The sequence below is a fragment of the Bidens hawaiensis genome, unplaced genomic scaffold, assembly GCF_021521415.1.
Source record: "Bidens hawaiensis isolate Kalapana, Puna unplaced genomic scaffold, B.hawaiensis_p1.1 tig00001961_1, whole genome shotgun sequence".
NCBI lineage: Eukaryota > Viridiplantae > Streptophyta > Magnoliopsida > Asterales > Asteraceae > Bidens > Bidens hawaiensis.
Window position 1 is genome coordinate 5,448 of NW_027491109.1, and position 72,089 is coordinate 77,536.

The window sequence follows — 72,089 nt, forward strand, 5'->3', positions numbered from 1 at the left end:
AGATGTTATAACGCGTTTAAGGGCTATCTGGATTTGGTGAAACTAATACCTATGAATTCAGGTGAAATGCATATATTTTACTTATTCAATTGTGGTAGGTCAAGATTTTATATTTTGCTTATTTAATCCGCTATATTTAAGATTTAACAAACTAAAGTTTAAAATACCAAATTTTTGTAGGTCAAGATTTTATATTTTGCTTATTCAATTCGCTTCGATATATAAAACGGAACCACCCAAACTATGTACAATTCTCTATACGTACTTTATCATCGCATTATTACGCTGTCATTGCCACATGTTTTCTTTAAAATAGCAAAGTATATATTTTCTAATGTGCACATAGATATATTTTATGAAATAATAAAGGTGTCTACAAAGCACTAAGCACTATTTCAAACCCCCCTAAACACATGAACATGTTTTCAACAATAATAGTGGTGTTTTTTATCCACATGGAATTGAGTTTCTTGTCACATAATATTTATGTATGAAACCTTCACAAATGGCTTAAAGTTTGTTGTGAGTTTCATTTTTCTTTTGATTTTTCAATTAACAACTAAATATATAAACGATTTCTTTTTTTATTTTGTAATATTTTCAAATTTCGCAATCCTTAAAATACATCATAATATTTTTTACATTAGATATCCAAAGATATTTTTATGATTTTATAATATATATTATGAAACTTAATGCTTCACAGTTTTTTTTTATCTTTCTATTAGCTAGAGACTCGTGTATTATACGAGTTTCAATAAAAAAATAACTATAATATATAACTTTCTAAAAATATTTGCCAAGCTAAATACAGTAAAGAATTGAATAACTCTTGAAGAGTAAAGCATATAGAGTCATTTAAACCCTACTCGTTTTAGCTCATTCAAAATTACCCTTTTGATTTTGTGTATCTTCGTGTAAATATTTAGATACATTAATTGGTGTAACATGTGCTCGTTCATAATTATTGTGGATAAACTTGTGTGTTTCAAAGACTTACCTACATCAAAATTAGAGAATTCAAGAAAATTATGGGGTGACATTAGAGACTAGTACATGTCAAAACTGGCAAATTTAATACAATTTTCTAGCCCATATTAATTTTATAACGGCATACTAATTGTTCTAATTTTTAGTAACTAGAATTTTAAAAAGATCAAATTCAATTGTCAATGAAATGATCATTTCAGTGGCATAAGTAAATCAATCTAGGATATGAATAAAAAGTAAAGCATTCATCATAGATTTTATCAAAATAAAATATGTTTACAAAGTTATGCCCCCATCAACATTCGCTCATCTTCTAAATACAAAGAGATCTATTCAAATCGTACAAGAAGGACCGATAAATCATGAAACCCTCGTGGTCTATTATATAATGGGTAAACTACTAATGACCTATAGTATGAAAACGACATCTTCGTGATTAACAAACTTGATTCTCAATTGTTATAAAACAACTAAATCATCTTACAAAGAGTGTTGTTACATCGAACAACTGATTATAAAGTAAATAAAAGTAAACTAATAATTTAATAAGAACAGATTATATGGTGTACATCACTTTTTTATATAGAACAATCTATACTATACGCCAAAGTTTACATACTTCGATCAGTAACATGGTTATTAACAATTAATTACAATTTATAATCGTTGGCGGTAATCATTCGATGATGATAGATCAGATCCCTTATCCATTGGATATCATGGGCGATTAAAAATGCATCAATGAGGGACAAGTGATGGTTTTGGTTAGCAAGTCATTAGTTTGTTGCAATTTTAATTATGAGATATCGATAAAATTTCAACAGTTTAATTTTTTTTTTCCACACATTGTTAAAGAATTTAAATTTGCGACGGATTGTCCCTTGGTGATCAATCACAGACAGTGAATACAAGACTCTTGATAGTGTTTCTTGATCATTATGAATTGAAAATAATGTGACAGGCACTAGCCATTGCCAATCCGCCATAATTGTTCACTGTAAGCACCTTGCATGCCATTCCAATTTTCACTTTTCACCTTTTAATTTAGGGTTATTAATTTCTAATACTCTCAACTATCACTCATTTGTTGATAATACTGTTGAAAAATTTGTTACGTGTGCATTAGTAGGTTGTTATGACACAACAAATGCACACTAATAGACATTGATGAATGAGATATCGATGTGTGATTGTGTGTATTTGAAAGAAAATACTATAGTGATGTATCCCACATTGGTGGGATGAAAAACTTATGCCTTGTTTTTCCTCTATAAATAGAGAGGTAAACTAAGTTGCAACACACACCAAACCTTACACACAACACAAGCATTGTTGCAAGGTTTTTCCAACTTCTTCTTCTACATTTCTGGTTTCTTTTATTCGAACATTTTTCAGGTTTACGGTTAACTCCGGTAGTACTACTGATCTGGCTGTTGTACCCTGGGAAACAACGAGTTCTCTTGGGAGACTCGAAATATTGTTTTAAGGGCCCCGTGTTCAACACGATCCTCAGCCAAACCATTTACATTTTTTTCCCGTATTGTATTTGGTTTATTTCTTTGATTCTGTATTGTATTTCAGATTCTTGTATTGTATTGTATGAGTAATAAAACTGTTTGTTAATTTTCTGTTTATTTACTCAATTCACGAATTCGGTTCCTACAATCTTAAAACAATATTTTTAAAACCGTTTCGTGAAAACTTTGTTTAAATTTTCAGAAACTATTCAGTTTTGATCCAAACCAGTTTTGTTTCAAAATAGTATATGTTTTAAAAACAGTTTTTTCTTTTCTGTTTTGGTCTCAGAATCAAGAATTGGACTTCAAAGTTGGACTTAGACAGATTCGTTCTTGGTTTAACATTCTGAAATCAGAAAAGGCTCCTTTTGGGGCTGTTTTTGGCTATCTAGCACGAGATAGCTTATCGTGAAAACTTTGTTTAAATTTTCAGAAACTATTCTATTTTGATCCAAACCAGTTTTGTTTCAAAATAGTATATGTTTTTAAAAACAGTTTTTTCTTTTCTGTTTTGGTCTCAGAATCAAGAATTGGATCTTCAAAGTTGGACTTAGACAGATTCGTTCTTGGTTTAGCATTCTGAAATCAGAAAAGGCTCCTTTTTTGGGCTGGTTTTGTTATCTCGCACGAGATAAAACTATCTCGCACATGATAAATTTATCTGGCAAATTTTTCAGAATTTTCTGAATTTTTTTTAAGTTACTATCTTGGTCTGTTTTCTGTTGCAAGAATGACAGGACCAACCCCAAACACTTCTAATGCTACCCCTGCTGTCCATTTGACCACCCCAGCCAATGTGGGAGCGACCACAATGGCTAACCATGCTGAAAAACCCGAAAAGTTCACGGGTGTCCACTTTAAGAGGTGGCAGCAGAAAATGTTTTTCTACTTAACAACCTTGAACTTAGCACAGTTCTTGGAGAAAACAGCCCCCATACCCACTGCCCAAGATGATGCCCAAAGTGTGAGTGCTTTGGACTCTTGGAAACATTCTGAATTTCTATGTCGCAATTACGTGCTCAATGGTTTGGCGGATCCATTGTATAACGTCTATTGTGGGATAAAGACTGCCAAAGAACTATGGGAGTCTTTAGACAAGAAGTATAAAACCGAAGATGCGGGAACAAAGAAATTTGTTGTGGCCCGTTTTTTGGACTTTAAAATGGTTGACTCCAAGACTGTGATCACCCAAGTCCAAGAACTAAGTGTTATACGTCATGAAATTTATGCCGAGGGTATGACACTTAGTGAAACATTCCAAGTTGCAGCAATAATTGAAAAGTTGCCTCCTAGTTGGGTTGAGTTTAAGAATTATCTTAAGCACAAACGAAAGGAGATTCTATTGATGAATTAATTGTTTGTCTTCGAATTGAGGAAGACAATAAAACGGCTCAAAAATCAGCTCATGTGGAGCCATGTAAGGCCCCGAACCCGGTAGCCCTACTTTCGCGTCGGATTTACTCATAAACACAGTTCTTACAAATCAGAGTTCATTAAAACTTTCGCGGAATATAAAAACTTTCATGAAAAGTTACAGCAATCCAAAACTTGCCTTAATTAAACATTCTTGTCTTTCAAAATAAACGTCAATTACATTAAAACATTTTGTGTCTTCAGATGCCAGTCTCCTATTCGCCCACCATGTGCCCGCTCAAGCTAGCTGTCTCATTCTACTCACCTGCGTGCATACTAAAAGTCAGCTACGCTGAGTGAGTTTTAGTTAATCAAGCAACTTATCATACAACCACTACATACAATATATACGTATCCGAAGACACATAGTCCACAGTCTAACATGCCACTGCTTAACCACTTAATTACCCCTATAGCTTAGCCTCTTAATTACCCCTACAGCTTAGCCACTTATGCCACTTGATGCCACTTTAATAACGAATATCGTTATGCCACTTTGCCACTTTAATAACGAAGTCACGTATAGGCTTACCCTACCACGTACTATCGTCATGCCACTAACACTCTTACTAGACTCTGCCACTTCTATCACAATCTACCCCTACTTGTCTACATCACACTTTATATCAATACAATATTTACATAATAAGCAAGTCACATCATATACACACTAACAACCACTTGACAATCACTATCCTTGGCGATACGTGCAATATCCGAAGATCGTTCACGTACCGACAAGCATTACATAATAGCTACTTGTATAACATCTATACACTTACCACTTAAGGTAAGTGTATTCACACTTTCACATCTAACCTGCTTACCTTACCACTTAGCCTCTTATTTACACCTACCACCTTGCCACTTTGCCACTTTAATAACGTATAACGTTATGCCACTTTGCCACTTTAATAACGTATAACGTTATGCCACTTTGCCACTTTAATAACGTAAAACGTTATGCCACTTTGCCACTTTAATAACGTATAACGTTATGCCACTTTGCCACTTTAATAACGTATAACGTTATGCCACTTTGCCACTTTGCCACTTTAATGACGTAGTCACGTATAGGCTTACCCTACCACGTACTATCGTCATGTCACTAACACTCTTACTACACTCTTGCCACTTCTAACACGCTCTACCTCTACTTGTCTACAACATGCTTCATATCATTTACATAATAAGCAAGTCACATTATAGCATTCATACCCACGTAATAACGATGGCACGTACAGGCTTTCCCTATCACGCGCTCACGTTATGCCACTAACACCCTTAGACTCTTGCCACTTCTAACACACTCTACCTCTGCCTGCCTATATCACACTTCATATCATTTACATAATAAGCAAGTCACATCATAGCATTCATACCCACGTAATAACGATGGCACGTACAGGCTTTCCCTATCACGCGCTCACGTTATGCCACTAACACCCTTAGACTCTTGCCACTTCTAACACACTCTTCATATCAGTTCAGTATTTACGTAATGAACAAGTCACATCATAACATTCATACACGCTATCAACCACTTGGAATTTACTATCCTTGGCGATACGTGCAATATCCGAAGATCGTTCACGTACCGACAAGCATTATAAAATATATACCTCGTATAACATCTATAGCATACACTTACCACTTAAGGTAAGTGTATTCACACTTCACATCGAGTATGCACACAGCCCCGAAAACATAACAAGGAAATGGGGCTAGAAACTCACCTAAACTCTGCTTCTTCCTCCGATAGTTGTAAATCCCTTCTTTAACTGAGCTCGGCTGACTGTATAAGTTACACGTATCAATACTCGCCTGATTTAATCGGGTGGCCTAGTATTAGCTTACTTTTACTTATCGTTTTTAATCTATTTTCTAATCGAACTTGACTTTAGGCGAAGTTAAACCTTAGGCGAACTTGGCTTTAGGCGAAGTTGTCATCAGGCGAACTTAGCTTTAGGCGAAGTTGTCATCAGGCGAACTTAGCTTTAGGCGAAGTTGTCATTAGGCGAACTTGGCTTTAGGCGAAGTTGTCATCAGGCGAACTTAGCTTTAGGCGAAGTTCTCAGTTAGGCGAACTTGGCCGTAAGCGAAGTTATCAATTAGGCGAACTTGGCCTCAGGCGAAGTTACCAGTTAGGCGAACTTGGCCGTAAGCGAAGTTATCAATTAGGCGAACTTGGCCTCAGGCGAAGTTATCGCTTTGAAGGCGAAGTTATCGCTTTGAAGGCGAAGTTGCCCAGTTCGCGGCGAAGTTGCCCAGTCCAGCCGCTGTTTGGTTTCTATCAAGCATTTTGGCGATTTTAACACCCTTGTTATGGTTCAACATCACCCACTACGTTCCCCAACCGTTTTCGGTCGTTTATACACTATAAAGCTTGGATCTTTAAACTTCAAAGATCAAGAATCATACCTTTTTGAGCTTGTTTGGATCTCGTTTAACTTGTTTAATCACAACTAATCGCTCACCCTCTCTCGGATCTTGTTCGTTCCTCTCCTCGGCTGCCGGCGGTGTATGTGGGGTGTGTGTAGAGATATGGATAAATGGATGGAATGGAAAGGATTGGGGTTTAAGGGGATATTTATACTCCCTCAAGCCCATGGACCGAAGGCCCATATTTCCTTTTGGTCCATATCCAAACCCATCTAATTATCCTACTAAGTCTTCATATTTTGCTATTATTATTATCGTTCCACTAACTCGTTTATTTCACCCGACAAAATAATATATTTACTTAGAAATTTCGGGATGTTACAAGCCAATGGATAAGGCCAACATGGTTGAACTTGGACAATCTTCTAAGGGGGGGGGGGGGGCATAAGGGTAAGGGTAAAATGAATAAGGGAAAGGGAAAGGTGAACCTTGGACCGAAGAAGGAGGTTGTGAAAAAGAAACCTCAATCTTCAAACTTCCAAGGTGTTTGTTACAATTGTAATGAGAATGGCCATCGTGCGAACCAATGCAAGAAGCCTAAGCGTGAGCGTGCGCATATGGTGGATGAAAATGGTGAACCGATGGTGTCAATGATCACCGAGCTCTCGGCAATGATTGAAGAAATCAATCTTGTGGGGGACAAACCGCAAGGATGGTTCATTGATACGGGTGCGACCCGTCATGTGTGTGGTGACAAGACCCTCTTTAGCACCTTTAAGGAGGCTGCTAGTGATGCTAAGTTGTTTATGGGGAATCAAGCAACGGCCGGCATCAAGGGTGAAGGGATTGTGATCTTGAAGATGACTTCGGGAAAAGAGCTTACTTTGAGCAACACTTTGTATGTGCCCGAAATTCGTAAGAATTTGGTTTTTGGTTGGTTGCTTAATAAGTTTGGTTTTCATTTAGTGTTTGAGTCAGACAAGTTTGTCTTGAGTAAGCGTGGAATGTATGTTGGTAAGGGCTATGCCCTCAATGGTATGTTTAAACTTGATGTAACCGTGATTGGAAATGAAATGAATAAGGCATCTACTTCTGCTTATATTATTGAGTCTTTAAATTCAAATGTTTGGCATGGTTAATTAGGACATGTAAATTTCAATTCACTTCGTCGTTTAATTAAATTAAAAAGCATACCAACATTCCACATTGATACAAACTCGAAATGCGAATCATGTGTTGAATCCAAACTTACAAGATCATCCTTCAAATCGGTTTGAAAGAATAACCGAAACACTTGATTTAATTCACACCGATGTGTGCAATTTAAAAATGTGCCCAACAAGAGGGGGAAACAAATATTTCATCACGTTTATTGATGATTGCTCAAAATATTGCTATGTATATTTACTTAAAAGTAAAGATGAAGCAATAGAAAAATTTATCTTGTTTAAAAATGAAGTTGAGTTACAACTTAACAAGGAAATTAAACGTGTGAGAAGCGATCGAGGAGATGAATACGTTTCACCATTTGCGGATTTATGCGCACAAAGTGGCATAATACATGAATTAACCCCTCCTTATTCACCACAATCAAATGGCATGGCGGAACGAAAGAACCGTACATTGAAAGAGATGATGAATGCCATGTTGGTTAGTTCTGGGGTGAGCCATGACATGTGGGGGGATGCCATATTAACGGCAAATTATCTTTTAAATAAGATACCTCTCAAGAATAGGGATGGGACTCCTTATAAGTTATGGAAGGGAAGAGAACCTTCGTACAGATACATGAAAGTGTGGGGGTGCCTAGCTAAAGTCACCGTACCACCTCCTAAAGCTCTTAGGATTGGTCCCAAAACTGTTGATTGCATTTTCATTGGATATGCTCACAATAGTAGTGCACATCGGTTTTTGGTACATGAATCCAAAAATCCAAATGTACACGTAAACACTTTCATGGAGGCGAGCCCCAATACTGTCTCGTATTTTGAGCACGTGTTTCCTAAGTTAGGACACACACATGAGGCCTCATCATCACGAGCGAATGATGTAGGTGCAAGCTCGTCAACACAAAATGACGACTTGGTTCATGAAGGAACACATGAACGGCCCGAGACTGAGGATGGTGATCTAAGACGAAGCAAAAGACAAAAATGATGCAAAATCCTTTGGTCCTGACTTCGTAAGCTTTATGGTTGAAGGTGAACCTAATACCTACCATGAAGCGGTGACCTCACCTGAAGGACCTCAATGGAAAGAAGCAATCAAGAATGAAATTGATTCGATCTTACAAAATCATACTTGGGAATTGGTAGATCTTCCAGTTGGTTGCAAACCACTTGGATATCATTGGATATTCAAAAAGAAGATGAAAGCCGGTGGAAGTATTGATAAATACAAGGCGAGGCTAGTGATCAAAGGTTTTAGACAAAAGGAAGGTCTAGACTATTTTGATACTTACTCACCTGTAACACGTATAACCTTTATAAGGTTGGTGCTTGCAATCGCATCTTTACGAAGTTTGGAAGTGCACCAAATGGATGTAAAAACGGCTTTTCTAAATGGTGATTTGGAAGAAGAGATATACATGGAGCAACCTGAGGGTTTCTCCGCCCCTGGTCAAAAGGGCAAAGTATGCAAACTCATCAAGTCTTTGTATGGCTTGAAGCAAGCTCCAAAACAATGGCACCAAAAGTTTGACCAAGTCATGATTAGCAATGGTTTCAAAATTAATGAATGTGATAAATGTGTTTATGTTAAAAACACAAATGGAGGTTATGTTATTTTATGCCTTTATGTGGATGACATGCTTATCATTGGGAGTAATGATAAAATGGTTCAATCTACAAAAGACATGTTAAAGGCACGATTTGACATGAAAGACATGGGTTTAGTTGATACTATTCTTGGAATAAAAATCATTAAAACCAAAGAAGGTCTTACTTTGAATCAAGCACACTATGTCGACAATATTCTTGAAAAATTCAATAAGGAAGACAAGCGAGTGGCTCGTTCTCCAGTTGACACTACTCTATATCTATGTAAAAATAGAGCTGAGCCGGTTGCTCAATTAGAGCATTCAAGAATCATTGGAAGTCTAATGTATCTCATGACATGTACGAGACCCGATTTAGCATACGCGGTGAGTAGGCTAAGTAGATATACTAGCAATCCAAGTGTTCAACATTGGAAAGCTATTATAAGGGTGCTTAGGTACATAAGATACATAAGAGACTATGGTTTGCATTATACCAACCATCCAGCTGTGATCGAAGGGTATACTGATGGGAACTGGATTTCGGATATGAAAGATTCCAAATCAACAAGTGGGTACGTGTTCCTACTTGGTGGGGCAGCAATATCTTGGAAATCATCCAAACAAACTGTAATTGCTAGATCCACAATGGAGTCTGAATTCATTGCCTTAGACAAATCTGGGGAAGAGGCAGAATGGTTACGTCAATTCGTGGAAGACATTCCACAATGGCCAAAGCCGTTGTCGGCAATTTGCATACACTGTGACAGTGAGTCTGCAATGGGTAGATCTCAACGTTCAATGTATAATGGCAAATCAAGGTATATGAGACATAGACATAACACGATACGACAACTACTGTCAACGGGTGTTATCACGATTGACCATGTGAGGTCAGAAGATAACATTGCAGACCCGTTAACAAAAGACTTAAGCACGGATAAATTTTATAAGTTGTCGAGAGGAATGGGACTAAAGCCCGCGATAAAGGAAGTATGAGGGAAACCTAACTTAGCAGACTGGATATCCCAAGAGCTAAGTTCAATAGCAAACTTAATCATATGACCAGAGGCAGTCACTGTGGGGGAGTACCCCAAAACCAAAAGGAGTCTTGAACTTCCTAGTCCTTTCTCCTATGGGAGTACCCTAAAACCAGTGACATTTGGGAGAGGTTAAGCATACTAAGGTTAAGTGAAATAACTATGATGCTTTTAATGATTCATGGGAATCACCTATGTTAGAGAGAAGTGTGGTTGCTTCGAATGGAATTGTGGGGAGGCGCAATTTCCTAGAGCTCTCACAGAACCAGGACCGTGATCCATGACCATAACGGACACAAGAATGAGGGGTTGACCAAACCAGGGAGAGTATTGTGTGAAGGAATATTGTCGTCTACACAAATGGGGGTCTGTTCAAAGTCATCGCTACTACAAACCGCTAGGAAGCTAAGTATGCTTCACAACGGAAGGTTCAAAGGGTAACACCTACCTATCCGGCAATACTTAACTGCTGAAACTTACTTCGAAGAATCGATTTCCATTCATGTGGGGGATTGTTGGAAAATTTGTTACGTGTGCATTAGTAGGTTATTATGACACAACAAATGCACACTAATAGACATTGATGAATGAGATATCGATGTGTGATTGTGTGTATTTGAAAGAAAATACTATAGTGGTGTATCCCACATTGGTGGGATGAAAAACTTGTGCCTTGTTTTTCCTCTATAAATAGAGAGGTAAACTAAGTTGCAACACACACCAAACCTTACACACAACACAAACATTGTTGCAAGGTTTTTCCAACTTCTTCTTCTACATTTCTGGTTTCTTTTATTCGAACCTTTTTCAGGTTTACGGTTAACTTCGGCAGTACTACTGCTCCGGCTGTTGTACCCTGGGAAACAACGAGTTCTCTTGGGAGACTCGAAATATTGTTTTAAGGGCCCCGTGTTCAACACGATCCTCAACCAAACCTAACTTAGCAGACTGCATATCCTTCTTCGAATTAAAGGTTACTATTACATGTTGAATTTGAGGTTATTACTACCACATATCATGATAGAAGCTTGTGAGTTAACATGTCACAACGCGTTGCAAGGTTCAACATTTTCATGCATGGGCGAAGGATATCAAGGGCCAGGGGTGCCCCCCTGTTTTTTCGCGCATTAGTGTAAATTTAATTGTTTTTCGCCTGGAAATTTTTATACGTAGTGTAATTTTACCTGGTTTCGGCCAAAAAGTTTGAGCCCCCCCCCTCGTTTATGCTTTTTATAATACATTTTGAGTACGCCCTCGACATTCGTGTGCAAGCTTCGCTACTATTTTCTTGTCTATTTATTTTCTGGTTTAGCATTTCCGTCGCAACGCGCGGTTGCCGAGTACTAAAAACTAGTTATAATAACAACATAATTAGCTCTATTAATATATACATTGGATATCGATATCCCGATGATGGTTTAGCTTACTTGTTAATACATAACTAACTTAGGAAACGTCTGGAAAAATCTGTGTTATTGTTTAATGTGTGCCGTGTGTATTGAGGGTATGTTTAGCAAAACTACCTGTTAGCTGTAATATGTTCTGACCTGACCCGTTTCGACTCAAAAGCGTACCGATACGAATCGAACTAATTTAACCATTTTTGTATCGACTCGTTCTGGCCCTAATTTGGTCTTACACATTACTCAAGTTCATCTGACTCGACTCCTAATTTGGTCTTACACATGACTCGAACTCATCTGACTCGACTTTTTACCGATCCCAACCGATAATCATGTTGTATGTTAATTTTTTAAAGTTAAAGAAGTATAGCAATATCATACTCAAATTAAAGAGAATAAAATGCTCGATTTATGATGTAATTTGTTTAAAAAATTATTAACGTGTGAAAAAGTTATGGCTCCTAAAAAAGTCATGGGGGTAGTTAGTTTTGAATAAGGGTTGAATGTGTAACTATTATATAAATTAACAAAAATTGATATAAGTTTAGGTACCAAACTTGTAAATTCAAATGTAAAAGCTTGTAGAGCTTTTTCTCAAACGCTACCTATAGTAGCTTGTCAATTTAGAGCTTTTTCTCATCTTCTAAAAGCTTTAAGCTCATTTTATCAAACAATACTTTTTATTAGATAGGAGCTTTTTCTAAAAGCTTGTAGCTTAAAGCCCCTAAAAAGCTCCTAAAAGCCCTTTGCCAAACATACCCTGAGTATAACCATGCCATTAAAAAAAGATATAAATAATATTTTAGCGTATTTATTTAACACGCACGTTTATTCTTTAATCGGATACATATATGTTTTAAGATGAACTAAATTACATGCATACTATATAATTATATATATGTATATATTACTTTCTTTATTATATAATTATCCTATAATGATATCAACTAGGTTTAATATAAGTCTCACATTTCTTTGCACATGTTTTTTCACTAATGCTGCACCATTTATGATTACCACTGATGTCACCACAACAACAAAATTGGTTGTCATCCTTCGTTTTACGACACTGTACAGGTTCGCAGCTTTTTGGTGGTGGTACAGCAAAGGATATGTTGTTACTTTATCTTTTTCACCTATAAATCCCAAAATGTTGGACACTGATTAGGGTGTTATAAAAATTAACATGACTTGAAAAATACTTTGACTAATACATAATGTTAGAAAAAGAAAGCAAATGTTGTAGCTACATGAAATTTGAAAGCCCTTACATTTTAAAGGCCAAAAAACAATCTTTCAGAGTTATAACTTGTGTCTCAAAAAAATGAAGTGCAATTGATGAATTAGTTGAAAAACTTTGATCAAGTAACATTTCGTAAATGTATAATTTTTGTTGACACTGTCTTCTCTCTAAACTGCGGGAGGGCTATTACTTTCTTCCTTTCGTCAAGTAGGACGAGATTCAATATCCACCCCCCCCCCCTTTTTTTAGTTCACATTTTATCAAAACAATGTAGCATGATATTTTATAGATTTGTTATATAATGAATTGATTAGTAAAAATATATAAAACAATCTAAATCGTATAGAGGAAAGATAAAGTAAATCCAAAATATATATATTCATATAAGATCATATATGTTTGTTTAACTCCATCAACTATACATTATTTATTTTATTGTTATTAGTAACTCAGATGAGTATAGACTAAAAAAAAATCCAAAATTGATTTTTACTTGAAAAATTGAGATACTCTGAGTTGTCTCCAATTGATATGAAATAATTCAAAAAATAAAGAACTTACACTTATGAGAAATCAACAAAACGAGAAAGATTAAACATGATACCAACAAATGAGCCATGAATTTCACCATTGTGTGATGTATATTTGAGATTTTAGTTTGTCTATTAAAGAGGAATCTCTTAAAGAAGGGATAAAATTATGATATACAACTTATATTTATACACGCATTGGCTATTGAGGTGATGGTCTAGTTTACCCATTTTAATAGAGCTTAAGTAACTAAATCATTTATTTTATTTGTATTTTATTTGTGTATTTTTTATTAGTGTATATAGTGTGCATGCATGCATGTATGTATTAAAAATATTATTGACTAATACATGCTTTTTTTATGTAGTATTTTATTATTACAAATGCTAAGAATATACGAATTATAAGTTTGTAAAGCTAAGTTAAAACAATGGAACGTAGTTTATTTCGTATTTCTGTTTCAACTATATCATGTTGCAACAAGTTATAAATATTTCCAGAATAGTTTTTAACTTCTTGTTATGGTATGTTCGCTAAAACTTTTAATAAGAAATTGTTCATATGAGTATTCTTTTTAAAAAACAACAATCATGAATACAAAATAAAATATAATCCTCACACACACACACATATTTGAGTGTGCACGCGCGTGGATTAAGTTCATGCGAGAAGTGCAAGAAATCAATAAAGATCACAATTTAATTATAAGTTTTAAATGTTCAAAGATAAATGAAAATGTTTTAATTACAACATTAATTATCTTCTCTCTTCAATTAATACACCCAATGTTGTTAAAGTAGGTTTACAAGGCCGAGTACTCCCCAAGTACTCGCTACCAATGTTGTTGAAACCGGACCGGACCGGCCGGTCGAACCGGTCCGACCGGGATTCGGTCCACCGACCGGTCCGGTTCACATAGTTCGCTCGGCTGCCAGGGAACCGGCCGGTCCGAACCGGTTGAACCGGTTTTCTAAGGAAAAAAATATTTTTTTTTTGAAAAAATCATTTTTTAAGCTGAATCCGGCATTTTTTGACCAAATTTGTTCGGCCGGTCCAACCGGTTCGACCGGTTGAACCGGTAGGCCGTCCGGTTCGGTGTCCGGTCCGGTTATGAAAACATTGCTCGCTACAATGTTTATTGTCGATGTGAGTTTCTTTAACTCCGCCTAATTATTAAGAATTGATCACATGTGGTTAACCTCAGTCAGAATCACATCTAGCCGGTGAACTTGAGCCGATTTTGACTTAAAAAATAAAAGATAATTCGTATTTCTGTAATATTAACTAACAAATATCATTTTTTTAATTAATGACAGTCCTTTTTAGAATAATTTATTGTTTAAAAATGTATTTATCTTATTTATATTGATATATACATATTTTGTTATAAATATTAGTAAACTACTGATATTTGACATATATATAATGTCCAAAAATTAAATTTCTTTATATTTACCATGTCCGAGTACTCCGGGTAAACCCAACTCCCCGGTCGACCTTTAGGGTATGTCCGCCTAGCGACTTTTACGACCTTGAATACAACTAAATAAACCATAATTTTATCTCCCCAATTAACATAACTAATCAAACTCAAATAATTAAAAAAATATATAAGTATAAAACCATTATACTTATCTCTTTAGTTAATATAACTAAATAAACTACAATATTTAAGAAGATAAAAGCGTTAATTTATTTTTACTATCTTTTTTATTAACAAGTATATAAAAGTTACATGAAAAATGTATATAACCTACTAATTAAAATACAACCTCCAAATGTTTTGTTAATATTAAATACACATGTGTAGGTTATGTGTATTTTCGTGTAGATTATATATTTGTTGGTGCTAAAATATAAGTGTATCTTTTTTTTTTATATTTTGATTGATATTTAATGTATGTATATGTTGGATACATGTATTTTTCGTGTGCTTATATATATATATGTGTGTGTGTGTGTATTTGTTGATGGTTAATTACATGTGTATGTTGTATGTTATATGTTTTCTTATACAAGTGAAGGTTATATATATTTTTTTTATATTGTAATGCAAGCTTGTGTAGGATTTTTTTTATCATTCATCACATTGTAACTATTTGTTAGTTTGTGTAGGTATAATAATTGAGAAAAATATGTATTCATCACAAGAATGTGTAGTGTATGAAAAACTTTTTTGATGCAACTTTTGCGCTTCTATATCAACAGTTTCATGGGGTCGTTTTCCGACATCTCTTTTAGCATCATTCGACATTATTCCTCTTTTAGGTGTCACCATGGGGTGGAAACCATGGAGCAGGAGGAGGGATGGCTATCAAGTGTGCAAGCTGGTTTTTTGAACTTGCATGTGTTTCTTGAATGTGTTAGCCATATGATTAAGAGAATTTGGAAGCATGGTGATGTGCTAGAAACAGTCAATTAAATATTAACTAAACTAAACAAGTAATAAAAACTAAACTTAAGACTCAACCACACAAAACACCAGCAAGTGAACCGGTCAATTGTACTAAAGCTAAGTAAGTCCGGAATATCGAACCCACAAGACTCTATAAATTACGTTAATTAACTAATTAGACTCGACTATTTATTATTAATGTTTTAAGGGGGTTTTTAAATTAAGATTAAACTAAGAAAGCAAATAAACAAGCAAACAAGAAACAGGCAATTAAACACAAGATCAAAACCAATCAGAGAAGGAATCTAACTAGGTAAGAATCCCATGTATCAACAATCATCAAGCAATGGACAAATAACATGATATGGAAACTGATTTCTAAACATATTCATCTAACAAACCCTAAAGGACCCTTGACTGAATCAAACGAAATCCCAAAGAGCAATTATTAGATTATTAAGCAATCAGTTATATTGATTTCCTTACAGTTATCAAATAGGGCTAATTAATAGTATCTTAGGCAAGCAATCTCACGAAACACTAAACCCTAGATAACTTGATAAACTAACATGACATCATGAACATGGATCAACACAATAAGCAAAAATATTGTCACTATCTATCCTAGCATGCGATTGACCAAGACACATGAACAACTCCTCACCTTACAACTATTGGAATTTAGCAAAACATTCAATATCCTAATTAACGATTAATAAGCTTCTATGATCTAATGGGCCCATTCAATCACAGTAATCAAAACACCAAGTAATGATTAAACATAAACCCTAAATCTAAAGAACACAATCAAAAGATTAAAGATCTATGTGAAGCTATAATTAACAATCAATCAAGATAATAAACACTCATATGCATCATGAAAGAAAAATAAAGTCTTTTACTATTAAAATAACGAAACCATAATCAAATCAAATGTCCAAAGCAAGAATCATGCATCAAACATGTTCATCAAACCTAGGTAGACATGAAGTCTAGCTTAGAATCATTATTGAAAACAATTCTAAACAAGTATTAAAAACAAAGAGGAAAGACATGACAAATAATGAACAAGGAACGAAAGTTAGAGCGATAAAACCCTTTGCAATTGATCCTTGAACACCCGGATGAAAGCTCTCTCGATCCTCCTTGGTTCCTCACTTCAAATCACCTTCAAAACCTTTCTTTTCCTCTTGAAATCGGCTGCCAATAAGCTTCCCCCTCGGCTAGGTTTATAAAAAGATGTTTATATAAGCGAGTAACGGGCTTGGACTTGCAAGGATGGCTGACCAGGGAGGCCTAGGCGCCGCGCGGCCCCCCTTGGGCTTGCCTTCGCGCGGCGCGGCGTGGTCATGGAGGGAGGTTCCGGATTTTCATGTTATTTCTTGTTATTTGTTGCCAAATCTTGATATTATTCTTCCTTGAACTCCAAGTAATGCTTAGAACCTTCTAGATCTTCCTTCCCTTGATCACCAAGCCACCATCTACAAGAACATAAATCAAAACTCGTAAATGAAGTAATAATGTAATCAATGATGTGCAAAACGAGCATAAACTTCGCAATGAAATGATAGAAAGAATTAAGTTTAACATGCAAGACGCCAAAAGATATAAAACATAAAGAAATAGATAAAACTTGACTCAAAACCTTAAATAATAAAAGATTAACGAAACTCGAACTAAAACGAACTCAAAATATTAAGGAAACACAACTTTACACGGGATTCGAGATTTATAAATAGACGTATATCACATGGTAAAAGAATGTTTAGTTTTAGCTCAGAAGGATGTTGATATTGTCTAAGATAAAGCTCAATAGCTCTTAAGAAAAATGTCTTTTAGCTATCTATTCCCACGAAATGAGGTGGTTTAGACCTTAGGAATAGTTGAGCTTTATGCGACTGATGACTTTAATTGAATAACTATGGGGTTTATTGAGTTAAAATATTCACTCTTAAGAGATGCCAACATATGGGTTTGATCAAAGGGTCGATGGACTTGAGCTTTAGGCATGCAAGTGCTGATCTTCTTAAGATTCAAGACCTTAGTACTCAACTTAATATCATTATCCGTCAATCCTTGGTAATTTGAAGCATCATCCACATTAATGGAATCATGTGCATCCTTGCCACTAGCAATTGTATTTGTAACATTATCAAAATTATGTTTGGGGACTAGCTTCCAACTATTTCATATGTTACAATAACATCATTAGTTGTTGTCACTGGTGGAGTCTTGGCTATAAACTATTGTCCTTATGAGAAACAATTGTTTCATTAATAGTAGTGGCTGCTCTAGCCAGTTCATTCAAAGTATCAATGATACCTTAAACAATAACCTCCTTTGATTCATTGATCAGTTGTTGTGGCTGATTCTTAATGGTTTGTGACTGAGAAAGAACATTCTCTTGAAATTTGGATGTAAAATAATCAGCTTAAACCAAGTTACAAAATAATTTATGGATAAGATTGGTGGAGAGTTTTCTAACCATTCATAGTATGGAAGAAGGTCAGCCCTAGGAGACGGACTTCGAGCAAGAGCGTAAGGTTGTCGCTCGTCTATTTGATTTGGTTCTCCTGATGGGTATGAAGGTGTTAACCAAGAGGAAGTATCAATTGTTAATTATATCTGATATATATGTGTTACATAAGCTTCCTCAAACAACTCAACCGCATGATATCTAAGTAATTTAATAATTACGTGTTTTCCTCATTATCATTTTATAACCGTAACAATTTTTGGCTTTCTAGTTATTTTATAATTGGAAAATAAAATAATAATAATAATAATAATAATTCAAGTTAAATGTTAAAATTGGGGGTTAAATGTTAATGACTTAATGTAACTAACAAGACATTATTATTACAAGGACTAAACAAGTAACCCACAGTAAGTAGAAGGTTTCGATAACTCGCTGTGAAAGAAACTCAGGATAATAATAATAATAACAATAAACATCACATAACCAACAACACATCTCTGCAAAAATTAGGGCTTTTTTCTTCACTGCTTTCAAATCCAATTGAACCAACCAACAAAGACGATGGATCACGATGCTACTGCTGACGTCAACGCACCACACTCCATGGGAACAACAATCATCGGAGTGACGTACAACGGCGGTGTGATTTTAGGCGCCGATTCGCGTACCAGCACCGGTAAATTGACCTGTGCCTTAATAATAATTATAATAATATTGAATTTGTTTAATTAGTTGTTAATATGATGTATATTGATTTGATGATTGCTGGTGTTAGGGTTGTACGTGGCTAATAGGGCGAGTGATAAGATCACACAGCTGACTGATAATGTCTACATCTGTCGATCTGGATCGGTATGTGTTTGAGTGCTTGAAAGTTTATATTTTTGTTACTGTTGAGCACTGAGGAATTTGTAATAATGTTTAGTAGGAAGCTTTTTGTCATGGATTAGTTTAGGTATAGGCGAGTTGTGGTATGCGTTTAAAAAAGAAAGTGTAAATTGTGAAACCGCTAAAGATAGGCACAAAAGAGGTTGGCTCATAGGGTTTGTGGACATGGATAATGGCCTTATGAACATTTTCATTGAAATTAGTGCTTCTAGCTAAACACTGAAATTAGTTTAGTAGTACCTGTTATGTAATTGAGCTGCTTTTTAGTTTTATGGTTCACTTATTTGTAGTTTCTTATATGTTTGTAACTTTGTGTGTGGTTAAATTAAATATTTCTTTTCGCTAAAAGTTTGAGGCTTGATCACTATGTATTTAAATGTCTTATTGTTCCTACTTATTTGCCAAGCTATTGTTCTGAATATGAGAAGGTATTAACTTTGTGACAGAAGTTTTCTTGTGTTTCTTTCATAAGGAAGGAAATATCTTACAGACGAGAATCCGCTTTACTTTCATAGTATTGTAGCACGATTTGTACACATTTTAACACCAAAGATGTATAAATTTCGTAGAGCCTGGAAAGTTTTAGGGGTTAAAAAGGACAATGTGTATCGTGAAGTGAAGAAATTACAAATGAATTGGTGTAACTAAATATATTATATTGAAGGAAAGAGGGATGTTGGGTTCTGTTGTGTAAATGAGTAAAAGCTAGATTTTTAATGGGGGCGTACGTAAAGTTAACAACTGTCTTGTTTCTTGGTTTTTCAGGCTGCAGATTCTCAAATTGTATCAGATTATGTTAGATACTTTCTTCACCAGCACACGTGAGTATACTAGTTGCTGTTTCTTCTCTTTCTACATTTCTTATAAATATGTTTTTTAAAATAAGTTGATGTTTAAGCAAGAAAGATTATGTTGATGTTTAAGTGCAAATTATACAAAGCAAACTATGTTGATGACTATTAGTTTTCCTTTATGCTTGTGTTTTTTTACGATGTGTGGAGTCCAATTCCGCTTTATTGGTGTTAGTTAAATTTATGCTATTTTATCTATACAATTCAACAGGATTCAGCTTGGTCAACCCGCTACTGTGAAAGTTGCTGCAAACCTTGTTAGGCTTTTATCTTACAGCAACAAGGTTTGTATTCTTTTTATGAAATTAGTATACCCTAGATATCTGAATTTGGCTGTTGTAATATGAGATTTTACTAAGATTTACATATTCTTACGCTTTATAAATTTGCAGAATATGTTGCAAACCGGTATAATTGTTGGAGGATGGGATAAATATGAAGGTGGGAAAATTTATGGCGTTCCTCTTGGTGGAACAATTCTTGAGCAGCCATTTGCAATTGGAGGTTTGTTTGCATTATCTTTTTTAAACAGTTTGCCGATTTTTAGACACCTTTGGGAAAATTTTAACAAAAAAAATTTAACCAGCTAATATGTATGACTCAGTTATTTTTGAAACACTAATTAATAACAAATAATAATGAAAGAATTAACTACTTTGTTGGACTTGATTTATAATTCATTAAGTCAGATGTGAAATAAAAAGAATGAAAATTTAAATAGTTTTGATTTTTCTATTAGTAAAAAAGTTTAATAAGCTTATGAGTTTTTAATAGGAAAAGAATACTTGCAGTTAGATAACTAAAAATGAATTCAATAAATAACATTTATTTGTTTTAAAATGGACCATAGAAACCCATCGTCTTCATGGTTGTGCAATCCAACATGAAATCGCCGAGAAGATGACCGGCTAAGCTTCATTGTAAAAACAAATAGCTAAATTTAGTTTGTTGAAATCGTGTTGGACATCTAAGCGAAAGTCAAGATTCATTTCTTTTTAAATATCTATACGCTTTTCGATTATTTCTACTTAATTTGAACTGTTTTTAAGTATGATATCATACATTGCAATTTCTTTGGTGTTATCGATATTAATTTTTGGTGTGAATACCATAGTAGGCATGTTTGATCATCCAACCTTTTTTTATTTAGTATTTTTATAAAAGCTGCTAATATGACTTATTAGAAGCAAAGTATAGTTTGAATTGATTCGTTTACTCATAAATAGGCAGAAATTTTCATCACTGTTTTTTGCAACTGCACATAAATTTCAATTTCAGCCGTTATGAATTATGATTAAAATTTGGGTTGAGCTCAATTGTTAATGTTATGCAGGATCTGGATCCAGTTATTTATACGGGTTCTTTGATCAGGCATGGAAGGAGGGCATGACCCAGGAAGAAGCTGAGGTAATTTTTATATTATAATGTCACAAAATACAAAATGCTTGGTTATATCACAATTCACAAAACCTTTCTGGTTATTTGATGTGATGGGTTAAAAACTCGAAGCTCGTGACATACTATATCAGGGCTAAATTGTATCTGCATGTTGTTTTGTTGCAGCAACTGGTGGTTAAGGCTGTTTCACTTGCCATAGCACGAGATGGTGCTAGTGGAGGTGTTGTTCGCACCGTCACTGTTAAGTTTCTTTTAATACTTTGGTTACAATAAAGTGGACCGATTCAGGTTATGAAACATACTAACTTAACTGACCAAATATATTTTCTTTTATTGTTTTGTAGATTAACTCGGAGGGAGTTACAAGGAAGTTCTACCCAGGTGATCAGCTTCCGTTGTGGCATGAAGAGGTGGAGGCACACAACTCATTGTTGGATTTCCTCAATGCTTCAAATCCCGAGCCAATGAGCACCTAGGTTTTATGTTTGCCTGGATATGGAACTAGATCTCACTCTTGCCTAGTAGTTCACTTGTAATGGTTCATGCTGTTTGATGTTGCTTTTTATCATATGTATTCTGCATAAAACAAATGGGATCTCATCTTTTTATGTTATCTGCGAGGATTATTGATCGTTCAACCTTTGCGTTTGATTAGTTAATCACTATTTAAATTTGAATGGTTTTGGATTTTTATTTTGTTAGCATATTAGTAGTACATACTTTTTGAGGTGAACCAACATCAACTCTCGTCTCTCGTGCTCATCGCTTTGCCAGCCGAGCTGATTAGCTTGTAAAGTTCAACTTAAGCTGAAAAACCAAGCTCAAGCCAACTTGTTTTTTTCAAGTAGATCTTTTAAGTTGTATAGACAGTCTCAAGTAACAAGTTTAACGGTGTAAAATTATGGGTTTCAAAAAGTTATCAAACTTCCAATGTTTAATAACAGTATAACACACATTAAACGATTTAGTGGGAATATACCTGATCATTATGCTTATGCTTGATTTATTTATCTGTTATCTGTATAGCTATAGAATGTTTTTTTTTCTTTCTTTTTTTCAGTTTTGAAATTCTAATTTTCATTTTCCCAAGTTCTAAATTGTAAAAATCTATACTCTTTTAACTGTATTTTTAGTAATGTGAAATGAAATAAATAACTTATTGTAAAAGCGTTTTGATATGATAATAAAATGTAAAAAAATACCAGCCCTCGGCTCAAAAAATTTAAATGATTTTTAGGGACGGACTTAACTAAGAATTGGTTTTTATTATTCATACAATAGTTTCTTTTATTTTTTTTAATTATAACTTCATTTATTTTTACTGTACAGAAACATATATATTTTACATCATTAACTTTTCTATGTTATATTAATTTCTTGGTAATTATACAAATATCACTGTTATACCATTCACTATTCAGACACTACTGCCGTCTTACGGGTTATATGAGAGATCATGAGAAAATGGTCACAATTTGTTGTATCCATTATAATATATTATATGTAGCATTGCTCAGTTTGTGATAAACTTACCAAGAAACACAGCTGCTTTTATTTTTTTATTAGAACCACGTACTTTTCTAATCCATTTACCCAACCCGGTGGTGACCCACACCCACTAATTTTGTACATATTTGATCATCTCTTATCAGCCATCAAAAGTAATAAACAAACGCCTCTTAGCAAAAAAACAAAAGCTGCAATGTTAAAAACCAAAAAGAAAACACAAAACAAGGTGTTCTTATATTCATACAATAAACACTTGCACCATAGCCAAGATGTGTATGTTCTTGCATTAGTTTGGAATCAGAAAATGATAACAAAAGACTGCCCCTATCAATGTACATGGGTTTCTAAGTTTATTCAGTGATTCACGAGCGGTTTTTCAAAAAACATAATTCCAGAAATCATCAAGCAAATAAAACAGCAAAATCAGCACTACACGGGATCACATATTTGTCTTTTCAATCTAAATGCACACCTTCCAAACGATTAATCTTCAGGCTACCTCAACATCCACAAGAAAATTTAACAACTGTTAACTCAAATGTAACTAAAAACAAGAAATGAGAGCTTATCTATGTTACAATATCATGTTGAGTCATGGGTAGTTTTTGTGTAAGCTAAAATGGGTCGGTCAAGTTTGGGTTAATCAAAAACACTTTTTGTTGTATATATGTGTGAACCCTCGGGTGGGCAAAAGTGAAATTGCACTAATTTTGACGTTATTTTACTAATCTCGTGAAAATAACGTTAAAAGTGACGGACGGTTAATCAGGCATCATGTAGTGGCGTTGATAGCTGAAAGATAAGGATACATGCACCGATCAGCCGGTGTCCCGATGATTGAGTGCTATGTGCCTTATGTCCAAGGCTTGATGCAAAACTACTATCGAGCCGGGGGTCTCACCGGAAGCAGCCTCTCTATCCCTATGGGGTAGAGGTAAGGCTGCCTACATCTTACCCTCCTCAGACCCTACCATAGCTTTGCTATTGGTGGGATATACTGAGTACGATGATGATGATGATGAAAAACACTTTTTGTCATAATGTCTCTACATTTTATTAACAATTAGTGCGTTAAGTACGATCAAGATGATATTATCACAATAATATATAATTTTTCCAAGCAATTTAGGAGGTTGTATGCGTCCAACACAACACAACACAACACAACACGACCCAACCGACTTTGACCCAAACAGGCCTTGTCGGGTCAAGTTTGGGTTCACCAGAAATACTTTCTGTCATAATGCATTTACATTATTACTATTTAGTGAGTTAAATATGATCAGGATAATATAATACTATCGCAATATTTATGTAAATTTGCAAGAAATTTAGGAGGTTGTATGTCTTAGCCTGATCCGACCCAGCACAGACTTTAACCCGAACCCGTTACTTTGAAAAGTCATTGCAGTTTGATAAATACAACTTAAGAAAATGACACTTCATCCAGTCTTTGAAAAGGAACATTAAATACGTCTTAATATGAGATTCGTATATATGGGCCCGGGACAAAATTTCAAGTTTTTATTGCAACTTGTAAGCAGATATTAATTACACATTACTGATATGTCTTACCTAATTATCATAGAAGCGAGAGGGACGTCTTCGCGAACTGTCGCATAAAACAAGAACAATAAGAATGACCATCAAATCATGTATAGCAAAAACATATCGATTTCTATAATATAGACACGATTACGAAAACATAAACATCAAAAAACACAAAAAGAAATCATGCTGACCTGCGGTTACCCGTTCTACCCCTGGGCATCCTACTCCTAGTCACAAAATCATGTTCTGCCATATCAGCTCTGTATTCTGCAAACTCTGTAGACCCCACAGAACCTTCATCAGAATTAGAAGTATCATAACTCATTCGACGGCTCCCTCGCCTCGATTCACTAACTCTCGGGCGTCTTCTGTTTTTAGAACATCTGAACTTATCAAACACTTGATATAATATACAAGAAGTCCACCAGTTTCCATTAGCACCAGGAAAATCTTCATATTCATCTCCAGAACCGTTGTCACCATATTCTATAACATAATCTCCCAAAACCACACCATGTGGCACTTCTGAATGTATGGTACTCAAAACATCAATAATCTCAGAAGATTGCTGAAAGTTTTCCCAATCAAGTTGTCTTGCAGGATCAATCTTTGATGGGCATGCATGAGGGTGTTCCACCTCAGCATGTTCCCGAAGGTCCATAAAGTTCCCAGTAAACGTGCATTTTTCAATTTCACAACATCGTTCTTTCTCGTTTAGTATAACTCGAGCATCATTTATAACAACCCAGCCAGTAACATCACCTCTACAAAGAGGGCATAATGGTTTGCTAGTGGAATCATTTATCACAGTTGACTCATCAGAAGTCAAAAGTGATTTTGACTTGGGTGACATTTTGTTGGCAACTTGGAAACGGTCCAAACAATTTGAGTGTAGATGATTGGTGCCACACACGAAAGGTCGGCATCCTTTATTGTAAGAAGAACATTGAAGAAGAACACAGTTATGTGGGAAGGATAAACATATGGGACATGTGATATCTTCCCATTTGATATCAAGGTGAAAGTTTCCCATAACAAGTGTCAAGTTGGAGCTTTATATAAATCTTCTAAAAAAATGTGTGTATCAACATCAATAATCTGAATGCATGTGATGTTTAAAAGCTCTTTCTCGAGTAAAATAGGTTGTATTATTGGATAAAAGACCAGAACCAAATCACCAATAAACAATTATACCTGAAAAGAAAGATTAAAAAAATAAGCAAAATTACACCAAGGGCTGTAAACAAACCGAGCGTTCGACGAACTGTTCGGCAGGAAGTTCGTTTATGTTCATTCGTTTACTAAATGAACGAACACGAACAAAGGGCATGTTCATTCAATCGTGTTCGTGAACGTTTGATAATATGTTCATTAATCTTTGTTTGTTTATGGTTAATACTTTTTATTGACTTTTCTAATCTTATCATATAAATTTATTAACTATAAAACAAAATTATATATAAGTATTATGTGATAAATTAATATGTATAATTAACATATGAATACGAATGTTAAAAAACAACACCAACACAAACATGGTAGCCTGACCAAATAAAGCATTAACCACATTAACCGAACTGTTGACACCGACCATTCTCAAATTAACCATATCAAATAAAACACTAGTTATTTTCATTTGTGTTTGTAAAACCATTCACGAACAAGTTCATTTCCTTAATGAACGAACACAAACAAGAAATTTTGTTCGGTTAGCTGTTCGTGAACCATTCATTTGTCCGATAAAACTTAACGGACGAACAAGCACAAGGACTTGTTAGTTTACTTCATTTACAGCCCTAATTACACACACCCAAACAGATCATGATACATTCACAATCCTAAGCTCCAAACAGATAAAGAGTTTGACATATGGAAGATAGACCTATCACGTAGTTCATAAACAACCAAGCCTACTACATCCTCAAAACAATATAGAAATTCATAAAACCTAATACTAGATCCACATGCTATTGCCCTATGGCCAATACTAATACACCTAAATTACATTCCATATACACTAAATCATATTTACCTAAATTAGCCCTAAAACAACATAACAAAAAATGTCCCAAATCAAAAACCACAAAAGCTGAATTATCCGCTAAAATCGACCAATCGATTAACAAGAATCATAAAATTAACCAAAATAGATCCACAAACCCTAGAAAAACAAAATCCTTATCACTAACGAACGATTCACAAATACGCAAACAGCAAAATTAAGCAATCAAAGGATTAATATAAAGCGAAAGCAGTTCATCTTCTACATCCTCCAAAACAATATAAATTCATATGCACCTAAATTAGCCCTAAAACAGTATAACCGCAAATGTTAGAAATCAAAAACCATTATCGGTTAATAATATCAACATCAATGCTAAAACCGATCAATCAGTTACGAAACGTGATCGGAATGGATGAAATTAGATCCACGAACCCTAACTTAAATAGATCAAACAGCAAAAATAATAAAGCAATCAAATGATTGAAATAAAGTGGAATTGACCTTGATGATAACCGATGAAAAGGTCTGAGTATAACATTTAGTGTTATGGTTTAGTGATGATTGATGAGTGAATCGATCGGAGAAGAAGAAGACTTTGAAATGAATGGAGATGGCGATGATGACACGCTAACTTACTTCTTTCTATTTATATTATTATTATTATTATTATTTATTATTATTAGAAGTCATCATCTCCTTTACTTTGCTAACGGACTTCGAGGAAAGTTAATGGGTAGAACACTAACATAACATAATAGTACAATAATATGACCGTGTATCCTGATGCATGGGAACCGGATGAAATCTGTAAACCCTCACTCTTTTCCAGGTTTAAACCCAGAATTAAAGTTCTAATTTGTCTCTTTACCTGGATATTCTTCGAACTGACACGAGTAAGAATCAAACATGCGTATCCACTAAAAAAAGGCATATCTCTTACCATTAGGCTAACTTCTCATAATATATTGTATTCTACTAGTTATACATGTCTAATATTTATTATCTTGTAATTATAATAGTATTTATCTTTCTCTTGTTCATCATAAAAAGAATCATTGAGCTATTTAAAACTTTTCCTTAGTAAACTTTTTTCAAGTCGCTTTTATGGTTGCGGTGTACAACGGCAAGCTATGATGATTGACAGAGCTTGCTAGCAATGTGCGACTTAATAGACAGAAGTGATAGTTGTAAGGCAGTTGTGGTCAACAACCTCCGGCCCAACACTCTGCTATGCCCGATTTATTTTTTTTTAAAAAATTATACGTATTTTTTATGAAAAAAAATACGTATGTTCGTTTCAACTCAATTACATAATCACTAGTTTGGTCTAGTGGCAAAGGAGTATGACTCCAAATCAAAAGTTTGTGGGTTTAGTCTCATTTGAGACGCTCTTAAGTCTATTGCTATTAACAAAAATTTTACACAACTCAAATCGTAACCAAACTAGCCAATTTATAAATTAAATTGTTTAAACCCAACAAAATGCTCATTTTACTTAAGGTTCAAATTCTTTTTCCTGGCCCAAATAAATATTCACCTTTTCGGAGACGGCCCTGAATGGCTGAATATAACAATCAATAGGGTTACGACAACGGTAGATTTCGTACAGTACCTGAGATGGGAGGTCGGGTTCAAAGTGGTTCTACAGTTGTTGGGTAGTGGGAATCGAGGACACGATTGAGATATAGTGCACGGGTTCATGCATGTCTTAAATTCGTTAAAAGATCAACTTAATGGGTTGAATTGATTTTCTTGGGATATTTTATGCCCTTGTTTATATCAAACATTTTGGGATGGAAAACTTTGACCAATGTTTTTTTTTTCAAACTAGATGAATGTTTGAATGCATGTACGCTAATGTTTTGTGAACTGGGTGTATGACTGATACTAGGAAGGGTTGTGCCAAAAGAGGTTATGTATCGGTCGGGTTTAAGTCCACTTCGGTGGCAGAGTTGTAGTCAACCTCAGTGGCGGAAGCATGGGTCTACGTTGTCATAAGATCCCTTTGTCTGTAAAGTATATGGTATTTGAAACGATGTTATATGCCTAAAAGACGAACTTACTATCATAAGTTGATTCGTTTTAATCTATATCTTAAAAGGTATTTATCCTAATTATCAAGGAAAGAGTTGGGCATTGGTTTGTTATACAAAAGAGAATGCATGGCATTGGATAGGCCTTTGTTAATTATGTTAAGACTTTAGACAATTAGTTTATTCTTTTGTTGCAAAATGTAAAGGTGTTATTGAGACTTTGATTTTGTGATAGTTTGACTTGAAATGTGTAAATTCAACAAATGCCGCTCATAGGGCCGGCTCCGAGAAAACAAAAATATTTTTGGGCCAAAAAACGAAATTTTTTTGGGGCCCAAAGTAAAAGAAACAGTTTGTATGTTTAAACAATTTAAATTTAAATGAACTTATTTGATTATGATTTGAGTTGTGTAAAAATTTGTATAAAAATAAGCTTAAAAATGTCTCAAACAAGATTAGAACCCACAACCTTTTGGTTAGATGTCATACCCCTTTAGACAAGCTAGTGGTTATGTAGTTGTATTGAAACGTTGATTATACTTATTTGTTTTCATAAAATTACATACAATTAATTAAAAAAAATAAAATTTCGGGCCTAACGAGGTGTCAGGCCTGTGGTCGTCGACCACCCTGCCACCCTCCGTGGCCGGGCCTCGCCACTCACCACAAAACCGGAAACCAGGGTATGGTATTTATTATTTGCTTTTTTTAATATCAATATTCCTTATCATGTAAGAGTATTGATAAAATTCTTTATTTCAAGACTTAAACTCTTGAACTCTTTAGAAAAAATATATTTAGAGAATGTTTTTGAGACAATTTTGGTGGTGATGGAAATCATGGCATTCATGATTTTCATTACGGTAAAAAATAAATTTGATGTTAAATAGAATTAAATATGTTATTGGTTTGAAGAATTATTTAGAAGTAAACTCTGCGTTTTAAACGTTGAGAATTTATATTTAATATTTTCTTAATATATTTTAGTGTATGCGATAAATTGACAGAAAACATGTGGGAGTTGTGTGGTTGAAGTCGACGATAAATGGAATATTATATTCTTTTGTCGGTTGATTTCTTTAAAGTTACGTGTCACATAAAATTATTGAACAAACAACTCAATATATAATTATTAATAGAGAAAATTGTCATTGCCTCCCAGGAAAATATCGTCACGAGACCCTTCGACAACTGAAAATTATTTTACGAAGGTTGTGCCCTTGTATATCTCAGGCGGATTTTTTCTCCTTTCCGTCAGTTGATCGTCGTTGACTAACCAAAAAAAGGTTGAAATGACCATTTTACCCCTAAGCCTATAATTAATTCTAAAACTTTTCTTTCAAAATCGTGTAGAGGATGGGGTTCGAACCCCCGACCTTTGGTTTAACAACAAACAAACCTACCATTTGAGCTGATCTGATGTTTGTTATCAGGGGCGAATCTTCATTGAGGCCCGAGGTGGCGGGGCCCCCTTGTTTTTTTTGCGCAGTAGTGTAAATTTACCCGTTTTCGACCGAAAATTTTTATACGTAGTGCCAGTTTAGCCTTTTTTGGCCGAAAATTTAAGTCCGCCCCCCTCGTTTGTAAAATTTTGTATACATTTTGAGCCCCCCCCCCCCCCCCCCGTGCCTCAGTCCAAGCTTCGCCACTGTTTGTTATACCTATACAATATGAAATATATATTCATCACTTTAATAAAGGCTTCCTCATCATCATCATCATCTCTCTATCTTCATCATCTCCATATCTTTATCACCGTCATTTTAATCTCTTAACACACACAATTGCTTATTCGACTGTTTAGAAGCCGATCGTTCAAACGAAACCTTGGTGAGTATAATTAAAACCCTTACAAACCCTAGAAACCCTAACAAAATCGGAATCGAAGTACCATTTGAAATCACTCTGGCGGAATCTTTTAGCAACGGCAAGAAGTTATGTATAGTAATCGAATTCCAATCTGGAGTCAGACCTTTTAACCCAAACAAAGCATCGAACTTGATTTCAACGGCCAAGTCAAGGAGGTCGAGAACAACCGTCGTAACGCCATCGTTGTCATCACACTAAACGCTGTAAAATTGAGTGCAAATTGGAGGTGGGTTTGAGGCAGGATCAACAATAACCCATGAATCTGTGACTTTACCAAGGGCATCTAAACTAATCCCTTTACGGAACCCATGTAGGGGAGTTCGTCCAGAATGGGTTTCTGGCCGCGGCGGAGAAGAGGAAAAAGAAGAGCAGAAGAAGCAGAAGGTGGGTTTGTGTTTGCATAATGGAATTGGATAATGGGTCTGTGAAATTGAAATGGGTTTGGGGGGTTTAGGGTTAGTTTGATGATGAATTGGTTGGGATTGTGAACATGTTTGTTGAAGGTAATTTAGGGGTTCTTCTAAAGCTGCTGATGAATGAATGAATAATGTGACAACAGAAGATGAAATATAATGTATTATTATTATTATTATTAATTTATTGTTATTATTATGTACAATGACAACTTTACCCTTTACCATTAACAATCAACGGTATGTTAACTAACGGAAGGTGGGAAAAAACCCGCCGGAGATATACAATGGCACAACATGCGCACAAAGTTTTTAATGGTCAATCCATCTCCCGCCGATATTACCCAAGGAGGCAAATGACAATTTTCTCTTATTAATATTTTCATTACAACCACCAATTTTAGAGAACTGCTGGCTAAAAGCCCATTATTCTCTAAAACAATATAAGAGATCTTATGTTATAATTTTTTCACACAATTTAACATTGCAAAAGGTAACAAAATTTTCATATGTCCGGTATGCATGGTTGATAATTAACGTTTAACGTAACTTTATTTTAAGAATTATCATATGCTTATATGAAGTGGATACGAACGGTTTATTATAAAGTACGTCTTGAATTTTTAAAAAATTTCTGTCTTCATATGTAACATCCTAATATTGTGAGATACGCCTTGATTTATTTACGAACTCCTATTATTATTTTGTTAGATATTTAAAGAGATACTAGTATTCCCCCCCCCCCCCCCTCGCGTAACCACACTAGTGGTTGCACTCCCATATACATTTTTTAAACCGAATTCACGGTGATTTCGTGGCTTAAATTCGGTAACCTTCCGATTATGGTTTTTACGTTATTTCAAGTGGTTAGTCGGGAATCCCGACTATCCATCTGTTAACTTGTTTCGTATTTTGTCGGATACTCCGACTACCCATATTTTATTTCGATAGTTCGTTATTTAGTTTGGTTGGTCAAAGACGCTCATCGGGCCGAAAAATTATATTGCATCGATAATTCGTTAATTAGTTGGGACAACCAAATTGCCAAGTTATGCTCATGGGCTGTCCAACTCACATGTATTTTCGTTAATTATTGTTGGGCCATTCAAATTGCCATGAAAAGCTCATGGGAGGCCAACGTCTCGAAATGCATTTCGTTATATTTTTGTGAAACTAACCTAACAGAAACTTAATGTTTTCAACTAACTTTGTTTTTCCCCATAAATATTTACACATATGATCCCCCAACTCATAAAACTTTACTCTTATTTTCCCGTAGAATGTCGTCAATCAGAAATCACCGTCGTCATCAACGTTCATCTGGCTCACGTGACCATCATATGGCTGCCTGTATCGCCAAAGAAAATTGCTTTGATCCCTACGATAGTGACCCAAATTCAAAACGTCAGTGCATTCAACTTCTCCCACTAATACCTCTGCTGGTGACTACAAACCATCTACCTCCACTCATCCTCACAACAAGAAACATAAAAACCTTGTTACAACAAGTCCTACTCACACGCAAGTCTTCTCAAACAAGAAACCTTACCTCGGTCCTTTTCCGTTATGTTCGATTTGTAACCGTCATCACTCGGTTAAATCCCTATGCCGTTGCTGCACCCAGTGTAACCGTTATGGGCATCGTGTTAACACATGCCATGTCCCGCCTACTGCACAAGCTGTCCCGCAACAACCTACCCCTCTTGCTCAACCCGATGTTCCTAACACATGTGGTTGCTACCATTGTGGAAACCCAAATCACCTTCGTAATGCGTGCCCTCAACTTACCCAAGCTCATCAAGCCCAATCTAAGACTACAAAACCTCGCAATCACAAGCTTACCAGGCTCAAACCCATCATCCTCATGTCCCTCAAGCTCCTCCCATTAATCAAGGTCAACCTTACTTAACCCAACACTACCAAACCTCGCAATCACAAAAATCACAAGCTCAAGTTTACTAGACATATTTTCACTAAACAACTCTCTTGCAAACCCTTCAAGCTCCATTTTTTCCAAGCAATGCCGAATCAACCTATCTCAAGTGCTCCTACTCCTGCAACTCCCCATAGTGCCTCAAGACACGTCAATTAATCTACTTAAAAACCCGAAGACTTTTTTCGTTTTCCTTACTTATTTTAATTTACCTCGTCTTTTATTAATTACGTTTTGTAACGCCTCTTTATGGCATTGGATTATATCCCATTTGGACTATTTATCTTCTATCTAATAAATAAAGTTTCTTTGGATTAAATAGATTGTTTATTGAAGCCTACTTATATCTTATATCTTTACCTCCATTAAACTTAACTATTTATAAACTACCCTTCTTAAATTTTTAAATACTTATATCCTTGCGATGTCTTAGACATTTCTTTATTTAAATCAACTACAACCTTTGAAATTGATTTATGCATTGTTGATTTTCTAGTGTTATGAATTTAAAACTCCTTAAAATTTTTGTTTCCTCAAAGTCATGTTTTTAATCAAACGCTTTGTAAATCCACACGATGGGACGAATCATGTGGACCATCCGACGACGAAAATAATTATGGTCCGGAACATAATTATCGATGTCCTCGCATGGAAAGCATGATGCGTAAGATTGTGTGTCATAATAGATAATTGAAGGTAGTTGAGATAACGGTACAAATGTAGAAATGATAAGGACATGGTGGATACGCCGCTGGTACATCCTATATATAAATGCCCTTATCGGATTTTCATTTGGAGCGTTATTTTGACTATCCAAAGTTTTGCATTATGATTTAAACCATATTTAAAAGTTTTCTTTTATTGAAATTTTACGATGTTGTTATAGTATTTCTTAATTTCGAGTTATCATCAACTCCGAGTTAGTGATGATGACATCCCCAAGACTGCCTTTCGTACTCGTTATGGTCATTACGAGTTCTGTGTTATGCCTTTTGGGTTGACAAACGCACCCGCGATGTTTATGGACCTCATGAACCGTGTTTGTAAACCTTATTTGGACAAGTTCGTTATTTTTTTCATCGATGACATTTTGATCTATTCAAAATCCGAGAGCGACCATAAGAATCATCTCCATACCATTCTCGATCTACTTTGAAAGGAGCAATTGTATGCCAAGTTTTCTAAGTGCGAGCTTTGGTTGAAAGAAGTTCAATTTCTGGGCCACATTGTTAACGAAAAGGGTATCCATGTTTATCCTGCAAAGATCGAAGCTATTAAGAATTGAAAGCCGCCTACGACTCCCACCGAAGTTCGTTCTTTTCTCGGTTTGGCGGGTTATTACCGTCGCTTCATTCAAAACTTTTCCAAGATCGCATTGCCCCTCACCGCTTTAACCCACAAAGATAAAACCGTTGTGTGGGGGTCAAAGCAAGAAGAAGCCTTTGAAACTCCTAAGGACATGCTTTGCACTGCTCCTATCCTTGCTCTTCCGGAAGGAAATGAAGATTTTATCCTTTTCTGCGACGCTTCTAACCAAGGTCTTGGTTGCGTTCTCATGCAAAATAAATTTAGTGACCCATCCCAAAAAATTTTAGTGACCTATTCATAATTTTTTACTGCCACAAACTTAACTTTTTAAATTATACGTGTTAGAGATGAATGCAATAATTCTTCTTCTCAAATCAAGCAATCAAGATGTTAGCCTAATTAAACTCATATGAATTTGTTTTTTCTTTGCAATTGATGTTACACATTTTAGGGCTCACAAATGTATTATCTTGAGCTCTACAAAGAAGAGAACACGATATTTTGGAGGATGTTCATTGGTGGAAACGACTAAAGGATAGTTGCAAGAATATAGAAAAAATGGATATGATCAACTTTTAGAGAAAGTACATTCATTTTGTGAAAAATACGGTATTCAAATTTTGAACATTTTAGAAAACTATGTCGATGACACTAGTTATAGACCCAAAACACAAAGGTACACAATCATCAATCAACATTAGTATAAGTTTTAATGTTTCAACAGTGTTGTCGATATGGAAATTCAAGAATTTGGTGATCGTTTTAATAAGATGAACACGGATTTACTTCAAAACATGTTGGTTTTCAATCCGTATGATTCATTTTTCAAGTTGATGCGTCAATGTTAATGAGATTGTGTGAGTTTATCCGTATGATTTTGATAACGGGGACAAAATTGTTCATGCATTTCAACTTGGCTTGTACATTGATAGTGTGCGAAAAGATGAAAGAATTGCTAATCTGAAAGGTATTGCGGACCTTGCTAGAGTTATGGTGGAAACAAGGAAACATATCTCTTTTCATTTGGTTTATCGATTATTAAAGCTAACATTAGTTTGCATATTGCAACCGCAATGGTTGACAGATGTTTTTCGGCAATGAAGATCATAAAGACATATTTAGGTAATTGAATTGGTGAAGAATTTTTGAATGTTTGTGTAATTTGTAGTGTTGAAAAAGAAGCACTTTTAAGTGTTACGAATAAAACTGTAATTGACTGTTTTAAAAAGATGAAGTCACGTAGAGGTCAATTGTAATATGTATTTTGTTTATCTTTAATGAAATTTATTGTTTACATTTCTATACGTAGTTTGTTTAATGTAATTTTTTTACTCGGCCCGTTACGGTTTGACCCGACCCATTTTGGCTTGACTTGTTTTAGTTTGAATTGACGATTTTTAGGTTGAAGTCTTTTTTTACACCCTGTGGCTAAATTTTCTAGATCCGCCACTAAACTAGATTAGTTGTACACTTATACGATAATTGTCAATTTATCATTAAGAATTCAGATTGGGCTAGCAATAAAAATAGAAAAAATAAAAAGTATTGATGGCTATCATGGGCCGGCTTACTGGGCTTCAAGAATTCAGCGTGACTTGTGAATTTTAAAGGTATCATAGAATTATAAACACTTAAAATAAAAAATAAAAAATAAAGTTAATGCATATAGGGAAAAAGGTTGTAGCCGGTGAAGGCTGTTCAAAAAGCTCACGACTCAAAGCTCGTGCTCATGGCTTGGTTGATTGAAGCTTGAATAAAACTAGTTACAAAAAAATGATTTGAAATAGCTTGAGTTTAGTTGGCTCATTTTTGTAACCAAACTAAACTCGTCCTAAGCTCAGCTCGAGCCATGGCTCGCCAGGTTGGCTCGATCTTAAGCTTGTTTAACTTCATGATTAAGCTTGATCCTAGCTGAGATGCCTCGTTTAATTTCGAGCTTGAGCTCGAACCCACCATGGCTTGACTCGGGAACAGTTGCCGGTCCCCCAGCTCATGTTATTGGATATCTCATATCTGTAATGAATCACATTGAGATAATTTCATAATTATGGCATTTCAATAATATTTTTTAAAACTCAAAAATCCAAAAATTTCAAGAGAAAACAAGATCGAATATGCAGCTTTATTTATGAAAAAGTGTGTACCAGAGCAGTCTGAACAAAGATCTTTCTTATGTAAGTGGTATACTAACGCAATGATTAAGTTGGCGGTTAAAATTGGTCGACAATTTTGGTGTTTCATCAGTGGAAAAAACCTATGCAAAAAAAACTCCATCAAGAGTAACACTATGTTACTACCGGTCGCAGTTACCACTACAGAGTCAAGTTGCCATTGGTCCAAGAGAATACTAATATATAGTAACAGGTCAGTGATTATCAAGTTTCAATTTGCTAGTGATCTCACTTATCATTGATGGACCATGTTGTTGTTTGGACCCGCCAGAGTGTTGCCACAGACCGTGCCAAGAGGACGATTTTGGAACCTCGTGGTCACTAGGGGATTTTCGTCTTGAACCACCTTGTTCCAAGGTGCCATAAAATGAGAGTTGTTGTGTATAAGTGTGTACTCCACATATCTTAACTTGTAGCGATGCTTATTCTTAATTCTCTTTTGTCTCAAGTAAATCGAATTAAATTAAAATGGCCTTAATTACACTAAAATTACCAATAAAGTACACAAGTCGGGGTAAGTTTTATATAAATTGAATGTAATTCTTATCCTGTATTATATATTTTATTTATACCCAATCAAATTGGTAAAATTTCAAATTCAAGTATTGCAAACCATTTTTCTTAAATTGTTGAAAAAGTCATTAATTCAACAAATTATTAAGAAAAACATATTGATTCAAATCTACAGAAATACACAGGACTTGAACAGAACCAGCCAAAAGGTTGAGTTAATCAACCGTTTGCCACCAGTTTTTAATAATTTTAATAATATTTTGAATAATGTATAAACTCTACATTCAAATACTCAGTAATCCTCCAAATTAAAAGGTAAAAAAAGTCATGAATATTTTGGAACGTATTTAAACTCTGAAACATGACAAAGGAATATGTTAGGTGGTATGGCTTGATAGTAGGTTAAGGAATAATACAAAATGGCTTATTCCATAGTGTTATGCAAGGTAGCCTTGGGCCTTTAGACATCCCCCACAAGTATAGCATAAAGCTTTGATGCTTGATCTAGAAAGCTTACACAACCAAAGAGAGTTTTTGTATCACACATGCATGCACACACTTAATTAAATACATAAGTATATAAAGTGATATGCAACATCAATGTCAATATCAAACCTTCTATCCCAATATTAGATCCTGATGATCAGAAACAATAAGTGCGTAAACAACTCGAGTTTGGATCATTAACTTAAAAGAGCTCGAGTTTGGTTTATCTTTTAAAACGTTTCTATTTATTCTAGAAAACATTTGATACAAATTATTTCCCAAAGTAAAATCAACCATATGGCGATGAAAAGGATCCAAATTCAAATTTAAATGCTAATCTTTGAACCAAACATATGAAAATATTGATTTAAGGGTGAGTTGTACGGGTTTACTTGATGGTACAAAGTTCAATGCACATTGTACCAGTTACACATATTTTTTTGTTATTAAATTAAAAGTTGTCTTCTCACATGGTACCTTGCTGGCTTATGTGGTCTCTTCTTTTGAAAAGAATTTTTTTGGTAGGTTTATAATCTTTAAAAACACACAACAAAAAAAGTGATAGACAGAGCATATAATCAAAGATTTACATTGGAAGTTGGTAAGCTTTGGCATTTAACACACGCCATGTTTATGACCAATTAGAACTTTCTTATGATGAATCTATCAACTTTCTTTCTATTCAAATTTTCGTATTCCTAAATCTTAAGATTGCCTTTTTGGCACAAATCAATAATTTTGAATAAAGTATGACATATACATTTGTGTAATAAGATTTTGGATTACCACTTACCAGGACTAAAAGGTATGGTTCACGAAGCACCACTAGTGATGCCGAGGTGACACAAATGATGTCACTGAAGCACTACTAGTGGCTGGGTCTTCCTTGGCTAAACCAAGATACTACGCACAATCAAATATTTTTAATTTTTTCAATGTTTTTTTTTGTATTTAACCAATATAAACAAATTGAATAGTAGAGAATGAAGCATAACATACATTAGATGATGAGGTTGGAAGGTAGAGAAAAAATTGAAATAGCGTTGATGTGACAAATGGTCTAAAGTAATGAAAAATGGAAAATAACGCAAGAGGCATTTTCTGCCATATCATCAATTCATCAGCACCTTTTTTTAGTAAACATGTTTGATGGATAATATTCATTCAATCATTATCACTTCAAGATACATATGAACTTTATTGTATAAATGACTTTACCCTTTTAACGCCCCATAGCCTCGGGAGGTGGTGTAGGAGCTTTATCTACCCTAAAATTCACCCATTACGCATGACCGTTGCAACTTGGCTAAACCATCACCATCTGTACCAAAGGTTAAGAAATCGATACTCAAAGCTATTGTGTATCGTGATTGCTTGGTGGGTTACTTGAAGGCTCCAAACAATTTGATTTTGGGAAGGTTAATGAGTATTAGGACTTGGCAAGTTGGCAGCACACTTTTGACAATATTATCAATTATATATTTTTGTGGGTTGTAAATAAGAATAGTCATGTGAGCATTAAATGAGTGTCATGGTTGCAAAACCCGGCTCTTATTATTATTTCTTTTAGCGTTCGTTTTTCTTTCTATATGGCTTATTGCTAGTCAGTGTTTTATAAAACTTCAGCCATGAAAATATACATCAATTTCATTTGCTTGATAAAACCTAAACGACATCACTAATTTGCTACTTTTTTTCTTACTGAAATTTCTCTACAACCTATATATAGTATTATATAAGACGTCATAGTGAATTCCAACTCATATTCATCATGAGCTTGCAAGAGGGTTTAAACCCAACTCATCATTTTTCATTCTAAAACATAATTGTGATATTTATCGCTCTATCAGCTTAAACATGATGTTTGTTATAAGTTATAACTAAACCTTATTAAATAAGTTTAATTTATGTTCACTCAGACAATATTATAATATGTTGGTCATGACAGTTTTTAAAATGACTTTCGCTATTTATACATTAATTCAGTAATTGATCTATAGAAACATGCACTATTCAAACCTTATGAGACCTATATAAGTCGTATAATAGGTATATGATAACATGGAAAATGTATAATTGCACCCACAATAGGTATGAGAATATAACATCCCCTTTAAAATATTTTAAATGATTATTTTTTAGGATTAAATAAATATTTTGTGAAAGCGTGCGCATATGTAAATGTAAATATATAATCCAAGTGATGGGACATAACAATTCGAATGTAAGCATACAGTTCTCTTTTGCTCCTTCCCATCAAAGTTATTTATTTATAAGTACACAAGGTTTTATGTCATCGAGCTTTTTCCACACACATACTTTAATCATATTCATATTTTATTTTTAATAATTTTAATTTCAATGTAACCAACAATAGTGAAGAAATAATTGCAAAATGATTAAAAACAGGTTCATGATGGTGGCTAATTCTCAACCTGTTTATCGTTTTTAATACAATGTTTGTGTTTTGTGTTACACGAGTTTGCGCATGCTTATCTCTTTTTTATGTTCAAGTAGGTACATTTGTATTAGTACATTATATTTATGAAGTAACGTCATCATAACTTAGAGTAAGTCATCCGGATAATCTTTATGGCTTGAATATTTTATGGCTTTGTTTTGTTTCTATAAAAAATTATGCAGTTGATGTTGCAATCTGCTACTCTGACTTCTTGGTGGGTTATTTGGAGGTTCCTAACCAATTTGGCGTTTAGGATGGTTCACGAGTCTTGAGAGCACAGTTTTTATACTATTGTCAATTATTTGTTTATATGGTTTGTAAATAAAAATGGTAACGTGAACATTAAATGGGTTTCGTGGTTGCAATTTGCAAAACCTGTTCCTTTTTTCTTTTTTGTGTAATGTTCGCTTCTTGCTAGTCAAATAAGGAACCAAAATGGACAGCATAAACAAATACAAAAACAAAACTGTCCAATAAATTTGACACATGTGTATTTGATTAAATTATGAAGCTAGATATCGACAAGTTAAAACTGATGAATCACATCGATGGTAAAACATATTTCAAAAATTTTATTCACATTCTTAAATTTTTTCTAAAAGTTATTTAGTGATTCAAAATAGTTCATTTGTTAAAATTAGATAATTAGCCATGTTAGCACTGACAAAGTGTACGTACGAGTTGTTTAAACACATTGTAAATCAGTGAAGCACACACGTACAATCAAGTTGTAAATCATTTATTTTATATAACCTTTGATGTTTAATCACTTTATGAAATGTAGGATTGACGTTGTGACATACATAATCGTATCAATATTGTTCGACGTGATTTTTTTTATATATGCTGTACACTTATATAATACAAGTCGTCAAAATCGAGTCTTACAAATTTTAACACTTTTATCATATCACACAAATTTTACGTGCAAGTTTATGTTGAACGAAAGGAAGGCACAGGTGTAACTGTGTAAGTTCTCCTTTGACTCCAACAATGATCTTAGCAATGCCAATAACATTATGCAATTATGTTTCCTTCTTCATGCAAAACTGCCTTTTTATGGTAATAAAATGGTTCGGGTACATGCACATATAAAGCAATAAAGTGATAACTTGATAAGAGAATAGATTCTTCTTTTATATGTGTTTTAAAAAGACGATTTGCATGCCAATATGCCATCATATTTAGATGATTTCACATTTATAATTATCATATATTGATATTTAGTTTTAAAGAACCGGACCAGGAAGAAACTAGGGCCCGAAAATACACACTTACAGTTTATCAATGACTTCAAACTTACATCACATTGACATGAGTTCCCTGAAGTTAATTGAATAAGTAACCAAGTCTTTCTCATATGTGAATTAGATTTGTGTTTTTTGCATTTAAGATTAATTCGAGTCTCTCTATTTTATGCTCGTGTAACTATGGTTTATGTACTATGTAGGACTAAATAGATTATCAATGACTTCAAACTACAAAATAAGACGTGTATGTTATAGTTATAAGTGTGAATTGGTTATGGCATTACTATAAAATAAAAATAATTCGATATGCATGTCCGGTATTGAGTGGTTGTTGATAAAATACTCACGTTATAAGATACAGATACTTACAAAGTAAATTTCACAAAATCATATATTATAAGGTTGTCCGTAGTGGACGATGATTTGGGGCGATAAGTGGGTAAAATGGGCGACAACATTGCGCCGGGGGGCGACAAGAATTATCGCCTGATGGGTTTTGGATTTAATACTATCATATTAGTATATATATATATATGTGTGTGTGACTACAACACCATTACACCCCTAGAACAAAACCCCTCATTTGCTGACCTGATGGCCACATATAAGATATCCTTCCATTTTGTAGTCCTTCCACTACACACCCTAAAGGCATCTCCAATGGAGATGTTTGTGGGCATTCGGAATTGATATGGCATATAGGTGGAGAGAGTGAACAGTGGGAGTGAAATTTGTCAAAAAAAATTCATATGTGAGTTATAAAGTATGTTACGGAGGAGGAATAGAAGAAAAATAAAATAAAAAAGATACGAGGGAGAGAATGATATGATTGGGTACCAATAGAGGGGCTCTAACTATGTTAAGAGGTGTTTGGGATTCCTTATCTTCATCAACTTATAACTTATAAACTTTTTAAAAAAGTTAATAATGTGTAAATAATGTTTGGCAAACAATAAGGACTTATGGTTTTTAACTTATGGCCAAGGCAAAATAAGAGGGTTTTGAAAAGTTATGATTCTCTAACTTGTTAACTTAATGGGTATAATATTTCCATTAAACCCTTCACAAATCACGACCACCTGCATCTTAACTTCTCTATCTACCACTTGCATCATAACTTCTTCATCTACCACCTACATCTATGCATCTTTTCATCTCTTTAATTCATCTCAGCTCATCCCTACCAGGTTTGTTTAACTTTTTGATTTCGTGAAGAATTTCGTTAGATTAACTGCCATGTGTGATGTGTATTCCATCCTGATGTTTCATGCTCCGGTTTTTGTGTTTACAAAGTTAGGGTTCTTCATGTTCACTTTTACTTAGGGTGGTTCAATGTCACTGTTATATTACCTAAAAACATCATGAATCTTTTAAACTTTTGATTTATAATTCAATTAGCATGAATCCTGTATAGTTCATGAGATTTTGTGACAGCTTTGATTTATTTGAGCTTCTTTAATTTGCAAGATTTAATCATGCCCGTCACATGTTTAATGAAATGTCTCAATGAAATTTCATGTTATTTTGATTAATTCAAGTAGTTAACAACATGACCAAAACATTGCTTTCAATTAGCTACTATTTAGATTGTGTTTTGTGTTGATTTGTATGCTTATATTGAAATGAAAAAAAGCAAATGGAATGTGTTTTTGTACGGATTTAGGTTGTATTTGTAGGTTTTATATTCACACAATATGCTTAAGTTTGAGCTACTTCCAAGTGATGATTAATTTAAGTTATTGATAATGATATATTAGTGTTAAAAAACATTTGATTTTGTTACCGTTTCATTTTATTTGTTTGATTTTTTTTATGGAATCTTGGAAAATTCTTTTGGTTTTGTTTGGGACCATAGAATGTGATTTTAGTATTGCATTGATTTGTAGCTGTGAATCAGATAATGGAAAAATCCACTATAAAGAATAAAACAAAGTTCTTGTGGTCTAATGATACATTCAAGGAGTTTATCGATGCATGCTTGCTTGAACTTAGAAAGGGAAACAGACCCGGTACACACTTTACTAGGACCGGGTGGGAGAATATAGTAAAAACTATGCACGAAAAAACAGGCCCCTTGATCAAAAACAAATTGAAAACAAATGGGATGTCATGAAGAAATAATGAAAGCTTTATGATCGCTTGATTAGGCTTGAAACTGGAATCGGTGGGACGAGAAGCTCAATCAATGCATCGCCTGAGTGGTGGGATGAGAATATAAAAGTAAGTTCTTTTGTTATTTTCATAGATGATTATTAATATAGATAATATACATAACATGTTTGTTTATATATATTATTAACCTGCTTGTTTTATTAACCTGTTTGTTTTATTAGTATAGATAATATATTAACCTGCATTCAATAAAAGAAGTGTTACATGTTTAAACTTTTAAGACAACTACTGATAACATTTAACTTGTGTGACTCCATTTATACATAAATTTGTTGAAGCTAGTGTCTAATACCATACATTAAACATCGCCAAGTAAAAAGTCATGTTTTTTCACCATATAAAGTTTTACCTTTCTTGCCACCGTGAGGTGGAGCCGTATTCCAAACTTTGTAGTTACGGTCTTGTTTATTTAATGAAGATGCAAAATGGTTTAGTTTAGAGGTTGTTGTAACAGGATCATAGTTTAGTTTATTGAATTAGTGATCGTTTGTCGGTTTTGGTTCGATTCGCTTAATTTCGATTAATAACCGAAACCAAACTTGGGCTAAATTTTTTGCTTACAAATACATGAAATGGGCTAAAATATATGAAAATTGGATGGTTTGGTTCTTTTGATTTCGGTTCATAGAGGGTAAAAAGAAAACAAATAATGTTAATGTTCGGTTCGGTTTTGTTGGTTTTTGGTTCGATTCGGTTAATAACTGAGACTAAACTTGGGATAAATTTTTAGCTTAGGAATACATGAAATGGAGTTTATAAAAGCTAGCAATATGTGAAAATTGAATGGTTCGGTTTTTTTTCTTTCGGTTCACCAAGAGTAGAAAAAAAACATATAATATTAATATATGGTTCAGTTATTGCTCACGTCTAGTTTTTGTGTTACATAATGTGAAACTAAGTGTTGCATTTGTTTTAATAAGATCATAGTTTAATTTATTGAATTATTGAGTTAGTATGTAATGTTTTATGCTTGAAATGCATGTTTACTGTTTAGGAAACTTATTTTGCAGGTTTTGTGTATTGAATATGAAACTAATTTGTTATGTTTAGTGTTTAGAAAGATATAAAATATAAATAGGAGTGGTTGGGCAGCTTCATTACTCTTTCTCGTGAAAAAAAGTCACTTTTAAGCATTCAGATTCATGTGATTATCCACAACTAGTTTTGATTGGACTTGTTTTTTCCTAACCATATTTTTCATTATTGATAATATAAAGACTTGTTTATCTTGTAGGTGGATAAAGACTTTGCCAAATTTAGGGGGTGAAAGTTTTGAAATATTCAAGACGCATTATGCTTCTTGTTTCGGGATTCGGTTGCCGTAGGAGATCAAACTATGATTCCGTTACAGTTTCAAACTGATAGCAATATGAATGTTGAGGGCAAAGAAGACAGTGATGAAATAAGTTTAAGTGTTGGTGACCCTTTGTTTCCTAATTTCATTGAAAGTTGTTCGGGTAAAAGGAAAAAGTCTAAGAATGGTGCCAACAAACGTTCATCCGAGTGTAGAACTTCATCTTTGGAGGATAAGATAGATGTTGCATTAATTGTCTTATCAACAAAAAGCACATAAACTTTTCCATAAAATACTCCCTTCCCAACAATTGAAGGTTGCATGAGCATTGCCATCACTTTTGGAAGCCGTGCTTAGATGAGTCCTGAAATCATCAAGCAAGCCGCAAACTATAATGATGATGTACTCGCATATATATTAAATAATCCTCGGTATTATCCAATGTTCAAGGTATTATCTAATGTTCAATGTTTTTAATGGTCTAGTTCATTTTACAAATGATTTAATTATTATATCTTGTTGTATTTATAGGATTGCATTGGCGCGATTGACGGGACACAGGTGAGGGCATCGGTTCGATTGAACGAACAACTAAAGTACATTGGTCGAAATGGATATGCCACACAAAATATAATGTTTGTTCGTGATTTTAACATGTGCTTTACATTTGTATGGGTCGGATGGGAGGGGACTGCACATGACACTAGAATCTTCAATGAAGCCTTACAGAGACTTGCTCTTAAGTTACCACATCCAACGTGTGGTTAGTATAATTTTAGTAATGCAATTTGTATGTGTTTAATATTTGTTAGAAACGACTAACAATTGTTTGTTTTATTTGTAGATAAATATTACGTTGTTGATGTCGTATACCCAAATACTAAACGGTATCTTGCTCCATACAAATGTGCGAACATCTGTTATCATATACTGGATTTTCGACGTGGACAAACTAGTGCTTTGCGTGCTCCTCGCGAAGCAAAAGAGACATTTAACTATATGCACTCATCATTGCGAAATATCATTGAGCAAACTTTTGGAGTGTGGAAAGCTAGGTGGACATTATTGAGAGATATGCACCTTAATTACACATACAATTACCAAGTGAGTATTGTGTTAGCGTCGATGGCAATTCATAACTTTATTAGAAAGGCCGGTAGATTTAATGAAGCATTTAACACGGCCCAACTACAATCTTACAATCCCGTAGAAGATGGTGCTAGTAATGAAGACGAAGAAGATGTTTTGGCTACAAATCGTACGGGTGATGATGTTATGCTTATGACAGCGATAATAGATGTTATTGCGCAAGAAGTAATGAAATCGTACGGGTGATGTAGTATGACATTATTATAGTTATTATTGTGATTTTTGGTGTTTTTTTTAAGATTCTGAACGTTATATTATTATAGTCTAATCAAGAAATTAAAATTTTGAAAATGAGTTTTATGTTATATCTTTCGTATTTTTTGTTCAATATGCTAGAGATGAAAAAAAAAGTATATAATAGTATAAATAAGTAATCCCAAACACTTTTTAAAAAACAGTTTATTAATTTTTAAAATAATGTCATTTTTGGTCATTTTACATGAATAAGCTAAACCAAACACTCTTTAAAAACAACTTATTAACATAAGCTAATCCAAACACTTTTATACAAACTTCTTTTCAAAAATTCATATGTTTATAATTCCTTTTCACATAAAGTCCTTTTGGCCTTAAATAAGGAATCCCAAACACACCCTAATTATACAACGATAAACGTAAACTTAATTGTTGTGTGTCTATCATTGAAAATAGTTTTGAGTCAGTAAGACCTTGAAAGAACTCTACATAACAATATTTTTATTTTTTTTATCTTTCCATATTATGTATTATAAATATAAGTTGCATCTAAAAAAATATTTCTCTTTATGTTATCGACTTTTAAAATAGGTGTAACAAGTATTCCATTACAATGTAAATAATAAAAATTTGCAAATAATCTTGTAAACAAAAAAGAAGTAAGCATATAACAATCATAGATGAAATAAATCAAGATGATAATAGTTTGGATTGTGTTTGCGATGTAAATGTATAATAAATAATTGAGATATAGGTACAATGTCACACCCCAAAATATTTGAAAAGCAAAAACGGGTATTATAAATTAGGTGTTGTTTGTTTTTTCAGAGGTAAAACATCTGCAGTCTACGGACCGTATCTGCAGGCATCTCCAGTAGAAGAGGTGGACCAAACATCTGCAGTTTGTAAGAAGAAGACTGTTTGTTTTTTAACGTTTGTAGACTGCTAAAATAAACTAAATAAACTGAAACATAAATAAAAAGGTTTTCAACATCCAAATTTAAATAATAGTCAACAACACTGAAATAATATTCATAATACCACAAACATTTTTTAAATCATTTATTCCGTACTTTGCATTAAATGCTCAGCAATTTCATCTCATAACTGAGTCATATATTCCCGATGTGATGCAGTGCCAAGTGCTTCAACCTCGTCTTTATTAGCATCAATGTGCCCACGACTACTTCCAAGCGACACATCGGGTTGATCGTATTGTGTAAACAACTCATCATCCAAATCCCGCTTCCTAATAAAATTATGTAGCGCGAAACATGCAACGGTAACGTTCCTTTGTGTTTCCAATGGAAATGATGTCCTTCTCTTCAATATAGGGAATCTTGCTTTCAAGGCACCAAAAGCACGCTCAATGACGTTTCGAAGTTTTGCATGTGCATGATTAAATTTTGCTTTATTGGTTAACACACATTTCCGGCGAAAATCTCCAAGCCAATACCTCACATTACGATATGGAGCCACAAATCCTCGTATGTGTGCATACGCCGCATCACAAAGATAGTATTTCTCTATAAATGTTTATAATTAATTGCAATATTAAACTAACATAGAAATAATTAACAAACAATAAACAAACCTGATGATGAAAATGGGAATGGCGCACGTGGATCTAATAATGCCTCTGATAATATTCTAGAATCATGTGCTACCCCTTCCTATCCGGCCACAAGAAAAGTGAACATCATGTTAAAATCACAAATTGCTAATACGTTTTGGTAACAATCACCATTTCCCCTTCCTCTATATAAATCTTGTTGCCTAGTAGAAACAACAACATGTATCAAGGTCCCATATAGTGCACCAACCGCTACAATAAAAATCTTTCGTAGCCTCTTGTTATGTCCCGGAATGTTTGGATTCAGATTGAAAGAAGTTGGTACTATCATATCTTTGGCGAAAAGCATCATTTTATCCAACACTTCATAAAAAAATTTATGAATTGTTTGCTTTGAGTGTTGAAATCTACGCTTGATAACCACGTAACGTTGATTATGGCCGATTATCATAAAAAACATAGCCATCTTTTCCTCAACCGAAACATGTTTACTATCCTTTAATGAATAATTTGTTCTAAAATGTGCACATAGTCGGACAATGATTCACGGGACATGCGTAGCAATTCAATGCATTGTTTGGGATTTCCTTGCAATAACTCTAAAGTGTATTTAATTCCTGTCATTTCCGAATCATTGTCTCGCTTTCATTTCAAACCCCTCTTCCAAAAAAAAGCGGACATACAAGTACATAACAACTACTAGAAGTTTTTTCTCATCATTATCCATTATGAACCTGTTAATAAAACATAAACAACCATGTCACATAGCCATAAAAAACAACCATTATCATAAAACATAAACAACCATGTCACATAGCCATAAAAAAGCATACAATGTGTTCAACATAACCAAAAAGCATACAATGTTTTCAACATAACTAAAAACAAATAATTTTTCAACAAAACAAAAAAAAAACATACACCAAAAGCAAATAATGTTTTCAACAAAACCCATGTTCTTCACTACTTCATAAGTCCTAAATTTTTAGCCGTCATCTCGATCCACCCTTTTAACAAGGCAAGAATATCTGGCAATGCTATCTACGCCTCTCTCATGTCTGAAGACACTCCAAAAATATGAAAAGCAACTAAATATAGAGGGTCTCTCAGCTCTAACCAAACCAAATTTAACTTCTCATAACACTCAACAACTGTTGTAACTGTTGGGTGTTTTTTTCGGAGGTTTTTCTCTAGTAAAATGTCGCAAAGCATTTTGCATTTCAAGTGCTAAATCCTCAAGAGTGACAGATGATGATGATTTTGAGGTTTTAGCCCTTTTGGGGGTAGGCTTAGGAGTATGCTCGGTAGTAGGCCCGGTAGTAGGATTAGTGCCGACATCATCTTCTGTGCCGCGAAAAATGTTTTCCATAATCATAAATGGTTGGACCGGTTGGAGCCGATGACAAGAGGATTATCCAACCACTGATGTTTGGGTTGAGGTCCACTTGCGATTCCCAGTGGCAGTATTACCATCAAACAGTTGTGCACAAAGTTCCGGAAATGCTAATGGAGTTGTTTTTAATGATGCAGCTTTTGGATACCCCTAAAAAAATAGTGGTAGATATTAAAATATAAACTAGGGGTGGACCTTAAGGTAGAGGTAGATGTTAAAAAATAAAAATATATGAATATACATTCTTAAATTCTTCCAATTCCTCGTTCGTTAAGGTAATGGTATTTGTTTGAGGATTGTATATGTTGTCGGATTTGTTTTTCAAATACACCCATCCTACGTATTTGGCTTTAAGATTATCATAAGCGTTTTTCATTTGTTTTTGAGTCAAATCCAACCCAAACTTTTTCTTAAGAATACTTCTTAACTTAACCTATGAGTCTTTGTGCAAACTCGACCCCTTTTTTACCCACAGTGTTTATCTCTTCAATGCAAGTTTCTAATAAATATTTTAGATGCTCAACTGACCATTGTTGTTTCTCTCCCATTTTTATGATCAACTAACAAGAAACAATTCTATTAAAACAACAATTTATCGAACCTAAACTTTCTACAAACTTTTTTCAACAACAAACTCATAAAAATATTCCACAAACCTAAACTTTCTACAAACTAATAACAATCTAATAAAACTAACAAAAATCTTTAACAATTAACAAAAAACTACAAAATTTATTCAACAACAAACTAATAACAATATTCAACGAACCTAAACTTTCTACAAACTAATAGCAATCTAACAATATTAACAAAAACCTTTAACAATTAACAAAAAAATACAAACTTTACTCAACAACAAACTCATAACAATATTCAACAAACCTAAACTTTCTACAAACTAATAACAATCTAACAAAATTAACAAAAACCTTTAACAATTAACAAAAAAACTACAAAATTTATTCAACAACAAACTAATAACAATATTCAACAAACCTAAACTTTCTAAAAACTAATAACAATATAACAAAATTAACAAAAAACTACAAACTTTATTCAGTAACAAACTAATAACAATAATCAACAAAACTAAACTTTCTACAAACTAATAACAATCTAACAAAATTAACAAAAACCTTTAACAATTAACAAAAATTAAAACTTTAACAATCTAACAAAATTTAACAAAATTAACAAAAAACTAACAAAATCTAACAATCTAAAACTTTTACAATATAACAAAATCTAACAAAATCACTTATGAAATTCAAACTTATTCAAATCACCATGAGAGGGAGAGAGAGGCTATGAAATAGAGAGAGAGAGAGAGAGAGATAATCAAACTTGGACAGAGAGAGAGAGAGAGTCCGGTGGTGGAGGAGTGGAGGCGGCGGCGGTGGATGTAACACCCTTGACAAACACAACATCGTCCCACTTTTAGGCTATCCCACATCGGCCGTGGACAAGAGAGATCCTTGGTTCATAAGTAAATGTCTTGCCTCTTCAATCACCAACGTGTTTTGGGTAACCAATAACAAATCCATGAGCTCTTCGTGGGCAGAGCGGACAATATTGGTGGTGCGAGGGGCCGGATGTTACAGTGGACGAGTGGAGGCATGGAGGCGGCGGTGGAGGAATGGAGGAGGTTAGGGTTGGAGAAGAGAAGAAGATAGGGTTTGGAGTGAAGTGTTGTCTAATGAAGGAAAAAAGAAGAAGTGGAGGAGAAGTGGTGAGAAGTGATATGTACAAGACTTCTACGAGAAGAGGACGCGCAGATGTTTTTAAATGAAATGTCTTCTAAAAAAACAAACACACTGCAGAGCACAACGTCTGCGCGTGGTATGCGCGGCGTAGATAAAAGAGGTGGGGAAGTGCTTTTAATGAAAAACAAACACCCCTTTAATCACCTTAAAAGCAAACGACGAGTTAAGCTGATAATAATGAACTTCTAAATAAGCCAATCGGCACGAGAGATAATATTGACAAATCTTAAAGTAAAATTAATACGACTTATTGATGTGCTAAAAGTAGTTATAAAATTATTAACTAAATTACCCTAATCTAGACACTAAGTTATAACACCCCGGCTAAACCGGAATACGCCTGGGGGCGACGTACAGATTGGAAGAAGTTCCATGAAGCTATGGGAACAAGATTGAACATCAGTATGACGTATCATTCTCAAACAGATGGGTAGTCTGAAAGAACTATCCAAACCCTTGAGGATATGCTATGTGCTTGTGTTTTAGATTTTGGAGGAAGTTGGGATGATCATCTGCATCTGGCAGAGTTTTCTTATAACAACAGCTACCATTCGAGTATTGGCATGCCACCGTTTGAGATGTTGTATGATAGACGTTGTAGAACTCCTGTATGTTGGGGAGAGATTGGTCAGAAAGATATTGGAAGTCTAGAAGTTGTGCAAGAAACCTCTTTAATGTTTGATCAGATCAAAGCAAGTATGAAAGCTGCTCTAGACCGTCAGAAGTCCTATGCTGATAAGCGGCGACGACCGATTGAGTTTAGCGTTGGTGACAATGTGATGCTCAAGGTCTCGCCTTGGAAGGGGATCACTCGTTTTAGGAAGAGAGGAAAGTTAAGTCCAAGGTACACTGGACCGTTTAAGATCATAGAGCGTGTTGGTGAAGTAGCTTACAAGCTGGATTTGCCTGAAGAGTTAGAAGGGATTCACTTTACTTTTCATGTTTCTCACCTGAGGAAATGTCTAGATTATGACACGTCCCACGTGCCATTAATCGATATTGAGGTTTATGAGCAGTTGAATTACGTCGAGCAGCCTATAGAGATAGTGGACTGTAAAGAAAAGCAGCCTCGTCATAAAGTTATTCCTTTAGTGAAAGTGATATGGAAGCATCGTAAGGGATCAGATGCTACTTGGGAAGTTGAAAAAGAGATGCGCAAGTTTTACCCATAATTGTTTAAGTAAGAGTTAGGTTCCGAGGACGAAACCCTCTTTTAAGGAGGGTAGACTTGTAACATCCCAAAATTTCTAGGAATAATATTTAATATATAATTTATGTTAGAAGAATTAAACTGAGTTAGTAGATTAATAAAATAATAATAAAGATAGAAGATGGTAGGCTAGTTAAAATGAAATGGATTATGGACTAAAACACAAAGATGGGCCTAAGGTCCATAGGCTTAAGGGTGTATAAATACCCCTTAAACCCTAATCCTTTCCATTTTCATCCATCTCTACACCATAGCCTACACCATCAAAAATATACACTTAAGCCAAACACTCTCTACTTTATTCCATTCAACGATCCAAGGCCAACCGAATGTAAGAAATCATTTATCTCAGCTGACCCAACATATTAGAACCCGACACCGCAACCCCGTGATGCCGCATGAGCCGTTTAGATCTAGATTTACCTTTATTCGGGTGTTTAATCAACCAAAAATGAGCTTAAGGGCCACCTTAGCTCAGATCTGGACACCTCGAAGCTACTCAGATCATAAACGATCAAACTCCGATCAACCATGGTGGTTAACGACTTAACGGCGGCTGAAGGCGCCATAATCGAAGAAAAACCTTAAAAACGCGAAATAAGAAAGCCAAACTGAACAGTGGGCGTATAAGTTTACGCGTCATATAAGTAGGGAAAGGACGTATAAGTATGTACGACACATATGTATATTTAACGCGTAAGCATAGGCAACGTATATGTACATCTAGCGTGTAAGTGTATGTAGCGTGTAAGTACGTAATGTATAAGTATGCACCGTATATACATGCAACGTATATGAACACGTATACGCCGTGTATGTGTGTAGAACGATATGCATGACTTATGCGCCAGCAAGACTTATACGCTGGACGAACTTATGCGTTGGAGCTAAGTTATACGCCTAGAACTTATACGGGCCTAAAGATGATTTTCCAAATAAACGAAAGGATAAACAGCTTATACGTATGTAAACGATATATATGGACTTAAATGATGGCTAAGATAAGAATAAGTAAATAATTGATAATGGAAGTTAACATTGTCACACCCCAACCTAAGGCGGAAAGATCGGGGCGTGAGCTGATTGTCACAGCTCACAAGGTTACTATAATGGAATTATAAAAAGACAATATCTAATTAATTTATTTATTATCAAACAACATTCATATATAACAAAAATAAAGAAAATTACAAATACAAAACCAACTATTCTTGTATATGTTTTATCCTAAAGTCATCTCTATGTGAGCTTCAGTTCGATAAGCAATCCAAATCTATAACCTGCAAATGCGTACAAAATATATGTTTGTCAACAACACATGTGAGTGAGTAGATCACCAGTTTTGACACAAACAAAAATGGTAATAATATATAATGATATAACTGAATAAAAATAGGCAAAACTGTTATCTGTGAGTATAACCAATTAAACCATAGCACATACATAAACAATCAACCATAAAGAAAGGGCTAAAACGTTGCAATACGAATGGGCATTGGTTACCAAAAATGAGGTGTCGGTAAAACCATTGCCAATGCGATCGGGCTCCGGCCGCTACGACAGTCGTATGATCATACTATAATGAGATTATGTTGGACCTCTTCGAGTGCGATTCAAGTAAGTAAGTAAGCAAATAGCAAGTAACAAACAGTCATTCAATTGATACACAACACAAAGATCACAGTTTGCGTTTGAGAAATAATAAGATAAATAATTTGATAAATGGTACGCAAGTGTCCCCAAAACATTTCAAAACAAGTAAAATAGGGGAGTGATTACTCACCTGATCGGATGAACGAAACACAAATGAGGATGATGAGAAAAGTAAATCTTTCGGGATACACCGACAAGGATTCCTAGTTAAATAATAATAATAATAATATAATGAATTAATTATAAAAATATAACATGATTTAATATTATGAGTTATTAACAAATGAGATAGCGCGTATAATAGATTTGAGATTTCGATGTTATTTGGGTTATGATGTGATTAGGATGGTTATTGATTAGACAATTGATTTCTTCGGTAATTGTTATTATTAGTCTTATTAATTAAAAATCCATCAATAATTACCCACGATAAAATATAATTTAAATATTTAAGATATACGATATGCTTGTAATGATAAAATCTAAATAAGTAAATAATTAAATATACCAACTAAATAAAAATAATTTAATTTAAATATACCTTAAATTACTTGAATAAACAAAATACTAATAAATAAATAAATAGATACTCATAATAATAATGTCCAAATAAACAAAATATTTTTTGAATCGTTAACGAAACTTTAACAATAGAATTATATTTAACGTGTTTAATATGTTAGCTATATCATCATTAATCAAAATATAATACATATATATATATATATATATATATATATATATATATATATATATATATATATATATATAACGAGCTTGTAAAGATGTTCAACGACGAGAAAACATGATTTAAAAGTGTCGGTTCAATAATATAACATTTATTTAAAACAATTTATATTTATAGTATATACATCTAAATATATATGTGTGTGTGTATGTATGTATATATTAAGGTTTAGGGAAATTATTGTACATTTAACAAAGTTTATATAATAAATAGAGAAAAGTAAATTATAATATAAATAGATAATATATTTTATTGATTAAAATTTCCTGGAAAACGAAAACGGGTCGGGTCTTGGTAGTTACTACGTTATATGAAAACTCGAGTTGTTACAGTCTCCCCTACTTTAGAGAATTTCGTCCCGAAATTAAAGAATACTATAACAACACTATCAAAAAGTTTTAAGAAAAATAAAAAGTTTATAATGGTTTTAAAATTTATCATAACACAGAACCTTGGATAGTCAAAACAACGTTTCAAATGAAAATCCGATAATGACATTTATATATAGGATGTACCAGTGGCGTATCCACCATGTCCTTATCATCTCTACATTTGTACCGTTATCCCAACTACTTTCGTAACTATATTATGACACACAATTACACGCATTATGATTTCCATGCGAGGACTTCGATAATTATGTAGGCCTCCATAATTACCTAGGTCGTCGGATGGTCCACATAACTCGTCTCATCATGTGGATTACAAAACGTTTGCACAATATGATTTTGTGAAAATAAGAGTTTTAATACGTTTTGGTTATAGTTAGAAAATATTGCTAAAAAATGGGTTGGATTTATGAGTTGTTTTAACAAAATATAAAAATTTCTAAAATGCCTCTTAGTTCTTTAGGGTTGAGAGTAAAATGAATTTGGGATAGATGAGGACAATAGATAAACTAGGAGTACCGTACTATCGACAGTTGTCTTTTGAAAAGATAGATCTTATTAATGAGCATAAGCACTTGAAATTGAAGTTGTTTAAATCCAAAAATAGAATAAAGGTTAATTATGATGTATGATTGAAAAAGATAAAATGTGTTTAGATAAGGATGACAAAAATATCTTCTTTGATAAACTTAGTTATGATTGATTTGATATATCTGATTTAAAATAACTTGATTAATTAGATCTATAAATACTTGAATAACTGAAGTATTTTGATTATGTTGCAAAGTAAGGTTTAATAAAATAAGTTTGGACATTTTGAGCATTATGAACATGATTGAATCGAGAACACACATGGCGTGGATGATTAGGGTTTTCCATAGTTGCAGTAGTTACAGGTAACAGGGTTTAAAGTTTGAGCAAACATTGAAGCATAGGTTTTAGAATTAGATGGCATAGACCGTTGTGGAACCTCTTGTAGTACGTGGCAAGTATGAACAAGATAACCAAAAGATTACATCGGGTACAAAATGATATGAGGATTGGATTGAATTGAATTGAATAGTGATAGTTGCAAGTGAAGCGTAACAAGTGGAATTTGACGTAACATGTCTTGTTTGAGACGCTATGATTTTGTTAAGATTGATTGCTAATTTTGATTGACAGCATGTAGTTGATGTTTAGACTTGTGTTTGTTATAAGAATGAGTAGGGGTAAATGAATTGAATAAATTAGTGAAAAATTTAATGAATAAGATTGCATTTATGCTTTGAAAATTGAGTTGGTATTTTAGAGATAGCAGGAGCTATCTACTTGACTAACATGTGGCCGTGAAGTGGTTATATAAAACAAATGATTGACGTTGTTTGATGTTGAGAAAACATTCTTTGATTAATAAAGATGTGATTTAATGAGAAGGTTGGATAGTTGTGTAGATTTCATATGAGTTATTGTGTAAAACGAAACTTAAATATGTTATGTTGATGTTCATTCACAACTTAAGGATAAGTTAGAATTTAAATTGATAATCAATGAGTTGATTTGATGAGAGAAAAGTTTTATAAAAGGTTAATATATTTTTAACAAATTAGAATTTGAAGTTGAATGCTTGAAATAAGTTTAATAAGTTATACATGTGATATCATGAGTATAAGAAAGCCATTTAATTATTAAATTGTGCGATAATATTTAAATTAATTGAGGTATTGATATTATAATAATGTGATAAGATGAATAGGTGAAACCGATTTCAATGAGTGTAAATTGTTTTGTTTGGATCGTGATAACCGAATTCAGATAAACAAAAAATTTGTATCCGATCCGGGAATAAAAATGTTTTGAGTATATAAGTAGATCGAATCAATAAATCTTGATTCAAAAATGATTTAGTAAATAAGGAATTGAATAATCTAATAATTGAATAATAGGATAATTGAATAGTTAAATCAAATCATAAATTGTTTCGTATAAAATTAAACAAATAAAACAATTAACGAATGTTCTTCGAGGTGTTGGGTTTCCCATGAGCTTTCCATGGCATTTTGTTTCCCCCACTTATTAGCATACCAAAACCAAAACAAATGAGTGAGTTGGCCTCCCATGAGCGTTACATGGCAATTTGAATGACCCAACTCAATTAACGCATTAACGAATCAATTAAGTTTGTCGGCCCATGAGCGTTACATGGCGATTTGACCGGCCAAACTAAATAACGAATAAACGAACTCAAGAATAAGTAGTTGAAACATCTAGTGTATCACCACGGATGGTAATGCTCCAACAAAATATCGCAAATACAACAAATTGTGCAAATGTACAGTCGGCGTTTCCATGGCGTCCCATGGGTTTTACACCCGACTAGACATTTTAAAAATCATAAAACACAATAAAGGGTGTAACCGTTTAGCCGGTTACGTTAAACGCTAAAAGTGTCGGTCGCCTGACAATTCCCACAATGGCGGGGAATCTTGTCACACTCCCTAGTTCTAAACAAAAAAAAAGAGCAAATACAAAGCTAAGAAATTTTCAAGAAAGTTTAAGACAATAAAAGTCAATTTAATAAATTTAAATAGAAATATTTTGAGGTTGAGGCATAGCCTCAGAGTTATAAAATATATTTTGAGAATGAGACATATTCTCGGAGCAATAAAATATTTTTAGAGTGAAGCATAGCTTCGGAATTGTGTGTGCATGACAATAAAGTAAACAATTAACTAAGCAGTTAAATAAGTTTTTAATCTAACAAGAAATTACGTAAGTTGTAAACAATCAAATATAACACATCAGGTAAACAAATAAGCACGTATGGGGTTCCTAAGCATGTTACTAAGGCACCACTAACGACCTATCTTAAACCTTCGGCTCTGATACCAATCTGTCACACCCCAACCTAAAGCGGAAGTATCGGGGCGTGAGCTGATTGTCACAGCTCACAAGGTTACTATAATGGAATTATAAAAAGACAATATCTAATTAATTTATTTATTATCAAACAACATTCATAAACAACAAAAATAAAGAAAATTACAAATACAAAACCAACTATTCTTGTATATGTTTTATCCTAAAGTCATCTCTATGTGAGCTTCAGTTCGATAAGCAATCCAAATCTATAACCTGCAAATGCGTACAAAATATATGTTTGTCAACAACACATGTTGAGTGAGTAGATCACCAGTTTTGACACAAACAAAAATGGTAATAATATATAATGATATAACTGAATAAAAATAGGCAAAACTATTATCTGTGAGTATAATCAATTAAACCATAGAACATATATAAACAATCAACCATAAAGAAAGGGCTAAACCGTTGCCATGCAAATGGGCATTGGTTACCAAAAATGAGGTGTCGGTGAAACCATTGCCAATGCGATCGGGCTCCAGCCACTACGACAGTCGTATGATCATACTATAATGAGATTATGTTGGGCCTTTCCGAATGCGATTCAAGTAAGCAAGTAAGCAAATAGCAAGTAACAAACAGTCATTCAATTGATACACAACACAAAGATCACAGTTTGCGTTTGAGAAATAATAAGATAAATAATTTGATAAATGGTACGCAAGTGTCCCCAAAACATTTCAAAACAAGTAAAATAGGGGAGTGATTAGTCACCTGATCGGATGAACGAAACACAAATGAGGATGATGAGAAAAGTAAATCTTTCAGGATACACCGACAAGGATTCCTAGTTAAATAATAATAATAATAATATAATGAATTAATTATAAAAATATAACATGATTTAATATTATGAGTTATTAACAAATGAGATAGCGCGTATAATAGATTTGAGATTTCGATTTTATTTGGGTTATGATGTGATTAGGATGGTTATTGATTAGACGATTGATTCCTTCGGTAATTGTTATTATTAGTCTTATTAATTAAAAATCCATCAATAATTACCCACGATAAAATATAATTTAAATATTTAAGATATAAGATATGCTTGTAATGATAAAATCTAAATAAGTAAATAATTAAATATACCAACTAAATAAAAATAATTTAATTTAAATATACCATAAATTACTTGAATAAACAAAATACTAATAAATAAATAGATACTCATAATAATAATGTCCAAATAAACAAAATATTTTTTGAATCGTTAACGAAACTTTAACAATAAAGTTATATTTAACGTGTTTAATATGTTAGCTATATCTTCATTAATCAAAATATAATACACACACACACATATATATATATATATATGACGAGCTTGTAAAGATGTTCAACGACGAGAAAACATGATTTAAAAGTGTCGGTTCAATAATATAACATTTATTTAAAACAATTTATATTTATAGTATATACATCTATATATATGTGTGTGTGTGTGTGTATGTATGTATATATATTCACACACAAATACTTAGTAAGAGATTGTTTGACCAGAAAACGTTAATATGAAGTGTCGATTTGATAAAATAATGTATACTTTAAACTTAATATATTAATTATAAACATTAAAACCTTAAAAAAATGAATAACAAAAACCGCGTCCATGGGGGCTCGAACCCGCGCCCCTGGCCGGTTCATGGATCTGAACGCACACACCAGTAAACCCAATGTGCAGGCATGTCTTACGTTTTAAATTTCAGAAAAATAAAATTTATACAGTAGCCCAGAAAACCCCCAAATCGCTATAAACCCTAGCACCTTAAATCCGTTTAACTGTTCAATGTTTGTTAAATTAACATTAGGGGTATTGTTATTGAATCAAAAACGAATATGTTACCTTGATTAATTACCAGTTACAAGTCCGTGTTGATGGTGAATGGCGAGTTGCAGATGACGACCAGAAAACGAACAGATTTGATGGACAGCGAGTTGTAGAATGAAATTAAACATAGGGTTTTGAATGGCGACGGAGTAAGGATCTTTCATGTAGGTTTAATTGTGATAATATGTTTGCTAAGACGGATTTTCATAAATGGGTTTTTTTTTACCGAAATGTAAAATAGGCAATACGTATTATAACGATGTTGTTTCTTAACTAGCGGTGTCGGTTAGGCCGCGTTAGGAAAGATTCACCAGTCCATGATTTTGATTTCTAAATATACGACGATAATTATTGATCAAGAAAGAAAATGGGTATACGGGTCATGGTTCACGGGTTCTAATTATGAGTTTGTTTACAATATAATAATAGTATATATATTTTTATGCAGATTTGCAAGAAGGTCCCTCAACTTTATAGATGAATACATATTAGGGTAAAATTAAGGTTTAGGAAAATTATTGTACATTCAACAAAGTTTATATAATAAATAGAGAAAAGTAAATTATAATATAAATAGATAATATATTTTATTGATTAAAATTTTCTGGAAAACAAAAACGGGTCGGGTCTTGGTAGTTACTACGTTATATGAAAACTTGAGTTGTTACAAACATTTTAAATGAAGATTTGATTTGATTAAATGATTAACCCCAGCTAGGGGCTCTGTCCCTTGGACCCCGCTAGGGGCTGCCGCCCCTAGAACTCCGCTGGCAGGGGCACTGCACCCGGACTCCCATAGCTAGGGGTTACAATAACCTAGGAATATGATATAATTAGGAGTAGTTAAGTGATGCTTGCTAATTGATATACAGTTAGTCGTGCACAACATAAGAAGGGCATTACCGTAAATTCAGAAAGGAATCGCTTGTAGGTGAGTTTCTAGCCCCGTTTCCTTGTTATGTTTTCGGAGCTGTGTGCATACTTGATGTGATTAGTTAATACACTTACCTTAAGTGGTAAGTGTATGATATATGAAAGCGTTATGAATGATGTATGTATGTATGTATGTATGTATGTATGTTTGTATGTATGTATGTATGTATGTATGATATATGAATGTGTTATGTATAATGTATGAATGCTATATGAATATGGTATGAATGATCCATAAATTATTTAGGAAATGTTAATAGTACATAAATATGAAAGTAATGTATGAAGGTATGGTTGCATGGAAAGAAGGGTACCAGACCCTAATAATATCAGAGTTTGGAGGGTACCGGACCCTATTTATATCCGAGGTATGTAGGGCGAAATGCTCTTTATAATGTAAGAATAGTTATGGACGTAACGTGTATGTTAAAAGAAAGAAAGTATGAAAGAATGAACGTATATATGGAAGAATGATAAACAGATTAAGTATGTAATACGTACCTTCATGCACGTGAATGTGTATGTAAGTATGATACCTGATTAACTAGAACTCACTCAGCGTAGCTGACCTTTAGTATGCACGCAGGTAAATAGACTGAAGCAGCTAGCTTGAGGGAGACACATGAAAGGAACTGAGGAAGCCGACATCTGAAGATTTGTCATGATGTTTAAATAAGATATTTTTATGTTATGTTTTTAAAGACAAGTTTGAATGTTTTGTAACGAATGATTGAAGTTTTATTTGTTCCGCGAAAGTTTAATTTAACTATGATATTTAGAACTGTGTGTATGAGTAAATCCAACGACAATGTAGGGCACCGGTAACGGGGCCTTATAAAAATGCTACTACAAATCTTAAGCATATGTTTAAGTGATTAAAAATAAATATATTTGATTTAAAACGATTTATAAAAATATATGGTTTTTTATAATTAATAAATATGATTTTAATAAAAATATAAAAAGATGGTGCAATGACCCAGGTTTGAACCCGGGTCTCCATGAAAACAACAACCATACATAACCACCAGACCAAACATGATTTGTGTTATATGATCAGAAACAAAAACATATATATAATATACTTCAAGTTCATCATTTTCTTATCAAAACCTAGATTCAATTCTCTTGATTCATTTCATGTTTGCTTGATTTATGTTAGGGGTTTTTTTAGATGGTCAAAAACAATACAAATGCATATTTTACTTACTTGATTTGATGCTCGGAATGATGGTAAACGGAGCTTGGCCGGAGTTTAACTTTGACGAACGATTTGATGATTAAAGAGTGTTTGTTATGTAATTTTATGTTTGCAGCAGGTTTAGATGAAAGTTAGGGTACTATTTATAGTTTCAATTGAACCGTTTGATGTTTAATTCGAGTTATTAGAGTTTTGACTATAATCTGATGGGTTAAGCGATTAATGGGTGTGTTAATTAGGTTGTAAATTGTGAAATTAACCATGTATCAATGTTTAAAATTAGTGGAGAAGTCGTTTGGAATGGATTAACGAAACGTTTAGAAGTTAAGACTTGGCGATTGGGTTTTTCCAGCCGCTGGACCTGCTCACCTAGAAAACCGGGAAGGGGACGGGGGAAAGGGTTGGGTATTGTTTGTTTTTATTATAATTTAAATACAATTTACACAATTAACCCCTGAACTTTAAATAACTTTATGTTTTGTTTTTAAACTTTATTTACTCTTTGAGCCTTGAACTTTATCAATATACATAACTAGATTAAAACTTGATATACTTTAATATCTATAGATTGTTTATGTTTTATACTCGCATAGTTTGAAACTTCGATTATTTTATAAACTTTTATGGCTCGGGGATTCGTTAATTGAACACTATGAATAGAATATGAACGGATACGAACTTTAAATCATTGAAATTGATATAACTTGATAAATCACAAAAATAAATACATCGAAATGACAAAACGGTTTGGTTTAAAGAATACAAATATGAATACGAAAAACTTACAAATGTCACATAAGTACACTTATATATGGATGTACCAACGGCGTATCCACCATGTCCTTATTATCTTAACATTTGTACCATTACCCTACTACCTTTGTTTCTAGATTATGACACATGATTGTACGTACTATGATTTCCTTGCGAGGATTTTGGTAATGAAACACGCCTGTGTGGATCTTACAGGAGTGTCTCCTCTTGTTGGGCTCAGGAACCGTGGGTTTTTTGTGGGTCAGGCTGCGTTGAAGGCTGAATCGAGCAAAGTTGTTAAACACGAGAAAGCTTGTTTAAAGAATCAACATGTCTTTCTCTCATTTGCTTATATATTTGGTTTTGTGGCCCCAAAGGCTGTGAATTTTTTGAGTAGGGTTCAGCGTTTCTTACACGAAACCTCTTCAGCCCCTAGGTCCCAAAGCTTCGTTTTTAGTAGGATTGACTTTGCTATTCAAAAGGGGGTTGCGGCACAACTTGTTGCCGTTTGCCTGCCACTTTATTGTAATCGCTTTGTAGTAGCTAAATTATATATATATATCATTAGACACTTATAGTAATATTATTAAGTATGCATTCATAATTACTTAGATCGCCGAATGGTCCACATAACTCGTCCCATTGTGCGGGTTACAGAAACATTTGAAAGACACATTTTTTTGAGAAAACCAAAGCTTAAATTAATCTTGACATAAACCAAAAGATCATAATTATATGGAATTTTGCTAGAAATGATTTAAACTTTTGAATTGTTTTAAATAAAAAATTAAAATTCATGAAACATCGTTTGATAACGAGATATAAACCTTGTAAGTTTGAAAAAGGAAAAGATTTCTTATGGTTGAGACTGAAACAAATTACGATAAATGAGGACAAGAAATAAACTAGAAGTACGGTATCATAGGCAGTTGTCTTTTGAAATATAAGATAAGTTTTATTGTATGAGCTAAACACTTAAAATTGATGGGTTATCCAAATTGAAATCGTTAAAATCCAAAATCAAGTGAAGAGTTGTTATCAAACAGGTTCCAATATGAATGACGAAAGCAGTAAAATCTTCCATCGAGGAACTTAGTTATGGTTGATTTAATTAAATCTTGATTTGAAACACCTTGATTAATTAAGCTTATAAAAACTTGAGTAATTGAGGTTAATGGATTGAGATTTATTGGCTAGATTGATTTGAATGGGTTGCAAAAACAAACTCTAGTTGTGGTAGGTATGGTAAACTTGAACTTGTTCTTGTTGTTGCTATGAGGATAAGTAGGGGTAAACGAATTGAATTTATTAGCAAGAAGTTAGTTTTATGAGGATAAAATAGGGTGCATTCGTTTCACAAAATTTGTGGGGATTCAAATGAACTGGAATAAAATCCAATGACATGGCGTGCTCGTTTCGTTGAAATTGGAATCTTAATTCTATTTTGGTGTGTTCGGTTGTCAAAGAATTGGAATTGAAATTTAATTCCTTCAAATTCCTTTAAATAAAGGAATTCCAAATTCTTTCAAAATATGGAGGAATTCAAGTAAATTCATTGGAATCTTTTCTCGAATTTTTATTATTATTTTTTTTTGAATGAGGGAAAAAATAAAATATATTAGGTTTTTTACATTTTTTGTTTTTAATTTATATTTTGAGTTATGAACTTTCATTATCGTTTTCGAATTTTTTTAAAGGTTATTGATCTTAATAGAAAACCCTTAAAAATAATAAAAAAAAATCATAACGCAAATTACAAATAAAAAACAAAATATCTAAAAACTAAAATGTTTCCGTCGTTATCCTCATTAATAAAAAAACAATTTCAATTCATTTGTGGTGAAAAATTACAATTCATTTATTAAACGAACACATCAACAATGGAATTGGATTTCAATTCCTTCCAATTGTTTTTTATTAATGAGGATAACGACAATGGAATTGGATTTCAATTCCTTCCAATTTCTATTGGAGTGTTCAGATCCGAAATCTAATTCTTTTCAGTTCCAAATCCTAAGTAAATTCCAATTCCAAATTCATTACATTCTGTAAAACGAACGCGCCCTAAGGTATGTTTGGAAGGGGTGTTAAAATATCCAAATCCGTATTTGAATAATCAGACTATCTGTATCCGAACTATCCGAATTTTCAGGTATCCGAATCCCGGATATCTGAAAATTCAGATTCAGATATTAGTTTTCAGATTTTTTGGATATCCGGACTATCCGATATTTTAATTTTAATATTTTTAACTTTATTATATATGACAAAGATAGAAAAACCTAGATGATATGTTTCATTTGCACAACTGCCTGTCTCTCATCTTCAATCTTCTCCACTCCATAAAACCATAGATTGCCTCCACTCTCCTCTGGTCCTTCACCGGCTTCGACCACCATTGTCAGTCACTCCTCTTCCACCGGCGTCGTCCCCTCCACTCGTCTCAACTGTCGTCGATGTCGCCTCAACTCTCCTCAGCCCTCCACCCTCCTACACCGTCGTTGACCACCACCACTGGTCATTCCTCCTCCACCGGCGTCGTCTCCTCCACTCGTCTCAACTACTGTTAGCCAAATGTTTATGTTTGGTTTGTTGGATACTAGAATATGGAAACTTGAATTGAGATGATGTATGTTTTTATTATTTCGCATGCTTTTTTATTCGAATATCCGAATATCCAAAATTTCGGATATTCGAACTTCGGATATCCAAATTTCGTATTCTGATAGTGATTTTCACTATTCGAAATGTTCGGATATCCGGTTTTGAACAACCCTAATGTTTGGTATGGGGTAATGGAACAGCTGAGGGATGTAATTGACATAGTAATGGAATAGACAAAGGAATGAAGTGGATTTACCATTCTATTGCCATGTTTGGTTACCATGTAGGAATAGACTGATTTATCACTTCTTTATTATTATTATTATTATTATTATTATTATTACAAGTAATATTTTTATTTGTAGTAATAAAAATAATTATAAATAACATTAACAATAATATGAATATTCATAATAACTTGTTTTTTTAGGACCCTCGCACTGCAACGTGATTGTTAAACTGAATAAAAGTAATCGTAACAGGTATTTGCTGTGAAATGATAACTCGTCAAATTTAAAATAATAATATTGATAATGTAGTAATAGTCATAATAAAATAATTTTATAATGCACAAAACAATAATGAAAATAATATAATAATTATAAATAGTAATCTTCATATAACTATAATTACAATAATAGAAAAATAGTAAATATAATAATTATAATAGTAATAATAATTGTTAACTCTTTTGACTTTTTTATTTCTTGAAGGAATGAAATAAAAACATTCATACCTAAAAGAATTAAAATTCTATAAATGAAAATAGTTTCATTGTTATAAATATATATTATTATGGTTATCAATACCTAATATTGATTACGCTTTTTCTTCAAGTTATCTTTTCCTATATATACATACCATTGTATCTTATTGTAATATACCATATTAATGAAATCTCCATCTTTCTCCCTACATCTCTTTCTTACATGTTTGGCTATTAGGCTTGTTTCACAACACGTTATCAACACGAGTTGCTTTTGGAGTCGGATCACATCTTCATGAGCCATGGGTAGGAATCAATCAGATCATCTTGCAATTGCTTATACTAAAATCTGAATACACGGCTTACAAAAGGTACTTCAATTTACAATCCTTTATGCTCATATCAATTGGAACCTTGCATTTTTTTTTCCTTCATGGATATTTAAATGGATATGTTTAGATTTATCATGTATTCTTAAAAACCAAATCTTGTTACCATGGCTGTGCTTTGTAATACTTTCGTAGAGTTAAATTAAATTTAGATGGCTTCTGTAATATGATTTCTTTCTACTTGACATTAAATTAAATATTTTGATCGGTACAGTTTATGGTTTAGTTATTCTAAAATTTAATTGAGTGAGTTGTGTTTGTTCGTTTTGCAATAAAGTTCTTCTATATACTCCTAAAAACAAAATAGTTATATATTTGAATATTGTGGTGACTGCTGAAGAAAATTATGATATGCTTATTTTATGATGGTTTTTTTGTTTGAATATAAGAGATGATAAGAAAAATGCAAAGGCCGGAACATCACATCTAACATAATGATAATAAAAGTATTTCACAATATCACATATTTTAGAAGTTTCTTCTCTAAGTTAAGGAGATTATTTTTTGATTTCTTCAGCTATTAAAATCAAAGAAGATTATATTTTTATAAATCAGTTTTTTTAGTTTATAAAAAAAATTATGAAATCAAATCTTTATATGTTATAATTGATTTTGATATAAATAAAACCGATATTTATGGATGAAAATTAACGACTGATCTTTTGTTAGTATTACATTATGAACTGCTATTTGATTTATTAGAATTATAACTGATATAAGATTTTAGTTAAAAGTATATAACCAATATATATATTAGCTGATAAAAAATTTGATATAAATTAGCGCTTTTATTGTCTACGGTTCTTGAATCTTATTAGTTGAGTATGTGATCATGTATATTAGTTTTTTTTGTTGTGGATTGTCGTTTTCTACCATTGTTTACAATTTACAAGTCAGTCATATAGTTATGTAGTACACCCAAAGCCTATTAACTGATATATTATCGTGGTTGTCTTGAAAACAAAGTTTTCTTTGTATATAAATCTGACTTTAGTAAATTATAAATATATGTTCATCGTATATTTATATTAATCAAATAGGCCGACTCCTTAAGATGAATATTTATTTGCAGAAGATTTTTGTATATTGATAAAAGATCTACAATATTAGAGATTCATTGACTTGATTTTTTTAAGATGATTTAATGATTTAATAAATTTGAATCTTATACTTATATAATTTTATTTAGATATAACTGTGAAGATATGGTGTCTAAATAATTATTTTTGGAATGTCGTTTTAGTGTTAAGAAGCTAAACCTCAAATTTGATCAACTTTTTCTAATCCAATTTATGGGTCCGATTAAATATTTAAAACTCTTTCAAGAAACCAATAAAGATGTTTTGTTTAGTTTCTAACACGTATGGATGGGTATGCTCTATTTTAAAGGGGCTTGTGCATATGTTTTTTTGTTAAATTAATTTGTAAGTTTCTTGATTTGTTTCTTTTATTTGCCCCTTGCATCCATCAATAAAATATGAGGAACAATATTTTCATAAACTTTATTAAACCCGTTTTATCGTTTTATATAGTGATATATTACTACATCATGTATTCATGTATAATTTGCTATAGTGTTTATTATATGCACTATCAAATTAATGTTATGGTATATTATCACTATCATGAACGAGTATAAACATGCTTATATATGACACTCAAAGTTTCACACTCACTAAATCTCATTATTGAAGGTTATAAATAATTAGCATGATAAATCTTTGCATGACTCATTCATGTAATTACTTCTTAGTACTTGTTATATGAAGATAATATTATTATGAGGAAACACAAGATTAAGACCATTACTCAGTTTTTCAAACCTCAAATATGCTCATAGAGTAGCATATCATTAAAACGTATGAAGGGTTTGAAGTGATTTTGTATCTATGTCCGAGAAAATTATGAATAAACCATGAAAAGTGTTTGGTTTGATATCATTCCCCAAAGTGAATGTGAATACGCACTAATTGTTGCGATCATGGACATAATAGAAAATTTGTAACAATGATTAAACTAATAATGAGATCGACTATCGGACTTATAATGTTGGTCATGCTAATAATGAGATCCCTCACCACATGTGGTAAAGAGATTGATCATATATGAGAACAAAATCTGGAAATACAAAAGTGAAATCACATGATCGTTAGAAACGATAATACAATGTTCAATCATATTTACAATCTTGTACTAAAGAAGCATTGATACATATACGATCATAAACCTAAAGTTTATGGATCATGAGTATCTTATGGCGTGACCGGTTAGACCACACCGAGTCAATGATGTGATGTTTATTGAAAAACCAAATGATTCTTCGTAATAACTGAACATGATAAGTTTGCTTTCAAGGGAAATTATTTATTTACCAACTGAAAGAGGGTGTGAATCCCTAAATTTTATGGAATTGAGAAAAGGATATGCATATCCTAACATGATACCATTTAGTGTTTTTAAAATCGATGCATCGTCTAAATGGTTATCAAGATCGCAACTTGATGTTTGCATGATCAATGACTTAGATAATAAGATAGCAAGCATATTATTCCATATTGGTATATTTACATTTGGTATAAAAATGAATTTGATTCCCGAGTTAATAATGATCATTGGAATAAATGTTGAACTTCATAATAGATTATGTTCTTACATAAAGTGTTTTGTTAAAGACGATTACTCAACGTCTATAATTGGTTGCAAAGACAATTATCACGAGAGCAAAGGTTCATATTTGTATTTGAGTACATATGATTTACATGTCTTAAAAACTAATTCACATCAAGCCAACAAGTTATGATACTTCCTCCCCATTGTAATTGGATTTTGGTCGGTAACCAAGTATTTCTCATCGAATATTTCGTGTGTGTTATATACCAAAATTAATCCACCGCAAGGCACAAAGATGAGACCACAAATGAAGTTGGGATTTTTGTCGATATTAAATGTTATCTATGATTATATACTTAGAGCTATTAATGAGATATTTGTTTATGGCTCATTAGTTTTCACTTTAGTGAATCAACATTCCCAACATTAGGGGGAGATATAAAGCAGTTAGAAAACGAATTTAATCAGAATGAATTATCATTGATCCTCAAACTTATATGAACTATAAGTTCAAAGGATAATTCATGTATGAAGAATAATGAATCAATTACCAGACGATTCACTGACCAATAAGGAGTGTTTAGCTAAGACACCCATACGAATTGCTAATGCTCCAATTAATAAATGTCTCAAAAGGACAAAAGCATATTGATAATAAGTCTAATGCACGCGTGTGGCATGGTAGACCGGTTGGTTCCAAAGGTAAAATTTCCTCGAAAATTGGAGCAAGTAATAAAGATGGTCAAGTCGAGGTGCAGTAAAGGTCTCTTAAAAGACATTAGACATGATGGTTCTTGAAAAATCTCAGGTACCTTAAATTGTATCATGTCTATAAAGATATATGAAATCGACATAAAGTCGACGTCGTTGTATTTTTATTTATACATAAAATTAGCGCTTGAAATGATTATGAGGATCAAGATTCTAAATCTGCCTATGAAAAATGATTGGCCAAAGTGGAAAGACGCAAACATGGCAGAGTTGAATTCTCTAAATAAGGAAAGTTTTTGGACCAGCAGTCCATACAACTAAAGTTGTAAAATATGTTAGATACAAACGGGTCTTGTATGTGAGTTATAAAAATTCAGTCAAATTATATAAGGCAAAATTGATGGCACAAGGATTTTGCAAAGACCTATGAGTGATTATTAGGAGAAGCATTCTCCAATGGTGGAAACAATGACTTTCCAATACCTAAATAGTCTGGTAATACAAAGAGAGAATTGATACGCGTCTAATAAATATTATGATTCAGTTGATACTGAACATTTACAAGAAAGTTTTTGAAGGATTTGAATTAACAAATCATGTAAAGCAAGTTCTCGAGAAAACAGTGGTTGTTGTGTATAGAGTTATATTTGAATATGTTACGATTATTGAATATGTTGAGCATAAATGGAATTCATGAAGAGTTTCCTAAGGTAGTTGAATACTTGAAAGGTTAAGTGATACATCTTAATGATTGAATTCTTGTGCATCAATAAGCATACGCATAGAAGAGAATGTACATGATGAGTACAGTATCTCAATAAAAAAAGAAATTGTACAATATGGAATTTTTGATATGTTATACAAAATGATGTGTTAATGAGAAGTTTATGAAGCAAAAATCCTGGAAAAGTGAATGTGTATGCATAATTTGTCAAGTTAAAAAGAAGTCCATGATGGATTGGTAAATGCATGGATATATGCTTATTAAGTATGGATTAAATTATTCGGATTAAGCTTGATACAAATCAAGAGATATTTTGATAAAGAGGGAGATAAGTTGGATATAATTAGCCATACTTTTATCAAAATTTCACTCTTAAAAGGTCATTATAATCATACAGTGATGATGTAAACATCATCGAGAGAAACTTATGAGCTTTTAACGAGAAAGTTCTTTTTAAAAGTCCTTGACACGATGTGATTATTGCTTGACTTATAGTTCGAGTATATGTGTAATTATATATTATATGTATATAAATCCACCAAAATGCATATAGAAAATGTTGAGACATTTTACCATGGACAAATTTAATCCTTTTAACATGTTAAAGGATGTATAACAATGACTCTATATCATTTCCTATCTGAATATGAAATATTATTGGTTCGGAAATACCATAATTAAAGAGTATGTGCATTATGTTCTACTGTTAGCTATATATGATTATTATTTTATTTATTTATATTTATCGGCTTGTGCCCTGCTAGGAGACAAATTGGAATTGGTTAAAACATATATTTCAGGTATGAAAGGTATGTGTTTATAATTTACTAACCCATCAAAACAAGTTTGGTTAGTCTTGTTGATGCAGAGAAACACAACAGGATTATAGTGTTTACCAGATGAAGCAATAAAAGTTTTCACGTGAAGATCATACAACATTATTCAACTTAAGGATTCAAATGTAAAGGACGAACACGCAAATGATTGACTACAAAATTTTTGAGCAACTTTCATAGAAGATCGATATTTACCATTTTAACGGATACATAAATCAGGGGGAGACAATACGCGCTGCACTCTTTTTCCCTTAGCTATGGTTTTGTCCCACTGGGTTTTCCTAGCAAGGTTTTTAATGAGGCAGCATATCCAAGCGTATTGAGTTGATAACCAAGGGGGGGTGTTATAAATATATATTATTATGGTTGTCAATACCTAATATTGATTAGGCTTTTTCTTCAAGTTATCTTTTCCAATATATACATACCATTGTAATATACCATATTAATGAAATCTCCATCTTTCTCCCTACATCTCTTTCTTACATGTTTGGCTATTAGGCTTGTTTCACAACATTCATTTCTTATTGAATGATCCATTTCATTCATACATGGTAACTAAATATGTTTTTTTTTCTAATTTCTTTGAAATAACCCATTACATTCCGTCTTACATCTTTCATTACCTAAGATTATAAAATATAATATATAATAATGAAATCTTTGTTAGGTACTGAGCATATTATTGGTAAATTGTTTATAATAGTAAAATGTCGTTAAATGAATAACTACAAGGAAATATAATTAAAAGGGGATTTTCTAACATGCCCTAAGGACATATATAAGAAACTTTAATTATGGTATTATTCTTGTTAGAACTTTATATTTATATTACTTACATTAGTAACTACTATATTTAACATTATATTTTACCATTCTAAATCTTACCTCCATTAATAACTATTAAATAAAAAATTTTAATTTTCTCTAAAATTACTATTTTATCTCCCACCATTTTTATATTCATTTTTATGTAAATAATATTAAAATATGAAAGTAACTTTTGAAATTTCTATAACGTCTTCAAGTGTTGAACTAACTCAAGATCAGCTTGCACTAGCGATTCAATATTCGGTTTGCAAAGAAAATGATACAAGTTTTGTTGTCAAGCATTACAAAGCGGCTCGATGACATAAGGTTATTTGGGATGGTAAGATGGTTGTCAGCACTTGCAAAACTTTGAATTTGTCAGGATACTTTGTCGTCATGTTTTGAGTGTTCTTCTCCATACTGGTTGTTTTGAAATTTCTTTTAGTTATTGGCTATCCCGATGGAGACGAGAAGAGACTCAATTCAATAACGTCTCTCAGTTACACCAAGAAGGAACTTTGGATATTACATCATCTTTTACAGAAAATAATGATCCTATAACTAATGTAATTGGGATGCTCAACACTTGGAGACGTTATAAGAATTTCGAAAGTCGCTTTCATATTTGAATATATTTTACATATAAATGAATATAAAAATGGTGGGAGATGAATAGTAATTTTAGAGGAAATTAATTTTGTTTATTTAGTAGTTATCAATGAAGGTAAGATTTAAAACAAGAAAATATAAT

The 72,089-nt window shown here is 33.2% G+C and overlaps 4 protein-coding genes across 6 annotated transcripts; 2 read left to right on the forward strand and 2 right to left on the reverse strand.

Moving 5' to 3' along the window:
- Positions 1 to 18,642: 18,642 nt before the first annotated feature.
- On the forward strand, positions 18,643 to 21,923 carry LOC143602637 (proteasome subunit beta type-6-like). The gene is made up of 8 exons (XM_077079677.1): positions 18,643 to 18,824; positions 18,924 to 19,000; positions 19,802 to 19,857; positions 20,099 to 20,171; positions 20,280 to 20,391; positions 21,221 to 21,294; positions 21,451 to 21,525; positions 21,630 to 21,923. The coding sequence occupies exons 1-8, from the start codon at positions 18,710 to 18,712 to the stop codon at positions 21,759 to 21,761; spliced, it is 714 nt and encodes a 237-aa protein (XP_076935792.1). The 5' UTR covers positions 18,643 to 18,709; the 3' UTR covers positions 21,762 to 21,923.
- A 1,105-nt stretch (positions 21,924 to 23,028) lies between these two features.
- Positions 23,029 to 27,001, reverse strand: LOC143603349 (uncharacterized). 3 transcript variants are annotated; one of them, XM_077080168.1, is made up of 4 exons: positions 26,852 to 27,001; positions 24,537 to 25,539; positions 24,370 to 24,406; positions 23,029 to 23,289 (listed from the first exon to the last, which is right to left on the reverse strand). In XM_077080168.1, exons 2-3 carry the CDS (start codon positions 25,376 to 25,378, stop codon positions 24,370 to 24,372), a joined length of 879 nt encoding a protein of 292 aa, XP_076936283.1. In that variant the 5' UTR covers positions 25,379 to 25,539; positions 26,852 to 27,001; the 3' UTR covers positions 23,029 to 23,289. The 3 variants fall into 3 exon arrangements, with proteins under 3 accessions (XP_076936283.1, XP_076936288.1, XP_076936285.1); XM_077080173.1 differs by having other exon boundaries at positions 23,029 to 23,293; XM_077080170.1 differs by lacking the exon at positions 26,852 to 27,001 and having other exon boundaries at positions 24,537 to 25,634.
- Positions 27,002 to 44,610: 17,609 nt separating this feature from the next.
- LOC143604238 (uncharacterized) lies at positions 44,611 to 45,588 on the forward strand. The gene is made up of 3 exons (XM_077080779.1): positions 44,611 to 44,703; positions 44,785 to 45,016; positions 45,098 to 45,588. The coding sequence occupies exons 1-3, from the start codon at positions 44,611 to 44,613 to the stop codon at positions 45,586 to 45,588; spliced, it is 816 nt and encodes a 271-aa protein (XP_076936894.1).
- Positions 45,589 to 46,698: 1,110 nt separating this feature from the next.
- Positions 46,699 to 47,522, reverse strand: LOC143604248 (uncharacterized). Its single transcript, XM_077080786.1, has 3 exons — positions 47,325 to 47,522; positions 47,192 to 47,270; positions 46,699 to 47,123 (listed from the first exon to the last, which is right to left on the reverse strand). Exons 1-3 carry the CDS (start codon positions 47,520 to 47,522, stop codon positions 46,699 to 46,701), a joined length of 702 nt encoding a protein of 233 aa, XP_076936901.1.
- Between the last annotated feature and the right edge of the window lie 24,567 nt (positions 47,523 to 72,089).

What these genes read in the sequence shown, in the direction of transcription:
- LOC143604248 (XM_077080786.1), bottom strand. Translation starts at nt 47,522, where the DNA reads ATGATGCTTTTCGCCAAAGATATGATAGTACCAACTTCTTTCAATCTG. An exon ending in ATGGTGATTGTTACCAAAAC is followed by an intron (nt 47,271 to 47,324) that starts GTATTAGCAATT and finishes GTGGCCGGATAG; the next exon opens with GAAGGGGTAGCACATGATTC. An exon ending in ATTCCCATTTTCATCATCAG is followed by an intron (nt 47,124 to 47,191) that starts GTTTGTTTATTG and finishes AAACATTTATAG; the next exon opens with AGAAATACTATCTTTGTGAT.
- LOC143602637 (XM_077079677.1), top strand. Translation starts at nt 18,710, where the DNA reads ATGGATCACGATGCTACTGCTGACGTCAACGCACCACACTCCATGGGA. An exon ending in TTTTATCTTACAGCAACAAG is followed by an intron (nt 20,172 to 20,279) that starts GTTTGTATTCTT and finishes ATAAATTTGCAG; the next exon opens with AATATGTTGCAAACCGGTAT. An exon ending in GCAGCCATTTGCAATTGGAG is followed by an intron (nt 20,392 to 21,220) that starts GTTTGTTTGCAT and finishes AATGTTATGCAG; the next exon opens with GATCTGGATCCAGTTATTTA.
- LOC143604238 (XM_077080779.1), top strand. Translation starts at nt 44,611, where the DNA reads ATGAGTCCTGAAATCATCAAGCAAGCCGCAAACTATAATGATGATGTA. An exon ending in GGTATTATCCAATGTTCAAG is followed by an intron (nt 44,704 to 44,784) that starts GTATTATCTAAT and finishes TTGTATTTATAG; the next exon opens with GATTGCATTGGCGCGATTGA. An exon ending in GTTACCACATCCAACGTGTG is followed by an intron (nt 45,017 to 45,097) that starts GTTAGTATAATT and finishes TTTTATTTGTAG; the next exon opens with ATAAATATTACGTTGTTGAT.
- LOC143603349 (XM_077080168.1), bottom strand. Translation starts at nt 25,378, where the DNA reads ATGGGAAACTTTCACCTTGATATCAAATGGGAAGATATCACATGTCCC. An exon ending in GGTAGAACGGGTAACCGCAG is followed by an intron (nt 24,407 to 24,536) that starts GTCAGCATGATT and finishes TTTATGCGACAG; the next exon opens with TTCGCGAAGACGTCCCTCTC.